Source organism: Staurois parvus, unplaced genomic scaffold (genome assembly GCF_062004578.1).
Source record: "Staurois parvus isolate SC_StPar_1 unplaced genomic scaffold, SC_StPar_1.0 ptg000684l, whole genome shotgun sequence".
In the NCBI taxonomy this organism is placed as follows: Eukaryota; Metazoa; Chordata; class Amphibia; order Anura; family Ranidae; genus Staurois; species Staurois parvus.
The window spans coordinates 2,503,680-2,575,768 of record NW_028318480.1 but is presented as its reverse complement, the minus strand read 5'-3'; the positions used below and the strand labels follow the sequence as shown (position 1 = coordinate 2,575,768).

The 72,089-nt window shown below is 41.8% G+C and overlaps 1 protein-coding gene across 1 annotated transcript; it reads right to left on the bottom strand.

The window, feature by feature from the left end:
* Positions 1–26,933: 26,933 nt before the first annotated feature.
* Positions 26,934–66,810, bottom strand: LOC149447500 (uncharacterized). The gene is made up of 5 exons (XM_089652522.1): positions 64,221–66,810; positions 47,245–47,604; positions 36,516–36,623; positions 31,558–31,580; positions 26,934–30,375 (listed from the first exon to the last, which is right to left on the bottom strand). The coding sequence occupies exons 1-5, from the start codon at positions 64,276–64,278 to the stop codon at positions 30,241–30,243; spliced, it is 684 nt and encodes a 227-aa protein (XP_089508648.1). The 5' UTR covers positions 64,279–66,810; the 3' UTR covers positions 26,934–30,240.
* Positions 66,811–72,089: the final 5,279 nt, after the last annotated feature.

Genomic DNA, 72,089 nt, shown 5'->3' with positions numbered 1-72,089 from the left:
TTTTTTTATACTTTGAAAACAGTTGTTAATCTCAAGTAATGCATCATATTATTGTCTGTAAGATGTCTATATGAAGACCAATGAGATGGCTATGTTTATGTTGGTGGAGGCAGGATATCACACTTTAGACGAGATACAAAGATGTTGGTTTTTCCATTTAAAAAAAAGCAAAATACATGCTATTGGTTTTAGTCTTGGTTTCCTCTACTGCTGTATTTATACTATTTAAAAACTAACACCTCTTTGATCAAAGTGGTCACTTATTTCAGCACAGAAACTGGTTTTCAGAGCACAAAGTATGTGCATGTTTACACCTGCTGTATATTTAGTGCTTTGGACTGCCCGTATACATAAATATATCTTTGAGCTTTTTATACTATATCTTTATGTCATTTTTCAGTAAATGGTGAATATTCTTTGTAGATCATTTCTTAACAACTCTTTGTAGGTTTCCAACACTATCCACTATATAGTGGTTCTCCTTGGTCCAAGTTTAAGGCCCCAGGTGCTCTGAATGGGTATTTTGGTTCATAAGTATACCTAGAACAAGAACCCACAGTCTTCTAGGACCAAAGCACAAGGTAGCATTATGGATTCCAGAAGTAATTTAAGTACTACATGCCTAAATACTTAGAACCACAACCAAGATACCAGACTAAATTTGACTTTTCAGGTACAGTAAACAATTTAACATTTAAATGATATTAAAATAATTGTTATAATCTAATAAAAAGTGCTATATATTCGTACATAGATGTAAACCTCTGCCATAGACCCATTACTAATTACAGTGCCTTGAAAAAGTATTCATACCCATTTTCCACATTTTGTCATGTTACAACCAAAAACCTAAATGTCTTTTATTGGAATTTTATGTGATAGACCAACACAAAGCGGAACATAATTGTGAAGTGGAAGGAAAACAATCAATGTTTTTCCCAATTTTTTTACAAATAAATATCTGAAAAGTGTGGGGTGCATTGGTATTCAGCCCCCTTTACTCTGATACCCATAACTAAAATCTAGTGGAACAAACTGCCTTCAGAAGCCACCTAATTAATAAATAGAGCCTACCTGTGTGTAATCTATTCTCAGTATAAATACAGCTGTTCAGAGGTTTGTTAGAGAACATTAGTGAACAAACAGCATCATGAAGGCCAAAGACTTGAGACTGGGGTGGAGGTTCATCTTCCAGCAGGACAACGACCTTAAACATTCAGCCAGAGCTAAAATGGAATGGTTTACATCAATGGTTAGAATGGCCCAGCCAATGTCCAGACCTAAATCCAATTGAGAATCTGTGGCACGACGTGAAAATTGCTGTTCACAGACTCTCTCCATCCAATCTGACAGAGCTTGAGCTATTTTGCAAAGAAGAATGGGCAAACATTTCACTCTCTAGATGTGCAAAGCTGGTAGAGACATCCCCAAAAAGACTTGCAGCTGTAATTGCAGCGAAAGGTGGTTCTACAAAATATTGACTCAGGGGGGCTGAATACAAATGCATGCCACACTTCAATTATTTATTTTTAAAAAATGTTGAAAACCATTTATCATTTTCCTTCCACTTCACAATTATGTGCCACTTTGTGTTGGTCTGTCACATCAAATCCCAAAAAAATACATTTACGTGTTTGGTTGTAACATGACAAAATGTGGAAAATTTCAAGGGGTATGAATACTTTTTTTTTACAAGGCACTCCAGAGAGAGATATATCATATTACCCCTGTACAAATCATTAGTAAGACCTAATTTGGAATATGCAGTTCAGTTTTGGGCACCAATTCACAAAAAGAACATTGGGGAACTGGAGAAAGTACAGAGAAGGGCAACTAAACTGATACGAGGCATGGAGGAGCTCAACTATGAGGAAAGATTAAAGGAACCAAATTTATTCTCTCTTGAGAAGAGGAGATTAAGGGGGGATATGATCAACATGTATAAATACATCAGTGGTTCATATAGTGAACTCGGTGTAGAGTTATTCACCCTGAGGTCATCACAGAGGACAAGGGGGCACTCTTTACGTCTGGAGGAAAAGAAATGTAATCTTCAAACACGGCAAAGGTTTCTTCACAGTCAGAGCTGTGAAAATGTGGAATAGATTCCCTCAAGAGTTGGTTCTGGCAAGCTCCGTGGATTGCTTCAAAAAAGGCCTGGATTCTTTCTTAGATACACAGAATATAACTGGATACTAACATTTATAGGTAAAGTTGATCCAGGGAATATCCGCTTGCCTCTCAGGGGATCAGGAAGGATTTTTTTTCCCAGCAGGTGCAAATTGGATCATGCTTTGATGGGTTTTTTTTTGCCTTCCTCTGGATCAACTGTGGGTATAGGATTACAACTTTTTTTTTTTTTTTCTATGGTTGAACTGGATGGACTTTTGTCTTTTTTCAGCCAGACTAACTATGTAACTGTATGTCATGCTCTCATACATAGTCAGAAAATACTGTAAAGTCTTCAGTCAGATTGTAGAGCTGTAATGGGCATGAAGCACCTTGATGCATTTCGTGGACAAAGTGTCCACTTGTTCAGAAGAATGTATGGCAGATAAATCTATAAATAGTATTATGTATGAATCAAAATAATAGCAACAAAATAGTTTAAATAAATACCGACTGTGTGCATTACCTGTCTTTATTGCTGGAAAGGGGAGGATTAGAGAAAGCCTAAAAGAGTTCTTCAGGTAAATCTGAAATTGCTTGCAGTTTACATCTGCTGGTCCCCCTTGAAGCTGCCATTACCAAAATGCCCCCTGGACCCCTCCCCACCTAAATATTTATTTTTATAAATCCCAAGTCCCAATGGCCTCTGCTTATCTTGATGTTCTTTCTCATAGTCTCAGTAGAGGCAGTCAATTTAGGCAGAGACAGCCAAGTCTTTATGCCACTCAATCAGACGGAGTAGTGAAACAGTGAACACGGGAACTGTTAATAAAAAGCGCCTTTCTAGTTCAGAATGCACACATTGGAGATTTTGTAAACATGGCGAAAACTGAAATATGGCTTGCTTAGGTGGCTGGCCTATTGATGTTACCAGTTGCTTTTCTTATTACAACACTGGGACTGATCCGGTAGCTATAGCATGAAAACCCTCTTATTCAAGGAGCACTGTTGCAGTGAGAAGTACGCAAATTTACAGATGAGTCTTTTTTGCAATTTTTTTTACCCATTATGCTAATTTTTCATAATTCTGTTTTCTAGTGGATCTGGAGTAATAGGAAAAAACAAGAATAAGCTATTACTGTATTGAGCAAGGTAGGACCCTTTGTTAATCTCCGAAGTTTTTTTTTGTAATTGTCTTTTTCAATAAAATACAACTTTACAGAACATTCCACAGGCTTTGGTGGATGAAAAACGTTTATTAATATTCAAATATCTGTAAAACAAGATAGCAATGTACAATAATACAGAGATTACAAATACTCCACTTATATTTTTAGAATTAGTTATTTGGTTAAGGGTTTACTTTTTTGCAAGGGCCCCATTGCAGTTGCCATACCTGTTCTACATTTGCCTTCTTACATAAAGAGTCAAGAAAAATAAAAAAGAGGTCCCTGTAGCTAAAATGGTTGCATGTTAGTCATTTGCATATGGCATAGATATAAGCAGACATGGGATTGACATTGTTAGTTTGTTACACTTGCTTTGCATAAAATCCAGATTACAGAATATAGAAATAAAAAAGAGAGAACCTGTTGTCAAGCTAAAAACCTTTCTGATGAAGGTTTTCATGGTCTGGCTTACAATCTGCATGTTAATTCCAAAGCAGAGGAATGCCTGTTCAGCATCATTGTGAAGTACCAGCCTTGGAACCATAATAGGAACCAGTGTGACAGCCTTGGGACCAGTGTGCAACTATAAAGAGGGTAGGTCAGGAGACCATTTATTTCAACAACAATCTTCTAAGATTAAATGGGCATTAAATATATTTTATGTGTTTAACTGTAAAGCTATCCTTGTGTAGAGATTTAGTTAAAGGTGTGAACAGAGCAACATGATTTTAAGTAGACTTTTAAGCACTGTGTGTTAATGCAGGTTACTGTAACAGCTGCTACATTAGGTTTTTGAGATGTTCACTTTAAAAGGACCTAAAAGACTTTGCAAAAAGTATGATTTTCATTTGCAAAATTGTGGGTTTGGACATCATCAAATCACAGAGCTGTTTTGCTAAGGTGGCAATTCCACAGTAATGTATTGAATGGATCAGAACAGAGAGCACCTCATCAAGACTTCCCCTACATGGAAGGTGGGTTTGGGTGAGTAACTGTATGAGAGGTTGGCTATCATGGCACACAATGGCTCACAATCTTGATTCTATGGTGTATAAAAGCAAATGATGATGCAGAGTACTGCTACATTCAGGGTAAAATGACAGGTTCCTTTAAAAAAAATAAACCCTCCACCCACTGATACTTACCTTTCACTCTTTACATGACAATATCTAGGTCTGGTCAGTGACCAGGACTAAGCCACAGCAACCCAGAGGGAGGTCTTATGCTACTCCATACCCTAAAGGATTAAGAGATATATTTATAAAAACATTGCTGGATAACTGTCACAAACATTTCCCAAATGAAGAAAATATAGATGCCGTGCTCTATCAAGACCTATTATCTCTATATAGTATAAAAACTGTATTTGCATTAAATCTCAAATAGCTGCATGATCTTTTATGTGTAACCATACATGATTGTAATACCAATAAATACCCAAACATGTGTTGATAATAATGAATAAATAAATTAAACGGCTATTATACAAAGTGCAGATTGTTTTTAATCAATGTGAGTGCATATTGAGCGCATATTAAAGTGTTTATTTTTATCATCGATAAAGCCTTATGCACTTTTCTCTATTTACATGATCCGTATGAGGAATGCTTTAAAGGCTGGATCAAGGAAAGATCTGAGGAGGGAGAGATCCATATGACCATTCAGGCTTACATAATAGCCCTCCATCTGCAACCTTCACATGCATCACCTCAGGCTGATTGGAAGGAGAGCACACATTTCATCCCTGCTGAACTCTGCACCAAGTTTGCTTTGCGTTTTTGCACAAAATTCATTGAATTTTTACCTTTTATTTATTTTCCATATTTTTCAATTTTTATTTTTGATATTTATTTCTTAATTGAATATTTATTTAATCATCAAAGGACACAAATTTGAATAATTTTGCACAGACGTTTATTTATTTATTTATTTTTTTATCACCAATTTTAATATATATTTTTCTAATTAATTTATTCATTATTATCAACACGTTTGGCTATTTATTGGTATTACAATCATGTATGGTTACACATAAAAGATCATGCAGCTATTAGAGATTTAATGCAAATACAGTTTTTATACTATATACAGGTAATAGGTCTTGATAGAGCGTGGCATCTATATTTTCTTCATTTGTATGCACTGATAACTCACATTTATGAGGGTGAGCAAGATAGCCTGCGATCTTATTGATAGAAGCTGTTTATTATACACCTTATTGGCTCACAAGTAAATTTTTAATATTCAAACATTTCCCAAGGCATAACAATTTGCCTAATATGATTATTTCCCATGGTTGTTAGCTTGGTCTAGTGGCTATTATGTGTTTTTCCTGAAATACCTCAATCAGGAAAATACTGCATGGCTATTAGATGGGGCTGGCGATCATAGAAATAATCATATAAGATAAAATATAGGGAGAATTTGTTATGCCTGGGTGAATGCCTGTGACATTCCTCAAGTGAATGTTTTTATAAATTGCCCCTTAAGTACTTACTAATGGCTCAAATGGAGCTACATATTGCTAGAGGAGAGAGCTGACTTTGAAAATTAGCAGGTGGGCTTTGCTTACAAGGCAACCTGTCATTTTCCCTCAAATATAACTGAGTTTTCCAGTACAGTCCACATTAGTGTTGTCCCTTACCCTCTGAAGTACAGATGCTCTGTGCCAGATCTAAAATGCAAAACAACTGAGGCTCTGTTTGGGGTCTGACATATTCCTGTGCTGCGAAGGATGCGGGCCATTGTTATACTGTCTGACCGAGGTAAAAATACACACCTGCTAGAGGGTCTAACCCTTTCCCATCCGAAAACCAGGAAACAAGTTGGCTGCGGCTGGGCCTTAAAGTGTGTGTTCATTCTAGTACAGTGGTATTGTAACGTTAACACTCTAAAACCCAGCTACAGCCGACATGTTTTTTAGATTTGAACAGAGTGGGGAATGGGTTAGCACCTCTACTGGGTGTTTACTATTGTCTATCTCCCAGATGGGGAGATTTCCCACCACTTCCTGTTTAGTAGTTGGGTGCCAACCATAACAGGAAGTGAGCAGACATCCCCCAATGGGGACACTGCATCCAAAACACCTCAGACTGTCCCACAGTATGCAAAGGTAAAAAAAGTTTTGGTTGCAGATGAGCCAAGGCTGGATGAAGGTGTTGTGAAAGAAGCGCTTAAGACAATTTCTTGATGATAATGGTCAGCAGAATGATCATGAAGGTGAGGAGGATAAGGCGAAGACTCTCCATCAATAGCCACAGATACCCAGCACAGCCACCAATACCTGGTGAATAAAGTAGAGATAAATTACCAAGCATTGGTATGGAGGCACATGGAGAAACAGTCACATTTTAATGTCTTTACCATGTCTCTGGCTATGACAGAGGTCATGTCTAATATGAGCTGTATTCGATCATATTTATCAAACACGATATATTAAGGTACTATCAAAATATTGAGCATGCAATAGAAGTCTGGAATTAAAGAAGAGCTACAAAAAAAGTAGCACTTATCGCATCATCTTCCTCCTGGACTAAAAGTCCGCTCCTCAAGTAGATGACACTTCTTTTCCAGGTTGAGTGATGGCCAGCTACCTGTGAGCTCAGGTTTTCATGAACACAGAGTTATTCCACTAGCCTGAGCTCACAATAAGAATGTACAGGACATACAGGATATTACTGATCTCTATGTGATCAACGTGCTGTGCTGCAGTAAGGACTTCCTGTAGATCAGAAGGTAAAAGGGCCCAAGATATCAATGGACTGTCCAGAAGACAACTGGAAATGAAGTTAAACTCCAGGATTTACAAAAAGTCGACCTTTGCAGTGCCCCCCCACACTGCAGAGGTTAAATGGTTGTTAATCTAGGGGTGCAACGATAAGATGTAATACTTATTATATTCCTGGCTCTGTAGGAGCTGGATCCTTTCTAAGATGTTTCGTCCCTGCTAGCAAATTCACCCTGCATCCAATGCAAGGTTAATAGCCTTGTGATGTGCACAGTCTGTGTCTTTAGGCAGAAGAGAACATAGCTGGAGAGAGGGATAAGGTAAACAATTCTACCCTGCACCCCTAAATTAAATATTTAAGGCCCCTTTCACACGGGGCAGATTCGTCAGAATATCCGCTTGCTCAGCAGGGGATTTGCCTGCCGATCCCCGCTGAGCAAATGGATGACAGGTCCGTGTCCGTTCTCCTTATGCAGAGCAGACACAGACACAGTCCGGTGTCCTCTATGGGCAGTTGGATGGAAATGGACCACAATCCGATCCGACAGATGGAAGTGGAATGGATCCCCATCTGTGTCTTTTTGGCGGATCAGATTGGATGCCAGTGGGTGTAAACAGGCATATGTTCATTTATACCTGCTTCTCCATGGAGAATAGGTTCCGATTGCGTACGTCTGAAAAATGGGCAAGGGGACCCAATCGAAACATCTGTGTGAAAGGGGCCTTATTCTTGCTTTGGGGGGAGGGACCACAAGGGTAGAGTGGGTAGCTTATGGTTTTGTTACTACATGGTGTTGTTACTACAAGAAATTACTAAATTAAATTCGAAAAGTGATGCTTATTGTGTTGCCTGACAAAGGGTTTGTAATACTAAAAAAAGTGTGTGCTACATTTAGTGGCATCCAAAAAGGACACAGCTGCATCTAGAGCTGTATCTGCAGATTTTATGTGTGTGCAGGTGTAAACACTGCACACATATACACGTGGGGGTTATTTTCTTAAACTGGAGAGTGCAAAATCTGATGCAGCTCTGCATAGAAATCGATCAGCTTCCAGGTTTAAAAGAATTGGAGTCATTGGAAGAATTGTACGTATCTAAATGGTGTAGGTGTCTAAGCGTACCTAATCCTGCATGAGCAAAGCACAGGTTTGTTGTAAGAAAAAATGCTTTAAATCAAACAATTGTTTGCTGTTTCTACTGCACAGTAAGAAGCTAACATAGTTAAAAGCTTGTCTTACTGCCAAAAGATTGGTAAATACTGGAAATTCCCAGTATTACTGGTAGTTGCACACTGACTGGCATGCGTGAAACCCACATATGACAATGCTTGTGGATTGTCATATGTCATAAGTAATCCAAAAGGGCTGCATCTTGAAAGTGGTCCTATGAAAATAGTTGCAGCACTCTATACAATATGCCGAGCAGGTGTAACCCCTCCATTTAGACTGTATCATTATAATTAACAGGTTATAGATGGACTAAGTGTGTAAGATGTGCGGTACCTGTATGTCTGTCATTACACCATACTTGTAACTATTTATACAGTATTTATGGGATCAATTGTAATTAAAAGTAGGCTACAACAGCAATTATAATCTCTTAATTCCCTGAAATCCAACACATAAAACTGTGTACAGTTTTCAAAGAAGTATCACCAATTAGCAATCCAGTGATTGCTGTTGAAACTTAAGCAGTGACTGGTTGTTGTATTAAAGAGAACCTTCCTGAAAATATTCCTTTAAAAAACAGAATGTTCCAAGCAGGGGCGGACTGACTATTTGGAAACTCGGGCACTGCCCAAGGGCCTGGGGTCAGTAAGGGGCCCCATGAGATGCCCCTGGTACCTTTTTTATAGGCTTTTTTGAGTTTGGGCAAGGACACAGGGGCCCCATGATCCCCTATTGCCAGGGGGCCCCATGAGTTGTCAGTCCACCCCTGGTTTCAAGACAAAGATATGGTATCTGGGATTGCCTACTTGGGGAAGGTGGGGGGGGAATAGTAGAAACAGGAGAAATCGCCATGCAGTGTGTCAGAAATGGACTCAGCACTGGTGGTGGGACTCACCTGCCATGTGGGCTGCAGTACCAGGGCTGGCCAGCGGGTGCTCTCAGCTATCAGAAGCTCACTCCTGCAGGCAGCCATCACCTAAGGCTGATTTGCAGGAGGTGTATTTAAGGAATGGCCAGACCTGCAGTCAGTGCCTTGGTGTTGTTTCCCATGAGCCCCTGTACCTTGTATCCTGTGTTCCTGTTCCTCTGCCTATCTGATTTGTTGCTGACTCTGCATTGTTCCTGACCCTGCTGACCGTCTCCTGTTTAACCCCTGGCTTGCCTGACCATCCTTCTGCCTGATCCTCTGTACCGTGCTGCCCGTGAGTTACTGAACCCGGCTTGTGACCCTGACCATTCTTTGCCTGATCCACTGTATCACGCTGCCCGTGAGTTACTGAACCCAGCTTGTGACGCTGACTATTCTCTGCCTGCTCCTCCGGTACCTCACTGCCCGCACGTTGCTGACCTGGCCTGCCTGACGCTACCCAGATGATCCATCCCGCACGGATCCAGTCACTACTGTCCAAACCTGCCAGCCCCTTCACATTAGGCTTTCCCCCAGTACATACCCTCGGCGGACCCCTTTACCACAGTTGGGTGCACTCAGGGGCCGTAACCTGGTCTCAGTCCTGCGCCAAGTCCATCCCCACCATCAGAGGCTCTGGAGAAAAGGCAGACTGGGGCTTAGACTCCGCGCCCTGGGGAATCCTGTTCTGTGGGTCACTAGAGATCCCGCCGGGCGGTGCCTGACAGTACCTTATGGCCCGCCTTACCATTCCACCTCACCAGCCCTGACTGGGTTCCTGAAGCCTGCTACTTCCCTGTGTCAGTCCACACATCTCTGGTCATACCTGGGTCCCTGACACAGTGTAGTAATTTATGTCTCTGTGCAGACCTTTTGTCATTAAGATGTGTGGTCTTGGTGGTTGTAGGAATTTCGATTGTGGAAAAAATCCCATGGACTCTTGGAGTGTTGTTCTAGCCAAGACGCACCTATTAGTATTTCCTGAATATATATATATATATATATATATATATATATATATATTTTCTATGATTTGCAGCTTTTCTAGTCAAGTGACTTCACCATGTTTTGTAGCTGCTCATTCTGCTTCACCAGACATAGTGTATGCAAACGCATCCTGGTCTTCTATGCAGAGACGTGTCTACCATGAGGCAAACAAGGTTTTTACCGTGGACAGCATTTTTCAGGGGGGCGACGCCGCCCCCAGGCAGAAGGGCAGAGACAGCTCTTTATTTGTACTATAGTATCTAATTAAAGTGCTGCCTCTGCTCCTAAACAGTCAAGGTCTGAGGGCAGGGTGAGGAGAAGCAGCAGGCGGGAGACCCCTATGGGAGAAGTCACACACACACCGGGCAGGGTAATGGAGGAGGCGGCTCCACTGACCCCATGCTCTGCGCTACTGACCCCTGTCCTATACTTTGCTGACCCATCCTCTACCCCGCTGACCCCATTCTATGACCCATTGACCACATACGTGACAGTTGGACGAATCATGTCTCAGGGTGTGATGAGGAAGCCGCAGCTGTTCACTGTGAATGGCTGCAGCTTCATCATCAGACCCTGAGACAAGAATGGTATACCATGGCTGGGATAAGACAAATTTAGATGGGGGGATTTAGTCTTGCCTAGCACAGCACAAAACCAAAATATACCGCTAGTTCTATGAGCTCATCTGAGAAGATTATTTTCCCGGACAAGTTCAAAATGGACCGGGAGACGTTCTGAGCCGTTACTAAATGCTTTCAGCCTGGGTTCACACATATGCGGTGTGGTACATTGCATGTTATTCGCACAGGAACCGCACCGCATTCCTGTGCAAATCACATGCGATTTGTATGCGGTGCGATTGGAGTCATACATTTTGCATGGCTCTAATTGCGCCACACACGTACCGAAAAGGTGCAGGACACTTTTTTGGGTCTGCACAAGAATCAGATCGCATTGGGTATTCACACCTATGCGATCCGATTCTGCACATCGCACCACGTTTTTCAGAACGCTTTCAGGGTGTTGTTAACATACACACCCGCAGCGATTCGCATGAACAGGGTGTGATTCTGTTGCGGTGCGGAATTTGCACAGAAAATGCTGCAAATTCTGCACGGCATCAGCGTGAACCAGGGCTTAAGGTGTTTTACAGAATACAGTCATTGTGTCATTTTTTCCACAATCCAAGCTTTTTTTATTGTACTGGCTCCATGGTTGTCTTTCTTATCCTTTATTTAATAGTAAGCAAAGTAGTGACCTGAATCAAGTAGCAATTATTGATATTGATTTGTATACTTTTCTTGGATCTAAGATTTCCCAAATAGTGGAACAAGGCTTACAACCTCAAAAGTTGCACCAATAAACACGGTCACAATAGATTTATTTAAATTTGGTTTACATAAAGCTTTTTTCCCCATCAATACCTGGTCCAGTTGGGTATTCCATGTCTGGCACGACTTGCAAGAGGGTCCCATTTCCATTTCCCTCCTCGCCATGGGCAGTCTGAACTTGGCAGCAATACTTCTGTGTGTCCCATTCACTCACATTAATGATGGTGATCTCTTTATAAGAAGGACCTAAGACTACTCTGTCTTTGTAAACCAAGTGTTTGTCAAGAGGTGTACTGTCACCACAACACAAAGTCCATTTCAGCGTGAATGAGGGAGACTCAGTCACAAAGGAGCAGTTGAAGGTTGCAGGCTTCCCAGTAGTGACTTTGATAAATGATGGTTGTTCCACTGTTATGATTTTTGTTTGACCACCTATGAAAGAAGGAACCATCAAGAATAATGACCCAGAAGATACACTGTAAATTCTTTTGCGGTTTATGTTTCAATGTGCAGCAATGTATGTAAATGCATTTAAGATGCATTTTTGTTTTTTCCAAATATACCTCAGTTCAAACATTCACCACATTTACAATTTTCATAGCTACCTAAAAGCATGGGATAGTAGACATTTTCTACTTCTTTACTGGAATCCCTAGTGAATGGGAAATTAATGTGTTTTTTAAGGGTGCAAGCTGTTCTAAGGGCTTAAAGCTTATTTCTTCTTTCTTGTGCAAGAAGTTTCTTTTAACTGTCCTGGAATTGTTCCTGTGCCAATAGTCGAAGCTTCATTGACCTCATTGTTTTTACATTTTTTTCCCACAGAAACATACAAACAAAAAAAAAAACAGTGAAAAAAATATAAGATAAAAAAAGCAAAATGACAGCAAATACAGCTATAAGAAAAAGAAACAAAAATACAAGAACACTAAGTGCCAGTTCACACTAGAATTGCACAGGAACAAGAGAATGATGTGATCTTCAGCCCAGAAATCGCACTGGATGGCACCAAAAGTAGTGCATGCATTAGCAATCTGCATTTGGGGTGTCAATAGAATCACACCGACACCTACAGCAGGTCACACACACAGTGCATTTTGAATACGGTGCAGGAAATGCACAAGGAATGCAGGTTTCCCAAATTGCATTTTTGTGTGAACGAGCCCTAAATGAAAAACCTAACTAACCTAGATACCCCCCCCCCAAAAAAAATACATCCTGCAGATAAAGAAAAAATAGTTTTTTCATGCACGTCACCTGAACAGCTAAATGAACACATTTTTATGTTTCTGTTTTTAGGTAAACTTTGCCAAAAGTGTAATCTTGTGGAAAAATCAATATAGTCAAAATCATTCTGCTCATTCATAGAGATAACGTATGTAGACAGATAGCATTATTGAAATACAGTATATATTATTATTAAGGGTTAATGTATACAATTATTATTATTGAACATTTCAGTGCACAATCATCATTCATGTATTTAATGTATTTAAGAGTATGTGAACTAAAATGAAACTAATTTCTAAAATTCTGTGGTTAAGTTTTTAAAATTGTGAAACTGACATTTACTATGTATTTTTTTATTTAAAAAAATATTATTAATATTTTACTGAATACATAAATTACTATTAATATTATCTACCTTCTTATATTTATGTATTTAATATTTAAAATTGTATTGTATTTTGTTTTTATCAATTAATTTCTTTTTATCAGTGATAACATTTTCAAAAGTTGAGCAATGCACCTCAAGATTTTTCTATACCATGTACTACTAAATAGAATGTAGTAACTTAAGTGAATTCACACAAGTTTCCTAGATTGTTTTGGTGGAAAACCACCCCAATTTTTTTTACTTTAGAAACCTTTATGTATATGTTCATCCTTTTTATTTTATATATATATATATATATATATATATATATATATATATATATATATATATGTATCGCAATATTTATTATATCCATTGAGTTTGTGTATTCATAGTCATTATTTCTGCAAAACAGAAATGAAAGCAAGCAAATTCTCCTTTAAACGTACAACATGCACATTTGTCAGAGCTGTTATTTTAGCACAATTTAATTTAGTTAAAAATATCAGCTTCAAATGTTTCTGAATCTTTATATAAGTAGTTATTGACATAAAACTTATTCTATAATTTTCATATTTACTCAAAAATAAAAGAAAATGTTAAAATGGTATTCAAAACACAAATCATAGCATCTCCTTTAAACATACAACATGCACATTTGTCAGAGCTGTTATTTTAACACCATTTAATTTAGTTGAAAATATTAGCTTTGAATGTTTCTGAATCTATATAACAGTCATCATAAAAAAAATAGTATTTTTAGGGACAAGTTTGAAAGTTGAAATAGACAAATGTTGCAAATTTATGATACATATTAGACTAATTTTGACACATGATGAGGCAGATCTTTTCATTTTAGAGTTCACAGTAATTGAGGTTAAGTTAAAAAGCGTGCATTGTTACTGTTGCTGTTTATATGTATAATATAATGTTCATTTAAAAGTTTACATTAATGTTTATGTATGCAATTTATATTTTTTCACTGTCTTCTTAAGTGGGACTGTTTTTGGTCCTAATATATTAAATATTAATATACATTTGTGAAACAAAGCTCTTATCTACAAGGATATTCTATAGTGGGAAAAGATAATGTTTTACCCATATACATTTTTTAGGGCATTACACCATATAAGTGGGTCAACTTCGACAGCTAATTCTAGGATATGCAGTTCCTCGAACATTTAGTGGTCTTAGGATGTCTGTACTCTCCTTATGATCACATAGATGACTGTTTGTTTTTACTTACCTGCACTCCAGTTGAAGGTCAGGTCTTGGATAAAAATGATCTTCAGTAGCAGGGAGGTCTTCATTTTGTGATGCAGAAGATACATTATGTGGGTAGAGTATAGTCATTTATACCTATAGCAGTGTACTTTGTACAGTTGCCCATGATGTCATGGAAACTGTGGTCAGTTAACTACACCACATACTGTCTTTGAAATTGCACATTACTATTTAATTTTTTTATTTATTTCAGGTACTTATATTGTGCCATCAATTTATGCAGCGCTTTACATATATATTGTACATTCACATCAGTCCCTAACCCTCAAGGGGTGTACAATCTAAGGTCCCTAACTTATTTCATAAATACACATACTAGGTCCAATTTAGACAGGATCCAGTTAACCTATCAGTATATCTTTTGGAGTGTGGGAGGAAACCGGAGTACCTGAAGGAAACTCACACAGGCACAAGGAGAACATGCAAACTCCAGGCAGGTGGTGCCATGGCCGGGATTCGAACCAACAACCCTAGTACTGCCAGGCGGAAGCGCTAACTACTGAGCCACTGTGCTGCCCGAGTTTATAAACACATACATTCATATGTCAACATTGGTTAAAGCAGCACTAAGGTAACAGTCATTACAGTAAAGTGGTTCTAAAGGCAAAGGCTTTTTTGCCTTAATGCATTTTCTACATGAAGGTAAAAAAACCCTTTCAATAGTAGCCCTCCCCAGTTCCCACTTAAACTCTTACCTCCATTCTTGATTCAGCGCCATGCCTGTCTGCTGCAGCTCTTCTTTCTCATTGGAGGCTCTTACTGCAGCCACTGGCACCTGCTGTTGTCAGTCAAAATCAGTGAGGAGAGAGTAGGGGGCCAAGCCATACTCTGTGTGTCTATGGATGCACATAGCCTGGCTCAGGAGTTGTGCTTGAATGAGTGCCTCAATAGCAAGCAGCTTGCTATGGGGCACTTGGAGAAGAGAAGGAGCCAAGATCGCCTGTGGGGGACCCTAGAATAGGCAGTTTAGGATCTCAGTGTGCAATACCATTACACAGAGCAGATAAGTATAGACCTGTTTTTTATTTTTGGGAAAAAATTGTGTTTACAACCACTTTAGGTGTTCATAAAGGGCACAAATAACTGTCTCAAAACACCATATTAGTATTGTTAAAATGTTTTTATCATACCTGTGTGAAAATGTGTGCATATCCTCAGTCCATGTCCATAGCTGCAACTGCTGTTTTTAAATATTTCTAGCGTTTCATAGCAGCCAGCAGGAATGATGATACATCAGCTTCTTGCTGATTACAAAACTCCATATCCCATAATTCTTTACAGTGCCCCCAGTCACTGTACTGCTGTTCCATCTAAGCTAGAGCGAAAGAATGATTCCCCAGGCACCCTTTATCCAGTATGTGCATGTTCCAGAGGAGAAGCTGGCCATTGGAGGGTGTAGAGTTTACCTATGCAGTCTGCCCATCAGCCTGATTACATTCTATAGATCTGTTTCTGGAACAGCAAACCAGCAACTGTTCAGTACATCACAACAAAAGTCTCCATCACCCAGTGATCAACAGGAAAGAACAAGGTTGTCTAAAGGGATGCTGTGGATGTGTTCTTTCACTTGGGCTCATCACTTTTCATTACTTACAGTTGTAATCTCCGCATTCAGGATGAAAAAAATAGGGTGAAACAATTAATATTTGAAATTTTTTGAATATTTTTTTTTTTAACTTTAGTTACACTTGTACATTGTACTTGATTTGTGTGGACTTTTCTTCAGAATTATACTTCTGTTTATTTTGTAAATAAAACAGTATTCTATCTAATATACAATCCAGAACAAAACGTTATCTTGCAAATAAATATATACCTCTCCTGCTGTCTGTACCATCAAACCCTGATCTAATGCAGAGAAGCCAACATTTTTGGGACTGTCAATCACTTGGCCCCAGCTGCACTCAGTGTTTTGTTCCCCAGTAGAGGACAGAGTGGGAGGAACCCCTGAGTGTAGCAGGGCACCAGAAGTTTGACAGTCTGGAAAGTGTCAATTTCTAAAAAGACTACAGGTTGCAATGTAGCTGTATTAGATTAGGATTTGGCAGTGCAGACAGCAAGAAACGTATTTACTATCTTTGTCGGGACAGCTTTTATGCAGGATTTTATTACAGACGTAGGGTCAATTTTATTACAAAAGCAGCAGATGTATAAGACTACATTAAAAAAAAAACCCTAATAGTAGATTACATAGTTGCATAGTTAGTCGGGTTCTAGTCTAGTTCAACCAATAGAAACAAAATAGAATAAATAGATAGAAAACCTCCATATAAAGAATCATATACCAACAGTTGATCCAGAGGACGGCAAAAAACCTTTTAAAATATGGTCCAATTTGTAGGGAGAAAAATTCCTTCCTGATCCCACTAAAGACAATTGAATATTCCCTGGTGCAACAATCTCTGGGGTTATTACCTAAAGGGCTTTGTGTTTGCCTCTAGAAATAGCTCAGTGTTATAGTAGCTATGTGTCCTACATGTGCACATTGGGACGTTTAGAGACATATTTAAGTTCAGTGTTTAGAGGAAGAAAAAAACTCTTCTGTTTTGTGTTTTTGAGAGGAGTGCTCCAGCAGAAAGAAAATGCTAAACATTCCTAAAAGCCTGTAAAAAACACTCTATATGAGCATTGTTTTTAAGCCCATTATTCATGGACCTTGAATGTTAAAATCCAGTTATACCTAGGACATTAAGGGGGCACTCTTTAAATCTGGAGGAAAAGAGATTCCACCTCCACAGACAGTAAGGCTTCTTCACAGTAAGAGTTGTGACAATGTGTTGGCCGGCTCAGTTATGTCCCAAGAGGCAGAAACTGAACCAGTTTGGTCTGTAAACAAGCTTACTCTGGACAATGGGGCTTCTGTTATCCACACACCTGAATCCTGTGAGGAAATCTTATTGCCCTGAAAGTGATATCTGTTTGATAAGCCTTGGACCTAGCAAACACAGGCTAACATCCTATGGGGAGATATGCAGATCATCTCTCTTTCTATTGTACAAACTAGCAGGAGAAATTAACCTTACGTACACAGCTGGCTATTGCTTCTAAAGCTGAAAGGTTTCTCTAGAATGGGCATCACCAAATGGCAAACCACGGGCCGCTTGCAGACCAGCTCACTGTCCTGCCCCGACCGCAGCGGTCCCGCCATTTAGAAGCCTGTTGTGCCTTGCAGCTGTCTCCGCTGTCATCCTAGTAGTCCACAGTGGGCAGCAGGATGGTTTGGGATGGAGGGTTTGCTTCTTGAGTTATCAGTCAGCTGATTGGTTGCTGGGGGCAAGGACTGTAATGTGAGGGGGGGTTGAGGATATTAATGGGGGGGCAAGAACAGTAATAGGAAACTGAGGACATTAATGGGGGGCTGAGGACAATAATGGGGGGCGAGGACTGTAATGTGAGGGGGGCTGTGGAAAGTAATGGGGGCTGAGGACAGTAATGTGAGGGGAGGCTGAGGACATTAATAGGAGGCTGAGGACTGTAAGGTGAGAGTGGCCGAGGACAGTAATGTAAAGGGGGGCTGAGGACATTAATGTGAGGAGGGCTGAGGACAGTAATCGGGGCTGAGGACAGTAATGTGAGGGGAGGCTGAGGACATTAATAGGAGGCTGAGGACTGTAAGGTGAGAGTGGCCGAGGACAGTAATGTAAAGGGGGGCTGCGGACATTAATGTGAGGAGGGCTGAGGACAGTAATCGGGGCTCAGGACAGTAATGTGAGGGGGACTGAGGACAGTAATGGGGGGGCTGAGGACAGTAATGGGGAACTGAGGACAGTAATGTGAGGGAGGCTGAGGACAGTAATGTAGGGTTGAGGACAGTAATATGAGGGGGCTGAGGACAGTAATGGGGGGCCAAGGACTGCAGTCTGAGGGGGGCTGAGGACATGAAGAGGGGTTGAGGACATTAATGAGGAGCGAGGACAGTAATGGGGGGCTGAGGACATTAATGGGGGGCCAAGGACTGTAATGTGAGGGGGGCTGATCACACTAATGTGAAGTGGGGTTGAGGACACTAATGGAGGGGTGAGGACAGTAATGGGGGGCTGAGGACAGTAATGTGAAGGGGGCTGAGGACATTAATGGGGGTCTGAGGACTGTAATGTGAGGGGGAGCTGAGAAGAGTAATGGGTGCTGAGGAAAGTAATGTGAGGGGAGGCTGAGGACACTAATGGGCTGTGGGCAGTAATGTGAAGGGGGGCTGAGGACAGTAATGGGGGGCTGAGGACAGTAATGTGAGGGGGGCTGAGGACAGTAATGGGGGCTTGAAGAGGTGATTTTGATGAGAAGGGGAGGGAATTGTGATGTAAAGAGAGGGACTGTGATATGGGCTCAGTTCAGATCTGTGTGTAAACATTTGCATGCAAACGTCACAGGTTGGGCAGCTCATTCATTTTAATGGGCTGTCCTACCCAAAATAAAGGCAGGGAAGAAGTCCCTGACCTTTTTCCTTTTAAGATTGAGCTACATCAAGCCGACTGGTGCATGTGAAAATGTGCCATACGTGGCTCTGCGGGTTGGGAACAAGTTCAATTTTGTGCGTGTTCTCCAGCCAGATGTGAACCAAAGATAAGCTTCGGGTTGTGATGTGAAGGATCTGAGTCATGGCACAAACATATGATCTGGACCTCTGCTGGAAGAATAGTTTACTGACTGGACATCCATGAATTATAATTCAGTACCCCTTCTATAGAACTTTAACCAAAAGTCAATATGAAAATTCAATACATTGAAGAGGGTAGTACAAATGTTAACTTTGGAAATATGTGGACACTTTTCAATGTATATCGAAGAGGTGATTACGACTGAGTCATGAAAATTATGTTTATATAGGATTGCTGCCTCTACAGTAAGGAAGATTTGCAGTTTATCCTCTGATAATTTGAAAATGTTGACACTGTTAAAGCTCATTTAGTTTTGGGTAGAAAGGTCCAAAAAAGAACATCACTGTTTCCATATTTATCATGATATATGAAAAGATGCGATTAGGACCCATAATGTCATATTATATAAAAGAAGGTTGGTCATAATATTATTATATTTGCAGTTTGCTTAATTGTAGTAAATATTGTTAGGAGCATACTGTATGTGTGTTATAATGTTACCATATTCAATTAGTTGTTTAAAGTGTGCAAATTGTTTTTATGTATTTTTATTACTATGTCTGAATTTACACCTCTGTGTAGAAATAAATTCCATTCAATTGCTTCTACCATAAAATAGAAAATCACCTGACTCTTCAAGGCAGTCTACATATGTTAGATAAACTGACATAATTGTAGCTGTGCAGGAAAAGATGAATGTATTATATAAGGGTTAATTACCAGAAAATTTATAAACTCAGGATAGACATTTTGGGGTTTATTTACTAAAGCTGGAGAGTCCAAAATCAGACTCCCTTCTGCATAGAAACCAATCAGCTTCCAGGTTTCATTGCCAAAGCTTCATTGAAAAAGCTGAGGTTAGAAGCTGATTGGTTTCTATGCAGAAGGGAGTCTGATTTTGGACTCTCCAACTTTAGTAAATAAACCCCTTCTTGTCCTAGAGTGCCATCCCGTGGTCAAGGGAGATAGTACTTAAGTAAACACAGGGTTGATGATTATGTTGCCCAAACAATCATAGAGATGCTAACACCTCCTGGCCAGGTTTATCAAAAGTGTATTGTCTGCCACTCAATAAGATTGCAAGTCAGGTGTGTAGCAATTGTACGTACAGATATGGACGCGGACATCCATGTTGCTAAAGATCCTCCATCTTGTGTCATTCCCACTCCAAATCATTCCCCCCCCTCCCTCCTTGTTGGATGGCAGGTGGTCTGGTGTGTGCTGAGTTCAGGAGTGCACAGGGCACAGCTGGATACCCTTCATGGTTGTAAACCCAATTAGCTGATGCCATGGTGTCTGTCTCACTCTTGCCCTGAGCTGCTCATAAAGCTATAAACCCGCCAGTCACTGGACTTGAAAGCATTCTGGAATAGCAGTAAAACATATATCTCATTTGGAAACCACTTTTTCATACACTTCCATAACTTCTCACTGGAAATACGTACCATAAAACAAAACATATATTCAGAGAGGTCATTTTAATACAAGTCACCTGATACCTTACATCCCTAGATTACATCTACCCGAGAGCAGAAAGCGATATCTCCTTAACCGTCCCAAGCAGATATGCCATATCTGGTGTCTGAACGTTCAGAATATCATTCTGCATATTATCTTACCAGTGGATAGGATGCTACATGTACCTATGGAAGGTTATTGACCCTGGTATAAACTTGTGAGGGATTTGGGTCACAGCCGGGGTCTCCGCCTAAACCCCCTCCCCACATGAGGCGATTGGCCCTTGGCTTCAGAGACACCCCCTGCTGGGACCCTACAAAAAGCTATCATGCCTGGAGAGAGCTAAGATGAGAGATTCTCCCTTTTTAACATCAGGGGAGAACGGTACCCTTTTGTTCAGGACACTTGATCTGCTTAACCAAGGACTTTGGCAAGTACTCTACCTCTCTAAATTTCTTTCTGTTATTCCCCTGTTGTGTTATTGCTCTCTGTATATATATATATATATATATATATATATATATATATTGGCTATATCTTGTTCTGTAAATATTTTTATTGCACCATTTTGACCTTTTTAGTAATAAATCCTATTTTCTGAAAAGTGTTGAACTGTTATTATTATTATTAATATACAGTATTTATAAAGCGCCAATAGTTCGCTCAGCGCTGTACATTACAAAGGAAGACAGAACATGTGACAGAACAATACCAATACAATGCAAAACATGAGGGGATCAAGGGCCCTGCTCTTTCGAGCTTACAATCTAGGAGGGAGGGGGTGGTGGCACAGGAGGAGATAGCTGTGGGGGATGGAGTGGTAGGAAGAGTGGAGGAGGTCGGCAAGTTAGCAGGGGGTGGGGTAGGCTTCCCTGAAGAGATGGGTTTTCAGGGTGCGCCTAAAGGAGAGGAGAGTAGGTGATAATCTGATGGGTTGGGGCAGGGAGTTCCAGAGGATGGGTGACCCCCTGGAGAAGTCCTGGAGGCGGGCATGGGAGGAGGAGACCAGGGAACTAGAGAGAAGGAGGTCTTGTGAGGAGCGGAGTGTGCGTGCTGGGCGGTACTTGGATATTAGGTCGGTGATGTAGTTCGGGGCAGTATGGTGGACAGCTTTGTACGTCAGCGTTAGGATTTTGAATTTGATCCGTTGCACAATCGGAAGCCAGTGGAGGGATTGGCAGAGGGGGTGGCGGAGACAGAGAGGTTGGAAAGGTGAATGAGTCTGGCAGCCGTGTTCAGGATGGACTGAAGAGGGGATAGCCAGCGGTGAGGCAGGCCAGTGAGGAGGGAGTTGCAGTAGTCGAGTCGTGATATGATGAGGGAGTGGATGAGCTGTTTAGTGGTTTCTGGGGTTAGGAACGTGCGGATTTTGGCGATGTTGCGGAGGTGGAGTCTGCACGAGTTTGTTAAAGATTGGACTTGGGGCTGGAAGGATAGGTTGGAGTCCAGAATGACACCCAGTACTCTGGCCTGCAGGGCGGGTTTGATGGTAGCGTTGTTGGATGTGACGGAGAAATCAATGGGGGGTGGTGTTCGGGCTGGGGGGAAGACAAGAAACTCGGTTTTGGAGAGGTTCAATTTAAGGAAGTGGAGCGACATCCAGTCTGATATGTCACTCAGTAGGTGTGTGATTCGGGCTGAGACCAAGGGGGTGAGGTGGGGGGTTGAGAGATAGATTTGTGTGTCGTCGGCATAGAGGTGGTAGTTGAAGCCGTGAGAGTGTATGAGTTGGCCAAGGGAGGAGGTATAGATGGAGAAGAGAAGGGGCCCGAGGACAGAGCCTTGAGGGACCCCAACAGAGAGGGGGAGTGAGGGGGAGGTGGTAGCATTATAGGTAATGCTGAAGGAGCGTTGTGACAGGTAGGATGAGAGCCAGGAGAGAGCAGAATCTCTGAGGCCGAGGGAGTGTAGTTTTTTGAGGAGGAGGGGGTGGTCGACTGTGTCAAAGGCCGCAGAGAGGTCAAGGAGTAGGAGCACTGAATAGTGGCCATTAGCTTTGGCGGTTAGCAGGTCGTTGGAGAGTTTGAGTAAGGCAGTTTCGGTGGAGTGTAGGGGACGGAAGCCGGACTGTAGGGGATCGAGTAGGTTGTTGTTGTTGAGGTGAGAGCATAGGCGGGTGTAGACAAGGCGCTCGAGGAGTTTAGATGTAAATGGGAGCAGGGAGATGGGTCTGAGGTTGTTCGGGTCATTGGGGTCCAGGGAGGGCTTTTTAAGTATGGGGGTGATGTGTGCATGTTTCAGAGGGGAGGGGAAAGTGCCTGAGGAGAGGGAGAGATTGAAGATGTGGGTGAGGGAGCGTAGGATGGAGGAGGAGGAAGGTCGTAGGAGTTGTGAGGGGATAGGGTCGAGGGGGCAGGTGGTGAGGCGGGCATCAGAGAGGATCTTGGAGACTTCCTCGATGGTAGTAAGGTCAAAGGTGTGGAGTGTTGGGGGAGCTTCAGTATGAGGAATGTAGGGTGGGGTGGAAGAGGAGGTCAGAGCAGTGGTGGGGCTGTGGGAGAGGGGTGATGAGGGGGTAGCTGAGTGAGGGTGAAGGGGGTTGGAGAGAGTTTGAGCAGCGACGAAGTCCCTGCGGGTTATGTCGAGGGGGAGGGGGGATAAGGGGGTAGCTGTGTGAAAGGGGACGGGTTGAGAGGGTGTGTGAGTTGCGGCAATGTCCTTGCGAATTGTGTCAATTTTGTTTTTGAAGTGATTGGCAATCTCAAGGGCAGTGAGTGAGGTGCTGGGTGGAGGTGGGGGTGGAGAGAGTAGAGAGTTGAAGGCAGAGAAGAGTCGGCGAGGATTGGAGGAGAGGGCCTTGATGAGGGTCAAGAAGTAGGCCTGTTTGGCAGCATGGAGGGAGGAGGTGTAGGTGTGGAAGGCAGATTTGTAGCGGATGAAGGCTTGTTGGGATTTGGTTTTGCGCCATAGTCGCTCCAGGGCACGACTTTGTCGTTTGAGGGTTTTGGTGTGATCAGTCTGCCAGGGCTGGAGCGGTCGGGGTCTGATGTTGCGTGTGGTTAAAGGCGCTAGTGAGTCGAGGGCTGTTGAGAGCGCATTGTTGTAGGCGGTCAAAGCCAAGTCGGGGCAGGACAGGGGGAGGATGCGGTCGTGGAGTTGATCAGCTGCAGAGTGGAGGGAGGCAGGGTTAAGGTTGCGGAGGTTACGGCTTGTAGTAGTGTGACACTTGGAGGGGTAGGCATTGGAGGACAAGGAGATAGAGAAGGTGATCAGGTTGTGGTCAGAGAGAGGGAAGGGGGTGTTAGTGAGGTTGTGGGGAGCGCAGCGGTTGGAGAAGACAAGGTCCAGGATATTTCCGTCGGAGTGGGTGGTGGATTGTATGCACTGTGCAAGTGCAAAGGAGGAGGTTAGGTGGAGGAGACGGGCTGTGTCCGGGTTGTCGAGGTTGACAGGGATGTTGAAATCCCCAAGAATTATGGTGGGTAGCTCAGAGGAGAGGAAGAAGGGTAGCCAGGAGGAGAAGTCATCCAGGAAGCGGGGTATGGATCCAGGAGGCCGGTATATCACAGCAATCTTCAGGGGGGTTGGGGAGAATAGTCGGAGGCAGTGGGCCTCGAAGGAGGAGAAGGATAGGGAGGGGGGGTTTGGGAGGACTTGGAAGGTGCTCTGCGGTGACAGGAGCAGACCAACCCCACCACCTTTACGACCGTTAGGCCTGGGTGAGTGGGTCCAGGTGAGACCTCTGTAGGAGAGTGCAGCAGGGGAGGTAGAATCAGTGGGCTGGATCCAGGTTTCCGTGATCGCTAGGAGGTTGAGGGAGCGGGAAACAAAGAGGTCGTGGATGGCGGTAAGCTTGTTGCACACCGAACGGGCGTTCAGGAGTGCACATGAAAACAGGGGGGAGATTTTAGGGAGCAGGGGGACAGATACTAAGTTGTGGGGGTTGCAGTAGGACGTGGAGGTGGGAGGGTGTTGAGCGGGTGAGGGAGGTGGAGGGCCAGGATTCGGGGAGATGTCCCCCGCGGCTAGGAGGAGGAGAAGGGTGAGAAAGGTGGCATGGGAGCGGGATGTGCAGGAGCGTGAGAAACTCCTAGTGGAGGTGTTGGGGTCAGTGGGAGAGCGGAGTAATAGGAGGAGGTGGTGGGTGCCATAGAGGGGTGAGGGAAGCAGCGAGGACACGATATACAAATGTTTGGGAGGGGCAGAGGGATATAGTGAATGGATTTTGGGAACGGAGGAGAGGAAAATGAGAAGGAGGAGTGGAAGAGACATTTTGGGGAGGTGAAGAGAGCAGTAGTAGGGAGATGATAGCAGTGAGGGGGAGATGTACAGGTTGTGAGGTGGAGCAGAGGGGTAAAGAAATGAGATTTGGGAACAGAGGGTAGTAATATGATAAGGAGAATGTATATTAAGGAGGTGTATTATATAAAGGTACACAGAGTGGGACTCAGGCATGTAAGAGGTTTCCCAGGGTGTTTGCTTGCAGTCTTCCAGCATGCAGTAGAGCTTCTTGCTGTTGTTGTGTCTTCCTGCTGCTTGAGTTCTTCTGCTTTAGTTCAACTGCTGCGTTTAACTGCTTCTTCTATGCACTCGTTCAAAGCCGCACTCAATCTGAAGCAGCACCCCATCAGAGACTGTGCCCCCCATCAGAGATCTCCCCCATGAGCTGATCTAAATTTATAGGGAGATGCTCAAATGAGCATTCAACTCCATCCCAATTAGAAGCTGATAAAGATCACATGAGGAGTGGGGGATGATTCTCTCAGGAAACAGACACCAATCGTAAAACGGGTGCAGCTGAAGGTGAGAGCTGGTCAACATATACAAAAATATAAATACACCAATTGTTCTGAATATAGCAGGAGTCAATGCGTTTTGGAGTTAAGAGTGGAGGTAGGAGAAAGGTGCATTTACCCAGGAGGAAGGCAGCAGGAGTCAATGCGTTTTGGAGTTAAGAGTGGAGGTAGGAGAAAGGTGCATTTACCCAGGAGGAAGGCAGCAGGAGTCAATGCGTTTTGGAGTTAAGAGTGGAGTTGGAGTTAAGAGTTTATAAAGCTCTTTAATGCAAGCTAAGAATCCCTGTCTCTGAAGAGCGCTAATGTGTGTTTTAAACTTTTGCATACATCTGCCTGCGGTGACAGTGTGTATACAGACGCTTATTCAAACATCATAGTGTTACTGCTAAGATTGGCGAGTTTCCACCTACTCTGCACAAAAAGGTGGTGGTAGCAGTGTGAACGGTTAATTGCGTAATTAACCTGACCCAGTAATAATCGCTCTCAGGCTGCGGCACATAGATTGTGGTCCAGTGAGCTGGAAAATCTTTGTGCAGGGTGCAGCTGAGCGTGGCATTGTTACAGTGCGGTTTTTGATTGGCTAGTCCTTCGGTCACAAGTTGGTGAGAAAGGCTGAGGGTCTGACGCCGCGCCCATCACAAGATGGACAAGATGCACATATGCTATCATCCAGGAGTTATTTCATCTGAAGGATACTCATCGTCACACATTATCAAACTTCACCTTCAAGATTAGACTGCCTCATCTAGATCACAAACCTCACTGAAGCCAGGGCACACAGCTTCAACCAAGCTAGATGCCATCTTGGGAAGACAAACTCCGCCCATTAGTCGGCAGCCATGTTAGGAGAGTCTGGTCAATAGCCATTTTAAATGCACATTAATTATTTGCCAAGTTTTATCCAATCGGTTAGGATATCTACAGAAGGGGAAATTCGTTCTTGTATGTTTTCTCAGAGCTATATATTTTATGGTAACAAATCATTTTCAGCTTCATTGAAAAATATAGGGTCTGTGTCAACCTATTAATCAAACTATTAGTGTTTGTAAGGGACTTATTGTAAATAAAAGTGTGCAGCCTATACTTACTCCGATCTTGTTGGGTTATTCAAAGATTTCTGCATGGCAAAATAACTTGGAATAATTAATTGAGTCAGTTATATTATTTTTATATTTATGTATTGGAGGCACTGTGATTGATCAATTTATTTAGCTGACTAAATTATTCATTCAGGCATTTCCTGACAGAAGATTGGTTTAACAAGTGCTGGATACATTTCTAAGAGCCCTTTCACACTGTTCTGGTGCAGTCAAACCACACCATGGAATCATTGCAACTTATCTGCTGGTTTTGGTGTGGCTTATCTGTGCTCTCCCACAAAGTTGCATTATGTCCCACTGTTTTGGTGCACTTTCTGAAATTGCACAAAGATGTAGCATGCAGGAATTTTATTGCGCTTGCAGAGAGTGCACCAAAACCACAGGACATAATAGAATAATATGAGAAAGAACAGCTAACCAGCACCAAACCCACGGGTACGCTGTGCTCCTCCTGCACTGCTGTCAAACCCCACCAGTACAGTGTGAAAGGGCTCTTAGAAAATGCATCTAGCTCTTGTTAAACCAATCTACTGAGCTGGCGGGAAACTGTATGTGATTTGGACAGGAATCACACCGCATTCCTGTTCAAATAACATGCTGTTCTTTGTAGTGTGATGTAGCGGCCATTCATTTTCTATGGATGCAAGTCACACCGCAAAGTATCGGTTTTGGGTATTGGAAAATAGAAAAAAAAGTGTATTTGCTTAGTGAATAAGGTAAATCTTTACTTTTTCTTCTTTAAAGTAATTTGAATGAATTCTAAGAATTTATCAGACTGTTTATTTAGCTATTATATGACAAACACAATAAGCATTGAGCAAAAACAATTTTAAGCATTCAATAAAATCTAAAATACAACATATTCAGTAAGCATTTAACAGAATCTAAACTTGTTGTTTTACCTATAGAATAGGTAAAGGATAGAATCCATGTAAAGTTTGTTCTCGGCTTCCTCCGTTAAGATTTCGCCTTACTGTCTGTCAATTTGATGGATGTCAGACATAATTGGAGGGAATAAGAAATTCCCTCAATAAGAAGAAATATCAACACATTTGTTAGATTTTATTGCTATCTGTGTCCCCATGATGGATATTTTTCTCCCTTCCTGCCAAGACAAATCCCTTCTATGGGAACACAGATACCCTTTAAAAGCTGGTGGTTTTAACTCTTCTATACAAGATTAAAAAAAAAGTTTTGACTTAGGGTTCTATGAATTCAGGAATAGCAATAATGGCTGCTTTTGTCAACCTAATTTTTTTTAAAGGTGTCAACTTAATTTTACTTGAATTGAGTCAAAATATGAAAAATTAAAAATACATCATGCATAAATAAAGAAAATATATGAGAAAATAAATTACACATTTCATTTATTATAAAAGGTAGTTATATTTTATATTATTTTGATCAAAATTTTACTTTAGTTATATGTTATGGTAACTACAGTGTTTCCCCGAAAATAAGACACTGTCATATTTTTTTGGGCTCAAAAAAACACACTAGGTCTTATTTTCGGGGTAGGTCTTATTGTTTAAATGTCCAGGTGTGGACAGGGGGTGCAGAGGTGAGCTGCAAGCAGTTGTGAATGAGGGTTACTATGGAGAGGGCCAGTTGATGACAGTTGTGAGCTGCAGTCGGGTGTTGCAGGGGTGATTTGACAGGTGAGTTTCAGACAGGGTGCAGATATGAGCCACAGACAGGGTGAAGGGGTGAGTTGCAGACAGGGAATGCAGAGGTGAGCTGTGGCCAGGGGGTGCAGAGCTGAGGTGTGGCCAGAGGGTGCAGAGCTGAGCTGTGGCTGGGGGGTGCAAAGGTGGGTTGCAACTCAACTCACCTCTGCACCCCCCCAGCCGCAGCTCACCTATGCTCCCTGTCTGCAACTCACCTGACTCAATTTACCTCTGCAACAGCTGACTGCAGCTCACCTTTGCACATCCCCCTTCCCCCTCTACTGCCCTCATATGGTTAGCTAGCTTTGCAAAACACAGTTGTCAGCAGCCCGGCCCCTCCCTATAGTAAGTGTATAATCCAAACGCACACGTTCCTGTGTTAAAAATGGCTGTGTGTAAAATGTCACCAGCACAACAAAATCAGCAAGGAAAAAATGTCACCAGCACTGCAAAATCAGCAAGGAAAAAATGTCACCATGTGCTGGTGACATTTTTTCCTTCCTCCCTATAGTAACTCCCATTTCGGGTCCTATCTTCCCACACAGTGCACCAAACGCACTTACTCGCCGCTCCACCTCTTCCCCACTGGCCGGTGATCACCCCTGGGGCATCGGCTTCCATGCTTTAGGCTGCAGGAGGAGATGCCCCACCCCTAAACACACTGCATACTGCACCCGCAGATATCTGTTACTTCCCTGTCCCACAGTGAGTACAGAGGTAGGGAGGTTCTGTGGGAGCAGATGGTGCTGTCACTTCAGCCATGCTTCTGTGTTTATAAGAGAGAGTAGATATGGGTGTGCGCAGGGCCAGTGCTGGAGGCGGCAGAATGGCGTTCCGCCATGTTCCAGCTGAAAAAAAGCCCTAATCACAACTAGGTCTTATTTTCGGGGTAGGTCTTATACTTTAGCAATTCCCAAAAATAGCACTAGGTCTTATTTTCGGGGTAGGTCTTATTTTAGGGGAAACAGGGTAGGCATCATTTCTCAAAATGTCTTGAAAAGAAAGCTATTTGCAACATCTTTTAGCATCTCAATAAATTCAAACTTCCACTGAAAATGACAGAGGGACAATGGAAATTTAAATTCGATTGGGTTCTTTGAGAGTTCCTTTTTTTGATAGTCGCAGTTTTGTGCATTATTTCTGTACTTTAAAGTCTAAGTTTAGTTAAAATCAAAAACATATAAATAAATCAGCAAAAGGGACATAACTTACAGTAAGTATGAACTGTCCTTTGTGCTGATTCTTCTTCTTTTAGGAGAAAATATTCTCTGTACTAAACCCCCACCCCTGACTGCCATAATCTTCTGGTGTGGACAGGGTTAGTGCAATTAAAGAGCTGTCAGGAACTCTCATCAAGAGAGCTTGACTATGCCCACATTTTCTTGCCAGATCCACCATTCACAGAAGCCATACTACATATGAATGAGGGGTGACGTTATCAATCAGCTGCCCATCCCTCATTTAAAGATCCTGTCTCATTCATAGAAGCTATAATAAAAGCTTCTATGAATAGTGGATCTGGCAGAGAAGGGAGTGCCATGTCGGGCTTTCATGATGAGATCTCTTAACAGCCCTTTAGTTTTATTAACCCCCACCACAGTGGAAGATTACGGTGGTGTGTGTGTGTAAGCTATGTCCCTTGTACTAATTTTTATGTTTTTCCTTATAGCTAAATGTAGGCTTAAAGCAGAAATCTGGGAATTTTTTTTTGCCTTTGCAGTGGGGCTGTGCCAGCATTGCATGAGTCAAATACTTGTTTTGTTCTAGAGGAGAGGACACTAGGACACTGAAGATATACTCACCTGACCCGCCGATCCTCTCCACACAAGACCGGTCCTTTTGGCTCCTGCATCCCCCCCCCCCGTGGTCCATTGATCTTGTAAATGGGCTGTTCCTTTTGTCAGCACACTCAATGCACGCTCTACAGACAGGAACAGTCCACTGCTGGACTATGGGGAAGTGCAGTTTTCCATAGGATCGGCAGGTCAGGTGAGTATGAGCTTAGTTTGAGCTTAGTCCTCGCCCCTAGAATAAACAAGCAGTTGATCCATGTAGTGGCGGCACAGCCCCACTGCATGGTAAAACCAAAAAAAATTCCAACTGGAGTTCTTCTTAAAAAATGAAAAAGATATCCTTAAAATGTAACTAGAGCCCTAACTTTTTTGGTTTTTAAGTTTGGATACCATGTTCAGGTTCCTACTGCTGTCTGCGTCCCAGCTGAGTAAATGCACTCTAATTATCCTGGTTGACCGGACATAAAAGTGAAGGAGGATTCAACATTTTTATTTGTCAATAACAGGAACAGAGCTGAAATGTTCCCATGGGGACACTAGTTTTGGAGCCAACTTTAGGGCACCTAATTTATTTCATAAATGTTTTTTGTCACCAAAAAGATCTTGGATTTGTTTACTGGTGCAACTTGATGGGAGCGTAGGTAACTCTCTCCTCTGAGCGTTTACCCTTCGCTGTCTTTGGTCGGTTTGACTGACAGATCTCAGCATAATGAAGTTTTGCTTCACTCTCCGGCTCCTCTTCAAAGACCTGAAATTTCAGGTAGCCACAATAAGAGATTATTAACTATCAAATCTGAGTTTTAGAAGCATAAATCTAATCTTATAAAATACATGTACTGGCTCACAATATATCCAGCTCCTTGCTGCATGGTAAAGACAGTATTTAAAAAATGGCATGCTGATCATCAGCTGATTAAAACTATTTTTTTTCTTTCAATCCAAAGAAGATTTATTAGTAAATAGGCATAAATTAACAACATCAACGCTGACAAAGACATGCACCTACAGTATGTTGTACATACTCAGTCAAAGGAATAGATAAAAGAAGGTCCCTACAAAATATCATATAGAGGTAGAATGTATTCTGTAGACAATTGGCAAGTTATCCAACTGCTGAAGACAACTGCTGAAATGACACCTAATCACAGACAAAGTATAAGTGCTAAATAATGAAGCAAAGCCCATATAAATAGGTAAAATCGTCTGCCATCTCAAATATAGGGATATATTGGATATGGGGATGGTGAGTGTTCTTGTACTATTGCACTGAATAACACTTATGTAATGATATATAGGCGCCATTCAGTGCAGTGACACTCTGAGCTCAGGCTACGTGATGATGCCACCCCAGAGGTGAGTCAATTTTAGTCTGAGCTGAGTGATGTTGGCTGTCATTCAACCCTGAAGGCTATTGACAGTGGTGGAAAGGAATGTCTGTGAGAGACAGCTCTGGATTGAAGGTGACCTAACTAGTGAGTTGCTGTTCCTTCACTATCCAACCACAGACTAAAGAGGAGTTGTCTCTCACCAAGCTGCATTGCTGTTTCTGCAGTAGAAAAGTGAGATTGAAACCTCAGGTGTTGTATCTGGTTTTGGCTGGAGCTGGGTTTAACAGATGTTTTGGCTCACCATCCTGAGTAAAACAATTCCCAATGTATCAAGATTAATATATAAAACTGAATTTGGACAATTAAATAATCCAATGTGCTTGAAGTAAATAAGTTCATTTTATTTGGTTAACTTTATCTTCATTAGCAACCAGTGCTGTATTCTACCGTTGGAGATCAACTAAATGTAAAAAAAAGAGTTCACTTGATGGTAATAATTAGATCATTATTCCTATTGGCTAGCTGTATTTTGCTCATAAACTTTACACTTTGTATGTAAATGTAATGATTATACAAAAAAAAAAAATTCAGAAGAACCCTACCTGGTTCCCAACCTGAGATGAACCTGTAAAGTAAACAAGTTAAATATAAGCTACACGTTTTCAATTCTAAAATATTACATAAACACATACTGTACATGTATTGGTCATTAGAGGGAAACTATAATGGTTTTAAGTCAAGTTTATTTTAATGGGTTTACTCTACTTTTTCCCCTGGTGAAGCCACGTGACCGGTGGTATAACGTGTTGGGGAGGGGCTTTGACATCACGATGCTCGATAGTTCCATACTGACACCAGCTGGCAATTTTAGGCTTTTTCCCATAAGAAAAGATCTGGAGGACACATTTTGTGAATAAAGCGGTTTTATATACAGAATACTGTATATGTGAGTGCATTACTTTTATTAAGAAAATGGTTTTTAAAGAATAATACACTAAGATTTGACTTATCCCTCTATATTAACCACCGTGGAAGGAAAGATTATTATTTGACTGGAGAAGGACCCCAAACAGCAAGATACCATCTCATCCATACTCTGGCCCATTTAAAGGGACACAAGTGTTATATGTCCTCACTTAACGGTTTGGTTATATACCTGAGGTGAGAGCACAACCGATGGGGGAGCACGTCCATGCAAGTTTTCCGCACAAAATATTTTATTTTAGAAGCATGGGTTACTATATTTTAAAGTGAACAATGCAAGTTCGAAGAAATTTCATATATGGACTTTTTTGATAATTATATGGACACTGTTACTGGAAATTGACACTGGTTTATTATTTTTTATTCATTTTTATTCATCTTTTCATGTTTCATATAATTGTTTTATTTATTGTGGTATGCAACACAAGTAATAGCAATTGGATGCATAATTTTAAGCAAAGCTTGGCACATTGTGTTATATATTATTTAAATAATCCCCCCACACCCATCATCATCATCACCTATGTGCACAATACTGGCAGCTGAAAGCTGTGTTGCCAATGAAAAGCCTCACAGCCACCTCTTGAAATTCTACTCAAGACTTTTGTGCAAGTGTACAAAGTCCTATTTATTCCTATAGAGAACCCATCTACTACAGTATTTAATCCAAGGATAGATGTGAATAGGAATGAAATGATAGGAATGAATAGGGTTTGGGTGTCCATGCACAGAAGACTTCAGGTCTGTACAGGAAAGTTTCCAGAGGGGACTGTGTGGCTTTTCATGGACAGTAGTGAATGGATCTGTCAGGAGCATGGGCGGATACTGTAAGTATAATACCTGGGGGGAAGGGGAGATAATTTAACGGAAGGCTCTACAAAAGTACATTTTGTTTGTTGTATGTCAAGACAAAATGTTTTTCCAAAGCTTTGGATAGAGTGGGGAAGGACACCCGTTAGGTTTTTATTGCTATCCCGGATTTAGTTAGAGAGATTTACATTCATGTTCTGACAATGTTTTCCCAGTAAGGGGAACACTTACAACAACAACAACACAGACATAAAAAAATGTTTAAGAGTAGGGAAAGGCTAGAACCCTGTCAGCTTTTATTTCTCTCTGTTTCCCTGTTGTTAATGTTCACTCACTTCCTGTCTACTAAAACTGTGATGAAAAATAACAGCCCTGGATTCCAGTATAAAACTAATCAGAGGGTCAAATCCTTCACCACTATATCCAAAACGTAAAAAAACTTTTTGTTGATATACACTTTTTCAGTAAAGACAATGTGGGCTTCAAGCATGTGGCCTCCATACACGAGCTTTGATAAAATTCAGTATTCATCTAGATTCAGTCTAGATGGAGGATGTATATAAATGCAAAGAATGTTGGGAGAGTAAAAAGGCAGTGAGTTGATATTTCTGCTTTATAAATATTCTGGCAAAAGATTGATGCTAAGGGGTTGACTTACTAATACTGGAGAGTGCAAAATCTGGTGCAGCTCTGTATGGTAGCCAATCAGCTTCTAACTTCAGCTTGTTCAATTGAGCGTTGACAAAAAACCCTGGAAGCTGATTGGTTTCTATGCAGGGCTGCACCAGATTTTGCACTCTCCAGTTTTAGTAAACCAACCCCTAAATGTCAGGCAAATGTGATCAATTGCTCTTGAAACCAACTATATACTTCATAAAAATGCATATACAATAAACATAACTATCTAAATCTGTCCTGTTAATAGCTTCACAAAATCCCCAGGGGCATTTGCCCTGCCAATGGAAGGAGTCAGGGAGTGGCACTATTAGCCCATTAGGGCTTCATTGCTTTGTACAGTACAGGGCATGCTGTTGCTCCTTCAATGTCCATTAATTGGTTGGGGGTGGGTCCTTGACCAAGCTGCATTGCTTAACTGCAGATAGTCTGCAGAATGGTCCACGATCTCTGATGACCTCCAGTTCAGCTTTAAAGGATATGTACTCAACATGCAACCAGGGGCGGACTGACAACTCATGGGACCCCCAGGCAATAGGGGATCATGGGGCTCCTGTGTCCTTGCACAAACTCAAAAAGGCCTATGAAAAAGGTACCAGGGGCATCTCATGGGGCCCCCAACTGACCCCGGGCCCTCGGGCAGTGCCCGAGTTTCCAAATGGTCAGTCCGCCCCTGCGTGCATCTACACCATATGGGGAATCGGCCTGTCACTAAGCAGTTAGACAATGATGTACAGTGGGGATCGAAAGTTTGGGCACCCCAGCTAAAAATTTGTATTAATGTGCATAAAGAAGCCAAGGAAAGATGGAAAAATCTCCAAAAAGCATCAAATTACAGATTAGACATTCTTATAATATGTAAACAAAAGTTAGATTTTATTTCAATCATTTACACTTTCAAAATAACAGAAAACAAAAAAATGGCATCTGCAAAAGTTTGGGCACCCTGCAGAATTTATAGCATGCACTGCCCCCTTTGCAAAGCTGAGACCTGCCAGTGTCATGGATTGTTCTCAATCATCGTCTGGGAAGACCAGGTGATGTCAATCTCAAAGGTTTTAAATGCCCAGACTCATCTGACCTTGCCCCAACAATCAGCACCATGGGTTCTTCTAAGCAGTTGTCTAGAAAACTGAAACTGAAAATAGTTGACGCTCACAAAGCTGGAGAAGGCTATAAGAAGATAGCAAAGCGTTTTCAGATGTCAATATCCTGTTCGGAATGTAATTAAGAAATGGCAGTCATCAGGAACAGTGGAAGTTAAAGCAAGATCTGGAAGACCAAGAAAAATATCAGACAGAACAGCTCGCAGGATTGTGAGAAAAACAATTCAAAATCCACATTTGACTGCACGATCCCTCCAGAAAGATCTGGCAGACACTGGAGTTGTGGTTCACTATTCCACTATAAAGAGATACATGTACAAATATGGTCTTCATGGAAGAGTCATCAGAAGAAAACCTCTTCTACGTCCTCACCACAAAAATCATCGTTTGAACTTTGCAAATGAACATATAGACAAGCCTGATGCATTTTGGAAACAAGTTCTGTGGACCGATGAGGTTAAAATTGAACTTTTTGGCCGGAATGAGCAAAGGTACGTTTGGAGAAGAAGGGGCACAGAATTTAATGAAAAGAACCTCTGTCCAACTGTTAAGCATGGGGTTGGATCAATCATGTTTTGGGGTTGTGTTGCAGCCAGTGGCACAGGGAACATCTCACGAGTAGAAGGAAAAATGGATTCAATAAAATTTCAGCACATTTTGGATGGTAACTTGATGCCATCTGTGAAAAAGCTGAAGTTAAAGAGAGGATGGCTTCTACAAATGGATAATGATCCTAAACACACCTCGAAATCCACGGGGGATTACATCAAGAGGCGTAAACTGAAGGTTATGCCATGGCCTTCACAATCTCCGGACCTCAACATAATTGAAAATCTATGGATAGACCTTAAAAGAGCAGTGCGTGACAGACAGCCCAGAAATCTCAAAGAACTGGAAGACTTTTGTAAGGAAGAATGGGCAAAGATACCTCAAACAAGAATTGAAAGACTCTTGGCTGGCTACAAAAAGCATTTACAAGCTGTGATACTTGCCAAAGGGGGCAGTACAAGATATTAACTATGCAGGGTGCCCAAACTTTTGCAGACGCCATTTTTTTGTTTTCTGTTATTTTGAAAGTGTAAATGATGGAAATAAAATCTAACTTTTGTTGACATATTATAAGAATGTCTAATCTGTAATTTGATGCCTTTTGGAGATTTTTCCATCTTTCCTGGGCTTCTTTATGCACATTAATACAAATTTTTAGCTGGGGTGCCCAAACTTTCGATCCCCACTGTAGGTATGATCTGACTGCCCACAGAATGATTTCTGTTCAGAATACTGCTGAACTATCTATGGATGGAGGAGGAAAGGGAATGGGCAGCATGGAGGCTGGCACTGGCTTATCAGAGGGTAAAGAATGGAGATCAAGGCGGGGTTTTTTTTTTGTTTGCCTATCCAACAAATTATCCTCATCAACAGTGACCATTCAGAAGGTTTGGGGGCCAAAGACAAGTGACTATTGTGGGAAAACAGATGATGTTCTATTCACATCTTGTGCCTATCCATTGACAAATCTTGTAGTGCTGTATTTGCAAAATAAACCATCTGGAGTCTTTTCTATAGATATGCCAATTTGAATGCAATATAGTTACTCCGTAACCCCCTCCCCACATAGGTCTACAGAAAACCCCTCACAATATCCTAAATAAAAGCAGTATATGAAGTAAATGCAACTCAATTTCTACAGTAGCCTCCAGGTCAGATTGTGAGCTCAGAAAATGTCTCTCTCTCTGTCACTCCAATACAGCACATGTTCAGTCCTGGTTCATTATTTCAATATGAGTAGTTGGCCTTAAACTATAGTTATAGCTGGAAGCTCACAGCAATATACATGGTAAACAGAGCCCTGTTATTTGAGGTCTTAGTTGGTGAATGGCCTGGAGGTAGGTGTATGTTAGTGTGTTACACTTTCCTCCTGCAGTGCATTTGGTTAACATTTTACTAAGTTTGCATATATCACAAAGAGTTACAGCATAGCATACCTTTGACACAAACTTTTACAACTACAATGAGCAGTACCAGTATAATAAAGGCTTCAGCTCCTACCACGGCATGCAGGATGTATGACTTCTCTGTAGCTTGGCCTATACCTAAGAAGGAGAAAATATTAAAAAATAACATTTGCACAAGGGTGGTAAGTAAACGCTTTGGGTTGTAATATACTGTTCTGCCCTTTCTTTTTGAAAAAACAAAAACAAAAGGAAACTGGGGGAAAGACGCTGGTTCAACATCAGTGAATAGTATAGCATCTCATTTTCAGGTACCTTAAAGAGTAATGCAAGAGTGGTAATAAGTCACTAAATAGAAGGAACAAATGGCTCCAAATTGTGTAAACCATAAAGCTAGCATGCCCCATGCCTTGAAACTGGCCACAGTGGATAATGTGACTTGGAATGCATACTGGGAAAATCATTATAGGCTACTATCACCCAAAGGACTATTGTTCCCTGGAGGGCTTAGGGCAGGGAGAAGAAAGAAACGACTTCTTCATGGGCTATTTGAATTGCATGATCTTTTGCTGAATTGACGTGGGAGTGAACACATCTTGGAAGTCATACCTGGTTGCAATGGAGCTGGGGCCACAACTGTGTCATTGTAAGATTCCAGAGAGACAGTAGGAGAGAGCATGAGACTGAGCTATCACTACCAAGAGTTCCGCACTGCTCACACATTAGGTGGTACCACCAGTAGAGCCCAGTGACCCACTAAACCAGAAAAGAGGATCCTTTTTCAAGCAGTGGGTGTTTCGGATCTGGGCTGCTAGTCTAGTGAGAGGTCCAGATCTAGTGGCCCTAGATAGAGAATGAGTCTTTGGTAACTAACTACATAGCTGTCCCATAGCTTATTACTGCCTGTAAGCATTGGTGTGACTGTTCTCATGCGCACCATTGGTATGACTGGGCCCCAACAATAGCCAGCAAAAGATTTGTGATTAAAGACAGACTATTTACAGTTGCCTCATAGAGAATGTTGCTATTTACTTAGTTCAGAGGTACTACACAAGGGTATTACTTAGGACATACCTTTGGGTGCACCCTAAACAACTGCAATATTACTATTTTCAACATAGTTAAAGTGATTGTAAAGGTTCAGAATTTTTTTTTTTAATAACAAACATATCATACTTACCTGCTCTGTGCAATGTTTTTGCACAGAGCAGCCCTGATATTCCTCTTCTCGGGTTCCTGACTGGCGCCCCTGGCCTCTCCCCCCCACTGAGTGCCCAAAAAGCAAGTTGCTTGCTCTGAGGGCACCCATGCATGCTCACTTCCAAGCCTCCTCTATGTGTCTATGAGATGGCTCAAGCCCCATCCCCTCCTCACTGGCTGTGCTTGACAACAGCAGGAACCAAAGGCTCCTGCTGCTGTCTGTCAGGGCAGGAGCTGAGGAACGGACAGGCAGGCCTAACAATGTAACGCACTGGCTGACGACAACCACCACCCACAGACCAAAGTCCCTCAGGGCGCGGAGTCTAAGTCCCAGGCTGCCCTTCACCAGGGCCCCTGATGGTGGGGATGGACTTGACGCAGCCAGGAACCAGGTCGCGGCCCCCGAGACACCTCAGCTGCGGTAATGGCCGCCGCCAATGGCGTGTAGCTGGTGGAAGAGACAAAAGAGTAGTCAGACAAGCCGGGGTCAACAACAACAGGACAGAACAGTACAGGACAGCAGACGAGAATCACAGGTCACGAGCCGGGTTCAGCAACAGAGGGTCAGATCAAAGGAGAATACAAAGAATAGTCAAGACAAGCCGAATCAGATACCAGGAGAGTCACGAGAGTCAGAACAGAGTAACAGCAACACAAAGACACAAGACACAAGTGCAAAGAGCATGTGCGGGCCACAGGCTTATATGTCATCAGCCACACCCCTCTGGAGGATGGACCACAGAAACCTGAAGGCATAAAAGGGCTCCCATCATGCACAGCAGAATCCAAGATGGACACCAGCACATGAAGCAACATAACCACAGGAAAAAGGTAGGACCTTGACAGTACCTCCCCCTCAAGGGCCCCTCCCCCTCCGCGGCTCAACAAAAGGTTTCTGAGGAAAGCGGGTATGAAAAGCGCGGAGGAGGGCAGGAGCATGGACATCCGCGGAAGGAACCCAGGAACGCTCCTCGGGACCATAACCGCGCCAATGAACCAGGAACTGTAATTGACCGCGCACCAATCGAGAGTCCAGGATCCGGCTCACCTCATACTCCTCATGACCGTCAACCCGAACAGGACGGGGCCGAGGAAGAGAGGTAGTGAAGCGATTGCAGATCAGAGGTTTCAACAGGGAAACATGAAAGATATTGGAGATCCGCATCCCAGACGGAAGGGCAAGTGCATAGGCCACCGGATTCACTTTGCGGAGAATGCGGAAAGGACCGACAAAACGGGGAGCCAGTTTGGGTGTGGGCACCCGAAGATTGAGGTTGCGAGTAGACAACCACACCCGATCGCCGACCTGGTATGAAGGAGCGGGCAACCGTCTGCGATCAGCCTGGAACTTCTGGCGCTGAGCTGAGTCCCTCAAGGCCCTCTGGATCTGCCCCCAAGAAGAACGCAGGGCAGCAAGATGGTTCTCCACAGCCGGAATGTCCTGTGGTGAGAACCTCTCAGGTAATACCGCGGGTTGAAACCCATAGTTGGCCATGAAGGGAGACATCCCGGTGGAGGAGTTGACCGCCGAGTTCCTGGCAAACTCTGCCCACGGCAGGAGATCGGCCCAATCATCCTGATGGTCTGAAATATAACACCGAAGGAATTGTTCTAAGGCCTGATTGGAACGCTCCGCAGCCCCATTGGACTGCGGGTGGTAGGCTGATGAAAAGGAGAGACTAATACCCAACTGGGAGCAGAAGGCACGCCAGAATCTGGACACGAACTGACTCCCGCGGTCTGAGACAATCACCTTAGGTAACCCATGCAGGCGAAAAATCTCCCTGGAAAAGACCGTGGCCAGTTCCTGCGCTGTGGGTAATTTCCTGAGTGGAATGCAATGGCACATCTTGGAAAACCGATCGACGATCATGAGGATGACCGTATGACCCCGAGACACCGGGAGGTCTACAATAAAGTCCATCCCTAGATGTGACCAAGGACGCTCCCCATTGGGAATGGGTTGCAGAAGACCCAAAGGGAGATGCCGTGGAGACTTATTCTGGGCACAGATCGAACATGCCGCTACATAAGAGGCAATGTCGGCACGGAGGGTTGGCCACCAGAATAAGCGAGAGACGACCCAACACAGCTGGTTCTTCCCAGGATGCCCGGCAGTTTTGGCGTTATGGTAGGTACGCAGCAGGCGGGTGCGCAATCCCTCGGGTACGAAACATCTACCCTCCGGCCTCCCGGGAGGAGCATCAGTTTGAGCCGCCAAAATCTGCTCCCCAAGGGGAGAGGTCAGACTGGTGCGAATGGCAGCCAGGATCTGATCTGGAGGTATAAGTGAGATTGGCTCAGAGTCCTCCCTGGACAACTCAGAGTATTGCCGTGATAACGCATCAGCCCTGACATTCTTGGAACCAGGCAAATATGAAACCACATAGTTGAAGCGTGACAAGAACAGAGCCCATCTGGCCTGGCGGGGTGTCAATCGCTTGGCCTCCGAAAGATAAGTCAGGTTCTTGTGATCGGTAAGAATGAGGACCGGAACCGCGGAACCCTCGAGCAGGTGCCTCCATTCCTTGAGAGCCAGAATGATGACCAACAACTCCCGATCTCCAATCTGGTAGTTGCACTCAGCCGAGGAAAGCTTCCTGGAGTAGAACCCGCAGGGAAGTAGGGGTCCATCGGGCGACCGACGCTGAGACAGGAGAGCCCCTACTCCCGTCTCGGAAGCATCAACTTCGAGGACGAAGGGCAACCCAGGATTGGGATGCGAAAGAATCGGAGCCGAAGCAAAGGCAGCTTTCAGAGCCTCGAAAGCTCTGATGGCCTCGGATGGCCACTCGTGAGGGTTACTCCCCTTCTTGGTTAGGTCAGAGAGAGGCTTTGCCAACGTGGAGAAGTTCCTGATGAACTTCCGATAGTAGTTGGCAAAACCCAGAAAGCGCTGAATGGGCCGAAGACCATTGGGACGAGGCCACTGCAGAACTGCCGCAACCTTCTGAGGGTCCATGGAAAATCCCTCCGCGGAAATTATGTAGCCCAAAAAGGCAACCTGGGATCGATGGAACTCGCACTTCTCGAGTTTACAAAAGAGTCCGTTCTCACGCAATCGTTGCAGCACCTGCTTAACATCCTGGACATGGGACTCCATGGAGGTAGAGTAAACCAAGATGTCATCCAGGTAAACCACTACGCATTGCTGCAACAAATCACGAAGGACATCGTTTATGAATTCCTGAAAGACCGCGGGCGCGTTACACAATCCGAAGGGCATCACCAGGTATTCGTAGTGCCCAGTTCTAGTGTTAAACGCGGTCTTCCACTCATCCCCCTGTCTGATCCGTACGAGGTTGTACGCCGCCGTAAGGTCGAGTTTGGTAAAGACCGTTGCTCCCTTAAGGCGGTCGAATAACTCAGAAATCAAAGGAATTGGATATGCATTCTTAATGGTAATCCGATTGAGACCCCTATAATCGATGCAGGGCCTCAATTCCCCACCTTTCTTCTTTACGAAAAAAAAACCCCGCTCCTGCTGGGGAAGTAGACTTACGAATGTGCCCCCGGGAAAGCGCATCCACCACGTACTCCTCCATGGCCTTATTCTCCGCAACCGAGAGAGGGTACACCCTGCCACGTGGAGGAGTGGCCCCGGGTTGCAGGGATATGGCGCAGTCGTAAGGACGATGCGGTGGTAAGGTACCAGCGCGTACCTTATCGAACACGTCCCGGTATTCCCCATAGTCGGTGGGCAACGCAGAGTCCGAGGAGGCACACAATACCTTAACCGGCCCCCGGATGCACCCGGCCCCACACTGTGGAGACCATGAGAGAATCTCGGCTGTTTGCCAATTGAAGGTTGGATTGTGCCTCTGGAGCCAGGGATACCCCAAAACCACCGAATAGTGTGGGGAAGAAATCACCTGAAAACAGGCCAACTCCCTGTGAACAGCCCCAATGGCTACCTCTATTGGCAGGGTCTCGTGGGTAACCTGCGGCGGCTGCAGGGGCCTGCCATCTATTGCTTCGAGAACCAATGGGGCAGCACGAGCCTGCAGGGGAATGGAGTGCTGCGCAGCAAATGAGCTGTCCAAGAACAACCCACCGGCCCCAGAGTCTACCAACGCCTGGGCCGTCACCGAGCCCCCTGTCCAAGAAAGGACCACGGTGATCAGTGGCTTATCCTTGCGGAACGCCGGGGACGAGGAAACTCCACCCAAGATCTGTCCCCGACATGATCTCAGGTGCGAGCGTTTCCCGGACGGACCGGACAAGACTGCCGAAAGTGCCCACCGAGGCCACAGTACAGGCAGCGACCCTCCCGACGCCGAGCGGCCCGCTCCCCCTCGGAAAGGCGAGCAAACCCCAGCTGCATGGGTTCCCCACCAGACAAGCTATCCCCAGGAGGCGTGGGAGGAGAGGGAGGAACGGGTGGGACAGAAAACGCAGGTGCCAGTCGATTGGAAGGCCTCCGCAGGCGTTCCTTGAGTGAAGGCCTCTCCCTGAGCCTGGTGTCAATCAGGATCAGGAAAGAGATGAGCTCCTCCAACACCACAGGCAGTTCCTTAGCTGCAATCTCGTCCTTCAATGAGTCAGAAAGACCATGGGAAAACGCAGCCACCAGAGCCTCATTGTTCCAACCGACCTCTGCCGCCAGGGTACGAAACTCTATAGCGTACTCGGCCACGGTCCTTGAACCCTGATGCATGGTCATGAGCAGCTTGGCCGCCGAGGCGGAACGAGCCGGTACGTCGAATACCCTACGGAAGGCATCGACAAAACCAGAAAAATCTTGAATCACCGGGTCGTTCCTCTCCCATAAGGGATTTGCCCAGGCCAAGGCCTTGTCTGAGAGTAGTGAGATGAGGAACCCCACCTTTGACCTCTCAGACGGAAAGGCGTGGGGTATTAATTCAAAATAAATACCCACCTGGTTGAGGAACCCACGACACTGACTCGGCTCACCCCCAAAGCGCTGTGGAAGAGGGGCTGAACCGGTCATACCTCTGGACACCGCGGGTGCCGCATCAGCCGCGGCGGTAGGCACAGCAAGCGGAACAGCAGCGGAAGCGACCACCGGAGCGACAACCGGCCTAATAACACCAGGAGTAAGGTGCGCGGTGCGTGCAAGCAGAGTTTGCAACGCCTGAGCGAACTGATCCAACAGGTGATCCTGTTGATCGAGTCTGGCAACTAGCATTGGGAGCGAAGGCGTGCCTGCACCGTCAGGGTTCATGGCACTTGTGTAATGTCAGGGCAGGAGCTGAGGAACGGACAGGCAGGCCTAACAATGTAACGCACTGGCTGACGACAACCACCACCCACAGACCAAAGTCCCTCAGGGCGCGGAGTCTAAGTCCCAGGCTGCCCTTCACCAGGGCCCCTGATGGTGGGGATGGACTTGACGCAGCCAGGAACCAGGTCGCGGCCCCCGAGACACCTCAGCTGCGGTAATGGCCGCCGCCAATGGCGTGTAGCTGGTGGAAGAGACAAAAGAGTAGTCAGACAAGCCGGGGTCAACAACAACAGGACAGAACAGTACAGGACAGCAGACGAGAATCACAGGTCACGAGCCGGGTTCAGCAACAGAGGGTCAGATCAAAGGAGAATACAAAGAATAGTCAAGACAAGCCGAATCAGATACCAGGAGAGTCACGAGAGTCAGAACAGAGTAACAGCAACACAAAGACACAAGACACAAGTGCAAAGAGCATGTGCGGGCCACAGGCTTATATGTCATCAGCCACACCCCTCTGGAGGATGGACCACAGAAACCTGAAGGCATAAAAGGGCTCCCATCATGCACAGCAGAATCCAAGATGGACACCAGCACATGAAGCAACATAACCACAGGAAAAAGGTAGGACCTTGACACTGTCTCAGCCAATGAGGAGAGAAAATTCCGGGAAAGCTGCTGCTCTCATGCACATTGCTGGATCAGGATCGGTCTCAGGTGAGTATAAGGAGGAGCTAAGGGGGGAACTACACACTGAAGGTTTTTTACCTTCATGAATAAAATGCATGAAGGTAAAAAAAAAACTTTCCACCTGTAGTGCCACTTTTCACTAGTTCAAGTGTTAACAACAGTGTAATGGTAGAGAACTCCATTCTAAGTAGTTCTGTCATAGTGACTTTATGGTGTAGCACAGTGGTTCTCAACCTTCCTAATGCTGCGACCCTTTAATACAGTTCCTCATGTTGTGGTGACCCCCAACCATAAAATTATTTACCCAGTAATTATAATTCATGAAGTGTCGTTTTACCTCCAATACTGCTGCTTTCAACACAGTAGCTGCTTTCTACACAGTAGCTGCTCATTACACATCGGAAATATGTGTTTTCCTGATGGTCTTAGGCGACCCCTGTGAAAGGGTCATTCGACCCCCAAAGGGGTCGCGACCCACAGGTTGAGAACCACTGGTGTAGCAGATTATATTTAAAACCTACATCCTGTATGTGCATTAATGCTCAGACCTCTATAATTCATTAATACATTGAGTTCCTTTACCATTAAATGGTCTTTTGTTAATTTCCCAGTATTAGCTTGTTTACCAAGCCAAAGATATCTTGTGACTCTATGTGTTTGCAGTCATTTCCATTTACCTAGGTGTGTCAGAGTGGCTGAGAGAGTTATCCAAGTCGATGAGCAGAACAGAGAACCCAGGTTACCAAGCTGCTCCTTCAGGAGCAGTGCTACATATATACATGGGGACAGCCATATTTGTTCATTACATATGCAAACTCTGCTTTGTGATTAGAAGAGTTGCACAATATTGCTTACAGGTAACACAGTATTAATAGATGTTAATAATTTTAATTTTGGTTGTAATGGAATTAATTGGATTATTGGAAAGTAACAGTGTATCACTGTATACAGTATATGTACACACACAGACACCCACACAGTACCAGCTGTGCCATTGAAACAAGTTGGGTGCTAAATACCTCTTATATTTCGAAAATTTGAGCATTTCATTGTATTAGTGGTCTAAGAAAAGGTACTCTTGTGTCGATTTGGATATGCTTTTCCCTGCCCCTTAGGCTTTTTTTTACACAGGCGTTCCGTATCTTCATCTGTCCGCTTACGGTTGAAAAAACGGACACCCACGTATTTCTATGGACTAGCGGATGTAAACGGATGATGTGTTTGCATCTGTTAATGTCCACATTCGTTGACATCCGGTTTTTGGAATGGAAAAAAACCCTATTTTTCTTCCGTAAAAAAAAGAAGAAGAACAAGAAAACGTTTGTAAACAGACCAAAAATGGATGTAAACAGATGAAAATGGATGTATACAGATGAAAATGGATGTAAATAGATGTAAATGGACATATGGTCCATTTTTGCATTGGTAAAGGATGTAAAAAAAAACATGTAAACAGATGAAAAAAGAGTGTAAACTGATGAAAAGGATGTAAACTGATGTAAATTGATGAAAAACTGATGTGAACTGATCCATTTTTTCTTGGAAAAAACATGGCTGAACTGATGAAAAAAACAGAACGCCCGTGTGAAAGGACCCTTATGGTGTGAAATGCATGTAATATCTCAATAACGCAAATGATGTAAACAAGTTTGAACATTTTCACACATACTGTATGCATAAATATGGTACATTAATATGTTGCATCTGTATCTGATTCTGAAGAAGCTAATTGTGAAATGCGTAAAAAGAGAATATTAATGTATCTATATGGGGAAAATGATTTAGGGTTTACACCCTGATAGCAATTACTGTAAGTAAATATGTGAGATATTAAATGTGTGGCAGGACAAGGAAAGCATTTTTCCCCCTAACTCATAAATCATTAGCACTCGGTAAATCCCTTCCACCAGAATATATAAGATGTAGTTAGTCCTCATTGACTGAGAACAAGTATATGCAGGGATGGACTGACCATTCGGAAACTCGGGCACTGCCCGAGGGCCCGGGGTCAGTAAGGGGGCCCCATAAGATGTCCCTGGTACCTTTCATAGGCTTTTTTGGGTGTGGTTTGAGTGTGGGTGAGGACAGAGGGGCCCCATGATCCCCTATTGCCCGGGGGCCCTATGAGTTGTCAGTCTGCCCCTGAGTATATGAATGAAAAAAGGTTTGGATTTGGTACAGTGACACTGAGGAATTGCTCACATAGTTCACGTGTCAGACACATACAGTGCAGTACAGGCAGAAAGCCAGAGGGTGACTCAAAGTGTATGTCTATGGATGTGTGCATGAATCAGGGAGATGACAGCATTGGCTTCTCCTCCTCCACCACATCCTCATTCTCAGGACACAGCTCTGACAATCTCCTCCATTATTGCCCTATGCCTGATCATTGTTGTCTGTGCAGAGACAGTCCATTTACCATGTCCAAGCCATTGCCTGATCCAGTGAAGCCTCTCAAGAGAAAGTGAGAAGGCTTTCATCATATTCCCCCCCCCCCCGCCCACCTCCACCCTTTGGAATGGAAGTTCTGACGATGCGGCCCACTGCTATAATGTCATCACCGCAAGGCTGCTGCTTAAACACTGGCTGCACCAGGAGAAGCCCTCTGATGACTTTATGCCCACAGCAACTGCCCCTGTGGCCTTTCCCACGCTTTGCCACTTGAGGCACCATTTTTGTGGAAATCCTTCTTATTCCTCCATTTTAATCTGCTGCACTGTTTCCCTGTTCATGTTCAATCCTTCTGCCATCATTCGCACTCTCAATCATTGGTCTGAACATTTTTGACTGTCCATTGTGGACATTTTCCTGGCCCTCCTTAAACCACCAATACCATTTAAAAACACCTAATTTCTTCATGGAATATTCATCATAAGCCTGATGTAACAGAGATAAAATTTCACTCGTACTTTTGACAATCTTCACACAAAATTTGATGTTAATCCGCTGCTCCAGATTCCTGTCACTCATTTGCCACCAACAGCACAACGGACACACGTGTTATTTTTACTCCTACTCCGTAAAGACTGAGTCAACTGGTCTCTGACAGAGGCAAGTACAAGTTAGAACATGTCAGAACATGCTCAAGTGTGAATGGCTGTGTGGCTCCACCATAGTGCTACTCCATGGCCATTCCAGGAATTAAATTGTCACACCTCCAATATTATATGGGAAAATATGTCATTAATTCTTGGCACCAGAAAAGTCCCAATGAAATAAATATTATATATCTTTGGTGTCATGAAACATCTACAATACTCCTGGTGGTCAAGAGACCATGTGATTTATGTGCGTAGGTCACACAGATAGAGAGCTTGTAGTCTGTCAGGATAAGAAGACTATGAACTCTCAATAGTAATAAGAGGAGATTGCGGTGGACAGGCGCAGAAGAAGGAAGACCCAATAGTGAAAAATTTGAAGAAGAAGATGGGCAGCACAAAGCACACAGAACAAAATCTTGGTGGAATGAGAACATGTAACTATAAAACTTGGAGGGGGTTGTGGATGGGCCTAAAAGCCAAATTAGTATAGCCACACTGTCAGGACTGACTCAAGGTGAGTGAATTGCAGGAAACATAAAGGTGGCTAAAATTGCAGGTAACATTAATGGTTTGGTACACAAGAAGGACATGAAAGTTTTCATAGTAAAAGGATAGGAACACAGCTATGTTACTAGACACAAAATACCTGCTATGTTTGTTCTTGGTGTGACCTTCAACATGGTTCCAGGTCCTTTTCCCTCTTGCCCACGAACAGTCTGTATATAACAGCAGTAGGTTCCTGAGTCATTCTCTGTCACATTGACAATGGTCAGTGTGGGACATCTCTTATAGTGCGAGTTATTTGTTTTACAGGTATCAGAGGTAATAATTCTATCATTGTAACATGTTTGATCAGTAAGAAACACGCTGTGATTGCAGCCTCGAGTCCATTTTGCAGTAAAAGAGGGTGAATCATAGAAAAAGGTGCAAGTGATGTTCACTGACTGTCCAGCTTCAGCTGTAATGAGCTCCTGTTGTGTGACGTTGATAATTGTCTTGCTATCTACTGAAAGGAAAAGTGAAAAATAAATGATGGGTTAATGCAGTTCATACAAATTCATTGCACATTCTACTACCAAATTGAACTAAGCTGTCTTTGTCCTAAACATGCATCTAACAATCGCAATCTTTTACCTCTGAAACTGGACACTCAGCATAATACAAATACTGTATATGTGATCTTAGTATGCCAAAAAAAGAATATTGTATTATTCATCATATGTGATTCTTTTACAGGATGTTTTTATATGATGTGTTAAATCTGGAAAGATTTTTTTATATTCACTTGTTGACTTTGTTATTTTGGCTGCCAGAAAGTCCCTAGTTCTTTTTCTGTTGTAATTATTTATAAAGCAGTTATTCTGACAGTCTCGGGACACTCACTGCAGTTACTTCTACCTGGTGCATGTGCTTTAAATGACAATAATTCATTCACGCCCAGTGAATGCTTCTCGAAAGGCACATTGAAGTGTTACTATAACCCATGATCCTGCATTCACTATATCTCCCACAGTACACAGAACATGGAAGTGCAATTATTTTAGTAAACATAAACTGCTAAATACCTTTTCTCATCAGCAGTCTATAGCATTCTTGTGACTTTTATCAGTGTCCAGCAGAGCACTGGCTACAGCATGTAGGAGGAGTTTTCATTCTCCCCTGATTGTCCTATGAGGCTGCAGGACCCTTGACCACCTGTCTGGGCAGTACTGATTGGCCCTGTGCTGATCACATGCACTATCCCAAGAAAAAAAAAACTCTCTACCAATACAAACCAAACTGAGCATGTGCAGCTTGCGCCCAAGGTTCTGTGCTATCAGCAGATGGATTGGGGACATTAGAAGAAGGGGAGGATCAGAGAAGACAGGATCACACATTCTTTAACACCTTAGGTTCCACAGTGAGTAAGTAACAAGCATGCTTTACTGCAAATACAGACTGATTTTACTGCGGTGGTTTTAGTAGCACTTTAACATCTCTATAAATAGGGCCCATGTGTCTTTTAAGACTTTTTTTTTTTCTCAATTTGCACACTCCAGTCAAAAATAAAAATGAAGCCTTAAGCTACAGTACAGAGTGTAAATGTATCCTTCCTGCTCATTATTTCATTCTATTTTCCTTCAGACATTGCTGTGGTGTTCCAGGACACCCTACAGCTTTTTATATTCTAGTAATCACTTGACCTTGGAAAGTGGCAGCTCGTGATACTAGAAAGCTGGTAAGCTGCAATATAATATATGTTTGCTTTTGGGTTTAATACTGCTTTAAAGCCCAGACCACCAGGAATTCTTTAAATGAAAGCTGTATTGCAGGCAAACTGCTTAGTACATATATGAAATACATACTGTATGTGCTGTCTATTTTACCTGCCAAATGATTTGTATTTCTTTTAATCTATTTCTATAATTCATACAGCCCTGTCACAAAGCAAGGGCAGAAGACCTGGTGAAGTTAAGTAATATTAACTGGTCTTGTCCCTCCCCCAGACTGTGATTGGACAGTGACTGATGACCTCATCTCTCTCTATCACTCTGCTCCCTCCTATTAGTATGTTCTTGTTAGCATATGACCTCTGTAGCACAACTGACTGGCACTTTGTTCTGCTCCTCCCTCTCCCAGTCTCAGATCTGCCATGCAGGGAATTGCAAGGGGAGGATACCAAGTCAAATTCAGATACACTGTTTACATAAAAAGAAAATACATTTATTGATGTAATAATAAATATAGATTTGCATTAATTTGTGACTTGTATCTCTGCCTAGAGTTCAAATTTAATTGCTAAATAGAAACAATCAAGTAAAATCAATGTAATTTCAACATCAATACAATGAAATAAGGAATAAAATGTTTGTCAACCATGCCCTAATCTGAAAAAGGCCTTGTTATATCACTTTATACTGTATTACCGCCTCAGTTTGACAGATGTTTTTAAATTCTTTATTTATAATCACACAAGAGCATGTACATACAAGTGGAGAAGACCACCTCTATAAAGATAAGGCACAGTATGGGGTTTGAAGAAAAAAAAAAAGCAAGACTCAATTTCAGAAGTGATGTAAGGGTCACCACGCACTGTAGGTGAGAGGAGAAACCTCCTTATTCCTTGGTGAGATATGCAAGAGCCATAACAGATCCAAAACTTTACAAGCATTCAGTGTTTGTTTTAAATTGCGAGGAGAAGGTTACGATATTGGTAGTGGACAATAAAGGAAGGAGACAGGAAAAGGGAGGGGGGAAAAGCATAAAAAAAAAAAGAATTGGTGGGGGGAGAGGCAGGAAGTGGTACAGGAAACATCGATACCTGTTATTTGTAGAATTTATTATAATCTAAAGGCTTCAGGATACCATTCTTGCTAACATGCAGGACCAGATGTCCATCACTGGAGTCTCTAAACCAGCCTTTCTCAAAGTTTTTATCACGAGAGAACCCTTGAAATAACTTTCTGGGCTCAGGGAACCCCTGTTAACACTTACTATACAGTATCCGAAGTACATTAGTGTAATGGTTACTAGGAACAATTATCCTTACATTTGTAGTAACTGGGAACAATTTCCTCTTACAGATAGCTAAAAAGATCAGTGTTGTTAGTGGTTACTCATCTATAAGGCGCAGATGTTGCTTATTGCTCACGGAGCCCCTAGAATCTTTTGGAGGAATCCTGGTTGAGAAAGGCTGCTCTAGGCACACAATCTTGGGTGGCAAAACCAAAACCCCTATGCTAAGGTCATAGACCCAGAAAGTATGAAACCTATGAGTGACCTGTAGATCTACAGGGAAAAGCCACCCTTTTTCCTCTGGTGCCTATTGGCACAGTTCTACCTTGTCTAATGATATATTCAGCCCTGCTTAACGGTTTATAGTTCCATAGCTCAGAAGCAAAATAGGCTGCTTGATGCCCAGCTGTAATTTCCCCATAAATGTTAAAAATAAAGTCAGGTTAGATTACCTTTATTATTTGTAATGCTTCCCCATTCCTAGCACAAACTTCTATGGCAGACAGGAGTGTGCAGATAAAGACCATTGAGCTCCGTGTGAGAGCATTGATCTCTGTACAGTGGCCTGATATGGCCCCATTGCCTTGCCACCAATATAAATTTCATGCTCCCTGCTGAATGCAGTGCTATAGCTGTGACTGAGCAGAGGGTGTGCCAGACCACTATAGAGAGGCTGCTGCTCTCACCAGAGTGTGACAGTCTTTAGTTGCATACTCCTGCTGGTCATAGAAGTTTCATAAAGGGCTTGGGGCAAGCATTAAAAAAACAAACAAAAAGTTGACTTTTACCTTTACCTGTATCTAACCAGACTTAATTTATATTATTATTATACAGGATTTACAGTTGTGTTCAAAATAATAGCAGTGTGTTGAAAAAAGTGAATAAAGCTCAAAATCCTTCTAAGAGCTTTTATTTCCATACACAAAAATGCATTGGGAACACTACATATTCTATTCCAAATCAAAACATATAAAATATATCAAATTTGTGTTGTTCAAAAAAATAGCAGTGTTTGTATTCTTCTTTACAAACTCAAACATTCACTATATAAACTGAAAAATGTTTGAAGATTTTGCTTTCCTTTGAATCACTTAATTAATATTTAGTTGTATAAGCACTGTTTCTGAGAACTGCTGTACATCTGTGTTGCATGGAGTCAACCAACTTCTGGCACCTGTGAACAGGTATTCCAGCAGAGGATGATTAGACTACATTCCACAGTTCTTCTCTATTTCTTGGTTTTGCCTCAGAAACTGCATTTTTGATGTCACCCCACAAGTTTTCTATTGGATTAAGATCCGGGGATTGGGCTGGCCACTCCATAACGTCAATCTTGTTGGTCTGGAACCAAGATGTTGCACATTTACTGGTGTGTTTGGTGTCGTTGTCTTGTTGGAACACCCATTTCAAGGGTATTTCCTCTTCAACATAAGGCAGCATGACCTCTGCAAGTATTCTGATGTATTCAAACTGATCCATGATCCCTGGTATGCGCTAAATAGGCCCAACACCGTAGTATGAGAAACATCCCCATATCATGATGCTTGCGCAGCCATACTTCACTGTCTTCAAAGTGTACTGTGGCTTGAATTCAGTGTTTGGGGGTCGTCTGACAAACTGTCTCCGGCCACTAGACCCAAAAAGAACAATCTTACTTTCATAAGTCCACAAAATGTTGCGCCATTTCTCTTTAGGCCAGTCAATGTGCTCTTTGGCAAATTGTAACCTCTTCAGCACATCTTTTTTTCAACAGTGGGACTTTGCGGGGGCTTCTTGCAGATAGTTTGGCTTCACATAGGCGTCTTCTAATTGTAACAGTACTCACAGGTAACTTTAGACCTTCTTTGATCTTCCTGGAGCTGATTGTTGGCTGAGTCCTTGCCATTTTGGCTATTCTTCTATCCATTCGAATGGTAGTTTTTCGCTTTCTTCCACGTCTTTCAGGTTTTGGTTGCCATTTTAAAGCATTTGCGATCATTTTAGCTGAACAGCCTATCATTTTCTGCACTTCTTTATATGTTTTCCCCTCTCCAATCAACGTTTTAATCAAGGTACACTATTCTTCTGAACAATGTCTGGAAGGACCCATTTTCCTCAGAATTTCAGACAGAAATGCACTGTAACCAGCATGTACAACATTTTCTGCCTTCCTTCCTTAAATAAGGGCAATAATTGCCACCTGTTTTTCAAAGAATGAATGACCTCACTAATAGAACTCCACACTGCTATTATTTTGAACATGCCCCTTTCAATTAGTGACTCAATTACACAGAATCAGCAGCATGCATGTCATGACTGTTGGATTTCTATTACTCTACTACACCCGCTAGGAAATTTCTACCAAAAACAGTGATTGATCAGGTTAGTGATGTCTGACTGCTATTATTTTGAACACAACTGTATATAGCGTCAACAGTTTGCGCAGCGCTTTACAAAATGAAGGTAGACATTCCAGTTACAATACATTTTGGTACAAGAGGAAACAGAGGGCCCTGTTCATTAGAGCTTACAATCTAAGAGGAATTGTTGAGTGATACAAAAGGTAATAGCTGTGGGGGATCAGCTGATGGAGGAAATAAGAAGCAGTTTACTAGTTAGAAGCAGGATATGAGTTAAAGAGTGAAGGACAGAGCCAGAGGGTGGCCATATTTGCGAGAAAACAGGGTCCAGGGGACAGGTGGTAAGGTGGGCTTTAGAAAAAAGGTTTACTAACTTCCTTTATAGTAGCCAGATTAAACAAGGGAAGTACTGATTGCGCAGGTGCACAAGGAGTGTAGGGTGAGGGAGATCCAGTATCTGTACAGTGGAGATCTCGTCACAAATTGTATCAATCTTATTTTTTAAGTGATTAGTGATCTCCTGGGCAGTGAGTGAGTTAGTGGGTGGAGGAAATAAAGGACGAAGTAGAGAGTTAAAGGTAGAAAAGAGTTGACAGGGGGTTCAGGGGAGAGGGTGTTAATGAGAGTGATAAAATACTGTAGGTCTGTTTGGCAGTGTGGAGACAGGAATTTTATTTTTGAAGGGCAGATTTATATTGGTCGAAGTCTTGCTGGGTCTTAGTCTTACACCATAAATTCTCAAGAGCACGGCTACGTTTTTTGAGGCATATGGTATTTTCTGTTTGCTAGGGCTGTAGCGGTTGGGGCCTAATTCTGTGTTTAGTGAGGGGGGCCAATTTGTCCAGGTTGGATTACAGTGAACTGTTGTAGACAGAAGTGGCCAGGTTGGGGCAGGACAGGGCTGAGATTTTGTCAGAGACAATCTGTTTGTTAGGAATGGACTCACCGCTGGTGGTGCTGGGGCTCATCTGCCGTGTGGGCTGCAGTGCCGGTGCTTGCCAGCGGGTGCTTTCAGCAGCCAGGATCTCACTCCTGCAATCAAGCCATCACCTGAAGCTGATTGCAGGAGGTGTATTTAAGCAGGACCAGGCCTGCAATCAGCGCCTTGGTGTTGTTTCCCATAAACCCCTGTACCTGGTCCTGTCGACTGCCTGCCTGTTTCCTCTGCTTGACTCTGACACTGATCGAACTCTGTCTGCACTGACCCCGGCTATTCCTGACCTTTCTCCTGCCTGTTCCGTTTGTACCTTGACTGCCCGATTGTTCCTGACCCAGCCTGCCTGACCACTCTACCTCTCCAGCCTGACTACGCCTGTCTGTGTTCCTGAACATACTGACATTAGTTGGAGGTTTTGCTTTGTTTGTACTGTGCGTTGTATACTCGTGTAGTTCCTAATAAATTATATTCTTATTACATCACTCCTGAAACCTGCCATTCCCTGTGTCAGTCCACACACCTCTGATCATACTTGGATCCCTGACACTGTTGCAGAAAAAAGAAAAGAAGGGTTAAGATAGCGAAGGTTTCTATGGGTAACTGTTCGGTAGTTAGAAAACAAGGAGGAAGCCAAGGAGAGACTGAAGCTAATAGGGGAGTGTTTAGAGAAAGGAAAAGGAAAGTTGGTGAGGTTGTAAGGCGAGCATAGGTAGGAGAATACAAGGTCGAGGCAGTTACCATTAAAGTAAGTAGAAGCATGTGTTCATTGTTTTAGGTCAAAAGAAGTGGTTAGGCTCGGAAATTTAGAAGTAGCAGGAGTGTTAAGATTAACAGGGATGTTTAAGTCACCGAGAATAATTGTGGGAATTTCAGAAGAGAGAAAGTAAGGTAGCCAGGCAGAGAAGTCATCAAGGAAGCTTGATACCAGACCAGGAGGCCCATAGATCACAGCAATTCTTAAATGAGAAGAGGGACAGAGAGGGAAGTAAATGAAGGACCTGAAAAGTGATTTGAAGGGATAGGAGGATTCCAGCTCCTCCTTCTTTCCATCCACTAGGCCTGGGAGAGACCACCATTTATATAGTTTTATGGGGATGCTACTACTGGGCGAAAAAATAATTTCTGGCCTTTGGCTGGTCATTCTATGCAGTTCACCTTTGATGCTTCTACGCTTTAGGGAACATGAACAAGTGCACTTCTGCTCTCATGATTTATTCATGTCACATCAATGGTTTCTGAGCCGAGAACTACTCTCTCTGAGGTCTCTAAAGACCAAGCAAATAACCGCAGGTAGTGCGGTGATATTTATCACGTTCATAGATCTTGTGCTATGTGCATCTACAACTAACCAATATAGGCTGTAAGATGACCTAGATATAGCGAATACTCATTTTGTTTGTGGTGGCTTCATACTTTAGCATAAAACCTCTTTCCGATGTACAAGGCCTGGCTCTGCCCTGTCTAACAAACTGAGTAACCAAAAAAATAATAGAATTTAGACCATGTTTAGATAAAGCTAGTTTAAAGCTGAACTCCAGGTGAACAGCTATACACATTACAGCATAAGAAAGTAGTTATCTGCCAGTAAATTAGCATTTTTGTCCATCCAGTTATGAAATCTACACAACTCTGCCACACAGCACAACCCTATGTTTTCTTCTGCAGTTAGACAACACTTAAAAGGTCTGGTCTCCTACCCAGCTTATTAATGGACAGTAGAAGGTAAAGTAGCATTTAGCGCGAGTATTTAAGGTAGTTTCCCCTAGTGGCTGGGGTATGACTACGCCAACGTGTTACCGCCCCTTCTAGGGGATTGTTAAGCCAGGGCTATATTCCTTAACAGGCAGTTAAGGGAGGCCAGAAACCAAACCACTTAACACAGGGCTCACTTCTACACACCTGATAGCTCCAGGCATCTGCCTCCAGATGGATGATTAGGATTAAGCTATTTGAAAATATAGTTAGTCCTATGGTCTTCCTCAGACCTATGCATTGCAATAATGTGCACTTTATTGCAACAGTAATAATGGCAACCCAATGCACAAGTACAGTAGATGCCAATAAGTATTGTCAGCCCATTCTTCATAAAATGGCTGCCTAATGCAAGACTTGCTAACTGTAAGGACTAAGGAGGGGGCAGGCAGTATGTATTCTCCATGTGTTTTAAGAAACTTTCAGCTGCTATATTATATGCTTGAGATCTTAGCAAATGTCTTAAAGAATTCCAGAGTTCAGGCTGTACAGATCTAACCCATCCTCCCCCTGGATTCTCAGACAGTTCTGGCACCACCAGTGTTCTGCCACAATGTTTACGTGTGCTTTCTACTTTCCGATGCCTGTATGTGTATATTAGAACCAGAGATTTATATCTAGATGTCTCCTGGCCCTTAGAAGCCTATAGAGTTATCCCGCACATACATAGAAAGTGGGACCCAAGCCCAGCATTTATTGACAGTACTACTTAACTTCTCTAACTTCAAGCAGTCCCATGCCAATAATAAGCCCCTGGCACAGAAAATCTCCCATCATTAACAACTTCTTTGCTCTTAAGTAGATCATGAGACACTTTGAAACCACAAATAGGTCATTAGTGATGGGAGACATTATGTACTGGAAGCTGATTTATGATATCTGCAAAGATTGCTGCAGCTTAGAGGAAATCAGCAGCATTGTCACTAAATGCCAGGTCCACTATGGAGGCATTGTAGAGTCTTGGTAACAACCCAAAGTGGCACCAATATATGGGAGTGAAATTTTGACAGGTAGGTAATAACACCTATGGCTGGGCTATAGCGGCAACATTTGACTGTAGACCAGCACCATCCACAACAGCCAAACCAAGCAGAAAGCATATCCTGAGTGATCCCTGCAGCAGGGGATTCTGTACTGCAATGGGACATGGCCTTCAATTTCTGACCCTCCAGTTCACACCACCTCCTTATTCCTGGGCTTATGCTGTGCCTGTGCTGTGGTAATGATTGGTCTGGCAGCTAAGACTACAAAGCAGCCCCTTATTTCTGCTGCTGGCAAGAAGGATTGTATTTGGGTTAAAGCTGGCAACAGCTCATGACGGCACCACTCACCACGGCACCTGCAACCTCTCCCAAACCATTTTGCCTGCACCCCCTTCTCATCAGCATGCCTAAAACCTCCTCACCACTCCACCTTCATGAAAACTGCCCTGCAGATTCACCACTGGGAACTGATCTCCATCCTCCTTCCCCTGCTCTACGCCTGCACACTAACCCCATGCCCACAGCTTCATCTGCCCCCACCTCCCCCCATGCTCTCACTGCCATTATCTCACACATCTCCACTACACCAATGCCCGCCTCTGTGCTTTGCTGGCGCTGCACCAACACATGCCTCAAGTCTTGTTGCCACTGTTCCAATGCGCACTCCTGTGTTCTTCACCATGGCAGTATCATACCCTTCCGTAGCCCGATGAACAAATGGGCACACTTTTGCTAGTTAAATCCATTAAGGAAATTTTGGAGACAAAGTAAAATAATTACCTTAAGGAAATGTAAACTCGGAAAAATACCCTACACATTCCATTCACATTAGAGTTAGAATTGGGGTCTAAGCCCCTTAATTCAATTGTAGCATGATGGCATTGTGCAAAATGCATATATGGAAATGGTGCAGTCAGTAACTATTGAGGAAGGCCCTCCTCTCCATTCCCAATGGCATTTCTAAACATCTGCAGCAGAAGCCTCTGTAAGAGGATTGCACCAACTTGCACAGTGCAAAAGGGGTTTTTTGCATGGTATTTCTGATGCAGATCAGGATATCTGGCTTCACCTACCATTAGATATAGGACATAACACACAATTAAAAGATACCATAGTTTCACTAAAAAGCTAACCCCTCAGTGCAGTCATACCACACAATATTTCACACAATTTAGAAGTTCACAGTCTACCAACCCATATATTTTCTGGCATCTATCCTCCAAAGGAGAGCCTGAGCATCAAGCACCAAATATTATACTAAAACACTTATTTGAACACATAAAGAGGACAGTAAATTCAGGACCGAAGGCACAGCTTCTCTGCAGGGTATTTGCCAATATAGTGTCAAACATCTACATACCGTATAAAGATAGAGGAAGGGCATAAGGGCACAGCAGATGTACTCTATGGTACCCACTAAATAAGCATCCTTAACATGTCTAGTACCACACACTTCAGTTTTTCACATAATTTTATATTTTTAAGACTTTCTGAATCCCTGATCTGGAAGTGTTGACTTTATTTGCTGCATGCTTGTTCCAGGTCAGACTCAGAAACAATTGAAACCAGAGAGACTGGCAACCAGCATGTTCAAAATGAGAACAGCAGTAGCAGCCCCTTACTTCCTTGAACACTGGTTTCCTTTAAAAGGTGAAAACCAACAAACAAAAGTATAAAATATACTGGTGAATGTTAAAATCAGAAATTAGCACATTTACATAAAACTATAAAAAGAACATGGTTTTAACACACACTAATATAAAGACTGCATGAAACCCATCTCAGTTTTACACACACCCACACATTTCATATATATACAGTATATATATATATATATATATATATATATATATACACACATACATACCTTACACACACATACAGTGGGGAAAATAATTATTTGATCCCCTGCAGATTTTGTAAGTTTGCCCCCACGTACAGAAAAAATTAATGGTCTATAATTTTTATCATAGGTGTATTTTAAATGATAGAGACAGAATATCAACCACAAATCCAGAAAAAAAACACATGATACAAATGTTATAAATTGAGTTGCAGTTCAGTGAGTAAAATAAGTATTTGATCCCCTACCAACCAATAATAATTCTGGCTCCCACAGACTGGCTATGTGCTCATGTGGTACACAGATTAGTCCTGTCAATTTATGAAAGTGCTCCAAATGACAACTCATTATGTGTATAAAAGACACCTGTGCACAGAATCTCTTTATTGGGCACCACCAAGGGGCAAGATCAAAGAGCTGACATAAGGACACCAGGGACAAGATTATGGACCTGCACAAGGCTGGAATGGGCTATAAGACCATCATCAAGAAACTTGGTGAGAAGGAGACAACTGTTGGAGCGATTATTCGCAAATGGAAGAAATACAAAATAACCATCATTTGCCATTGGTCTGGAGCTCCATGCAAGATTTTGCCTCATGGGGTAAGGATGATCATGAAAAAAGCGAGGAATCAGCCCAGGACTACACGGGAGGAGCTTGTGAATGATCTCACGCAGTTGGAACCACAGTCACCAAACAAACCATTGGTAACACAATACACCGCCATGGATTGAAATCCTGCAGCCCCCTTCTCAAGAAAGCACATGTGCAGCCCTGTCTGAAGTTTGCCAATGAACATCTAAATGATTCAGAGAAGGATTGGGAGAAAGTGCTGTGATCAGAGGAGACCAAAATTGAGCTCTTTGGCAGTAACCTGACTTGCCATGTTTGGAGGAAGAAAAACGCTGACTATGACCCTAAGAACATCCCTGCAGTCAAACACGGAGGTGGAAACATTATGCTTTGGGGCTGTTTCTCTGCTAAAAGGTACAGGCCGATTCTGCGGCATTGAAGTGGCTATGTATTGTAAAATCTTGGATAAGAACCTTTTTCCCTCAGCCAGAACACTGAAGATGGGTTGTGGATGGGTCTTCTAGCATGACAATGACCTAAAACATACCACCAAGGCAACAAAGGAGTGGCTCAAGAAGAAGCACATTAAGGTCATGGAGTGGCCTAGCCAGTCTTCAGACCTTAATCCTATAGAAAGTCTATGGAGGGACTTGAAACTTCGAGTTGCCAAGCGACAGCCAAGAAACCTTAAGGATTTAGAGATCTGTAAAGAAAAGTGGACCAAACTTCCTCCTGAGATGTGTGCAAACTTGGTAACCAACTACAAAAAACATCTTACCTCTGTGCTTGCAATCAAGGGTTTCTCCACGTACTGTTTTGCTCGGGGATCAAATACTAATTTTACTCATTGAACTGCAACTCAATTTATAACCGTTGTATCGTGTTTTATTCTGGATTTTTGGTTGATGTTCTGTTTCTATCATTTCAAATACACCTATGATAAAAATTTTAGACCCTTCATGTATTTGTAAGTGGTCAAACTTACAAATCTGCCAGGGATCAAATAATAATTACACTGTTCAACAGGTAAAAAGTTTTGGGCATAAAATTAGCTAATCTTACATAATTTTGGGGTGCTGAAAACGAAAATGACCCTAAAAAATGTTGATTGGCTCTAGTTTCCATGATATATTCACCCATCTAATGACGTAAGCCATTCAAAATTATGATGCAACTTCAGCTGCATATTGCGCAATTGATACTGGTGACCAATAGAAAATTGCATGTATACTGAGATGATGCAATATTAGCCTTTAATTGCATCACTTCACTGCATAAAAGCTGCAGTATCTGTAGCTGATTGTAGTTTGACAGCGTCTTTACATTTCGTTTTATGCTTATATAGGCTACTCAGTAATGCCTCGAACTTGTGTGAATAAAGCAGATAATTTCTGCTATATCTGCGGTAAAATAACTTTTATCTCACAAAAAAGGAGGATAACAGGAATGATTAAGAAAGCCTACAACTTGTATTTTGGCTGCAAGATAGGAGACCAGGACAAGAGCTGGGCACCACATATATGCTGCAATTCTTGTGGGATGGCACTGGAGCAATGGTTGAATGGAAAAAAGGCATCTATGCCTTTCGCTGTGCCAATGATTTGGAGAGAGCCAACAGATCATGTTAGTAATTGTTACTTTTGTATGGTGCCTCCAATTGTAAAAGGGCTAAATAAGAAGAAAAAGTTATCTGTGCACTATCCAAATATTCCATCGGCAATACGTCCAGTTCCTCATGGAGAGGGGCTACCAATTCCTAAAGCACCAGAATCCTTCGTGGTTGAGTCAAGTGAGGAAGAACCTGAAGCGTGTAGTCATCAACCGTCAACCTCACATGATCCAGACTTTCTTCCATCCACACCCACTGATCCACACCTCATTACACAAGTGGAATTGAGCGATCTTATCAGAGACCTGGATCTTCCGAAGAACAAGGCAGAGCTTTTGGGGTCAAGACTACAACAGTGGAATCTCCTAGCAAGTGATGTTCGTACGCTTCCATCAAGACATTGCAGCTATGGAAAGAAGATATCAAGGTAAATGGAGCCCATCAATGCTTGCTGACTATTGCTGGACAGTTGTAAGAGATAGCCCTTTCCTCGAATACAAGAGAAAAGCCAAGAGAAGCAAAACCGACACAAACTGAAGACAAAACTAGTGAGAATCCTAAGTATTGAAATGATTCAACTTAGCTTATGGCTATAATTTTTCTTGGTAATCCTATGCAATATATTATGCCATTTAGGCTTTGTTATGTAGTCAATATCATTTGCTTTATATTTGTGGAAAGACATCTATCTATATAATTATTGTGCATTATGTAGTCATTACGCCTATAGTAGAAAACTTTCCGTTTACAGAAAAACTAGAGCCAATTGACAAATTTCATTGTTATATTTGAACTCACAATGTGAAATTCATTAAGAAATGGATCCTTTTGTTTCCAAAACTGGCAAAAAATAAAAATTTGTTGAACAATGTTATTTTCTCTACTGTATACACACATACTGTATATACTGTATATACAGACACACACTGTAGTGACAAACATATATAATTGGGGCAATAAATATTGTTACAAAATTCCGACAGCATATGTGAAATTGTAACAATACCTGGGCAACAAAGGTCAGCCTTGAAAATGCACAGGCAACAAAAGGTCAATGGTGACAATATGTGGACAGAAAATGGGCAAGTGTTACAATGAAAAGGGCAGAGACAGAGGGGTAATTTCCTTAAAGGCAAATAGGCTGTTCATTTTGCAAGGGAATTTTCCCTTATCTTAGTGAACATTGTGAAAATTCGTTTTGCAAATAAAACCAAATATTTGCAAAGAAAATCAGAAAAAAGTCATATATTTGTGTGCTCATGATTGGATGATGGAAGTCAGCAGAGCTTCATCTCATTCACTAAGAGAACAATCCCTTGCAAAGTGAACAGTCTATTTATTTATTTTTACTGAGAGGACTGCAGACAGCACAAGGGGCCACAGCTATTGGAGGAGGTAAGTATATGTGGGAGACATAGCACAGCCTAGTGTATTTAGGAAATCAGGGAGGGAGGCTGGAGCATTTTTATAGAAATCCTCCATTTGTCCTTTAAAGTCAAACTGCTGTAGGCAATATTTGTTTTCCACCTTTGACACCCATGAAGGAGTGGGGATGGGGGTGGGGGGTATCAAGCAACACCGGCTGCCTTTAAGTACACTGGTATGAGTGGGTATTAGGTTCACCATTAGCAACATGTTATACCCATAACTAGGGTGTAATATTTAACATGTTGCTTTGCCACAGCAGACAAACTTTTTTACTTTCAAAAAGATGTGCATTCATTATTTTTTTAACAAAGATATACATAGCCTTTAACTGCAGACATCTGTTTTGCAAATGATCTTTTTCCTGCCACCTTAAAATGCATACTCAAACAACATCATCAGTATGTAGATTATAGTAGATACAAGCTAAAACTTTATTATTATTTTAGTCTACGTAACATTTGAAAGATTTCTCTCAGTTTCTTGTCTCATATACTGTACATATCTGGAAGTAAAAAACATATAGTATCTTTCTAGTTTGGAAAATTCACACACAGTATTTACTAGAACAAGTGAATCCTTTGGAAGGTTTATTTGAACTCTTCCCACTCTGTCCAAAAGGAAAAAAAAGTTCTGGCTTTAAATTTTTTAGATTTTTTTTTCCCACAAGCAGGGCCCTCCTAACCATCTTGCACCATTTATTTTGTAAAACCCTGCACAAACTGTTGCTGTTAAACAAATCCTGTATAATAATAATAATCATACTAAATACACTTTAAATTCAGGTATGACAGAAAGGGATATCCCTGTACAGGTTTGTATGTCAATGTAAATGGAAACGTTTCGTGTGCAAATTTTCCTAATCTAATCTGGTCATCTTGTCATATATACAATCTCATGCATATTAATCATAGGATAATAACTGTTTTGTTTTATCTATGTCATGTAACATGCTTATATTGCATCTTTTTTTAGGTTCTGCAAAACCATGGTATATAGCAATTAAAAAATGTATTAAAATAAAACCCCATTTTTAGCCCCACAAAATATTTGTGACTATTCTTGGCAACTGGTTTGCTAGTTTTACTGTAAACAAATATAAGATATATAATAAAAGAAAATGATAAAGCACACACAGTAATGTGAGAAGAGATAGATAAAATTGAAGGGGAGGAGGGGAGTCTTTTTCTATTGTTTCCCATTACCACATTTTTCTACACATTTTTCTACACAAGTCAATATTTTATGTACTCGTATGATATCCTCCCCTGTTACATCTAATACAGTGCATGGGAGATGGGAGCAATATAGAAATAATAACAACACACAATAACACATTTTTACACACCAAACAAATCCCTAGTGTTAGGTATTTAATTGCAGTTTCTAAATGGAGATATTTTCCCTTAGCCACACAAGCAATAATTCACTATGTGTAAGTCACTCCATTGAAGAAAGCATTGTTTTTCTGAGGGCATGTGTAAGTGTATTAAAAAGATAAAATGTAAAATATTCAACAGCAGTGAAAGAAATGATAAATTAAATTTTTAAATTTTTTTATTTACACCGAACTTAACCGTTTCTGTACAAAAATAAAATATAGCAATTTGATCTGAAAGTCAGAACAGTATACAAGTACTAAAATAGGGTTAAACCAGGGTATATAGATGTTCAGTTCTCTAGTGAAAAAACATTGGGATTTTAGGCTAGTTTCCATTTGATAATTTAGTCACAGAACATTAATAGTTGTACATTTAAAAGATGTTTAGAAATCAAAATTGAGATATTCAGTACAATAAAAATATCCCTGATATTTGACAAAAAAATAGGAGAAAGGATCTAAAGAAAAAACAAGTGGTAATAGTTTGCTTGATATATTTATATTTTTACCCCCAAACTACACATTTTTAAAAAATATTAAAATAGTAAAATTCAAACACAAGCACCTATTGTATTTCTAGTTCCTAAGTGACCTCTCTAAGCCAGTAAGAATTAAAAGGTTAAAAAAAAGTTTAATAGTTATGTTAACACAACTAACACAAGGTTTGAATTTATAATTTAATACTAAAATATTAAAAAGTATATTGGTGTATGCGAATGTCAATGCCAGAATTAATCCATTAGTTGATTAACTTTAATAAATAATGTTTTTTTTAGATAATTTTATGATACAGATCTGGAACAGCACCTATCTGGAACTTTATTTTTTATAGGCTTCAAAACAAAGGGGTTGATTCATACAAGAGAATGTTCACTTAGAAAAATATTTTTACTGATTTCAGTTACACTATTTTCATTGTGAGTACCAATTATATGCAGGGGAATTTAAACAAAACAAAATCGTGTCTTTCACGATTAAACGATTGAAGTGAATAGAGATTAATTTAAATCACGAAGGTAGATGAACTTTCCCTACTTATTTAGTAAATGAGAAACATTTGTTTAGTATGAGTTTACATACTCCGTATACAATATAAAGTAATAAAATGTGTTTGTTATAAAATAAAATTAGTTTTGACTGCAAATTAAATATATTTAAAATAGCTAAATATTTAGGTAAACAAAAAGAAATAAAATCTGACATTCAGAAGAACTATGGCAATATAGCCTACAATTTTAAAGTAAAATACTTCAAAACTAATAATTCCCTAAATATTGTCCTACCAGTTTGTGGAATTGCATGAAGAAGAATTAGAAAGAAAGAGGCTTTGCAGATCATCATTGTCTTGGGCAGAGAGGCGAAGGCAAAATGATTTAATCAATGGTAAATTTCTGCCTCTTAGCTATTCATCTCAGCACCACCCATTCTACCTTAGTCCATTGATCTTGAAAAACATCATGGAAAATGTGGTTAAAGTGAACCATCAAGCATTGCCACTAGGGTCACCGCTATATCTGTTACTCTAAAATATACAGCACACTCCTTTGCAGCAAAGATGAATAAAAACTACCAACAATACACGCAAAATTATTATTTTTTCAGCTTTTTAAACAAAGACAAGTGGCAAAAGATGGTACATATATAGGAAAATGGCAAAGAAGATGCACATAACAGTGCTAAAACCACAAGTCAGTATAAGAACAGACAAAATTGCTTTAATTTTCTAAAGAATATTTTAATATAGGCCACAAACTCTTTTTCCCACAACTTGTTCTGAATTTCACAACAATTTAGCTCTAGCTTTAGACAAAAGAACATTTTTTAGTTTTCTGTACAATTACAAGGCCACTTTGGTGATTTTTACGAAAGAAGACAAAAATAGGTTGATTTACTGAAGAATTAGTTAATCTTTAAGGAAAAAAAAATGTGTGAATATTCCTTATAATCTCCTTAGAACATGAAAGGATAATTGAAGTGAATATTCACACATTTTTTTGAGTGAAGGTTCTCAACTTCTTTAAGCATATCAACCTCATGGTATTCACATTTCTATGCTTACTATTAAAAAATGAAACTCAGAGCAAACAGCTAAATATGCTGAAATACATATAGACCTGTAGATAGGTCTTGTTTTTCTGCTTCTAACCATTTTGCTGCCATTTATGTAAGGCATAAGTCAGAACAGTGGGGAGTTTACAAACACTTCCTGCTGCTACAGAGCCTGCAGTGTGTGTAAATCTGACAAGTCAACTGACAGTTGTCAGGTGACAACAATTGCATGGCTGTACAATGACCCAATCGCTTCCATAGGTGGTTGCATGTGCATGACCCCCCCTCCCTGCCATGTTTCCTGGCTCCACTGTCCCACTTGTGAGCCCTGGACAACCATGGTAGGTGCCCCGAGTAGAGGGGAGGAAAACCAGCAAATATCTGTTTGCCGATTCCCTCCATAGCTAGAATGAGCACAGAAGAGACATACATTACATCACTGCCAGGTTCAGTTGTCACTTTCCCTGACTACTGTGGTTAGGAAGGAAGCTAATGGAGCACAATTTGCACGCCATTAGCTTCTGTAGAAGGCAAGTGAGATATCAGGGGTCAGATAGACCCCTGATGGTTAATTTCAGTGAACCTAACATAGCAAAATGCTATAACATAGGGGCCTTATTGTGATAGAAATAAAGTTAAAGAGTCATTAAACCCACATCATAAAAAACTATCAGTAAATGCTGTAATACGTGTTGTTCATCCTCGCGCATTCACTATGGGCTTTGTTTTCTGGATTCTGCAAAACAAAAAGGTTGATCCTGCTGTTTTCTATATCCCCCTTCTGTCTATATCCCCAATGCAGTTGGGGATTTTGCAAAGTAGTGTTGGCAGCTACTGCAGGTGCTCAGTTTTCATTGAGTTTCTACGCTGAGAATGTCCTCCCTATCACGTCTGATGAGCCCATATGACGAAAGAGTCACATGTGGGCGTATGCATAGTGGCAAATTACAGTCAATTCCCTTCTCCTCCATTGCAGCGCACAATTTATATTTTAGGTTCCCTCCTCCTCCTCCATGTTTGCTAAGTAGCTAAACACAATGTGAGTGGGATACATCTTGATTGATGGAGGCTTCACCTCCCTGTTATTCTTGGACACAGGCCGGAGGGGCTTGACACAGTCTGCGACTGGTAGAAATCTGTCCAAGCCACGTTATTGACAAATATATATTGGTATGACAATTTAAGTATATAAAAGTGTTGACGTCACTCCGCACGGCCCATGTGGACAGCCGGCGGCCATCTTGGTTTTCCTGATGTGAGTTGAAATACCTCGTTATGCTTATCTGAATTGCTAATAAAGTACTACACGATTGGAGACTCTTCTCTCTGGCTTGTTTGCTATGAGTCCCCCCCCCCCTTTAAGGTGAATCCCTGTGACCCGGCCTATACCTATGTGAATGGTTCCCCCTGCTGGCTGATGATTGCATCTCTGGAGCCTGGATATCCTCCTATGGTGTGTTACTTGCCTTGTTGTTGCTGGGCAGATGACCCCCTGTGCGACATGTTTCCAGATCCAGATGACCAGGAGTTGGTCCTAATTTACTCCAATACGCAACAGATTGCGCTTTCTGGTTAGTGCAAGCTACATCTATTCTCACAGCCATCACGGATTTTCACCCTTATATTGTCGACTTTAGAAAATATTGACTTTTATTATTTATGTCACTATATGCACTTTAAACGTCAAGCTGTGACGTTGTTCCACATCACTGTCCTTAGCGCCCTGGAGCGCAGTTCATACTTGTTATATTTCATGATATACGTATATGATATTACTTGTCAGTACTTGTCACCGAACCAGAAATAGTTGTGGCTCATTGCAAAGTTGAGCAATTCTAGTATAAAATGTTTCTGCGGTATGGGTATGTCCTCTGCTGTGTCGAGGTAAAATTCAGCGGCTGATAACCCGTCAGCATGTTTGATATTGTTGTAAAGAGCAGCCAACACAGCAGAGGACATACCCATACCGCAGAAACATTTTATACTAGAATTGCTCAACTTTGCAATGAGCCACAACTATTTCTGGTTCGGTGACAAGTACTACTTGTAGCCATGGGTGCAAAATTTGCGCCGTTTAGCTAACCTCTTTATGGCAAGATGGGAAGAAGACCTCATATACTCTAGGGAATGGCCGGATTTACTGTTTTATCGTTGTTACATAGACAACATTTTGTTACTCTGGGAAGGTGATGAATTTACACTAAAAAGATTTTTCCACTACCTTGAATTACAACAATTTGAACATCAAACTCACCTTTCAATATGATTATAATGAGATACATTTTTTAGATTTAACACTTTTTAATGATAGTACAGGAATTTTCACCAAAAGTTTATTTTAAAACAACGGATAGAAACAGTTTTATACCCAAGGACAGTTGCCATCATCCCAGGTGGCTGGATAATATTCCGAGGGGGCAATATCTACGTCTACGTAGAAATTGCGATAAGATGGATGATTATATTTCCCAATCCAATATTCCTTAAAAGAGGTTTACAGAAAAAGGCTACAATGCAACTACCTTGGAAAACGAAATTAGAGAAGTGGGCAGTCTAAATAGAGCAGATCTCCTTGCTCCTAACAATAGAGCTAAGGCTGACAGATTCTGCCCATTTATAACCAATTTCTCAATTCAATATAAAGAAGTAGCAAGAATTATCAGAAAAAATTGGATTATTTTGAAAAATGACCCTTTTTTGGGAGGTGCTTTACCGGAATTTCCGGAAATTACTTACCGTAAAGCACCCTCACTGAGAAGCTCGCTAGCCCCTAATATAGTAAACCCCCCGAAACAACTATCCTTCTTCAGCCACAAAGGGTTTTATCCATGCAATAGATGCATGATATGTGTGAGCAATGGCATAAGAAACCCGTAAAAACTTTTCACTATAATTCCACAGGGAAATCTTATGATATACAATCGATTATTACATGCAACAGTACGCAATGTCGTCTATCTTCTAGAATGCTCTTGTGGCAAACAATATATAGGAAGGACCACAAGAAGACTTAGGGATAGGCTGCGAGAACATCCGTGGAATATCAAGAAAGGCTTTAAAGAGCGTTCTTTGTCTATGCACTTCCACGAATCATAGAACAGAAACCTTTATCACTGAAAATTCGCGGGTATAGATATAGTAAAGAAACATTGGAGAGGAACTTTCAAATGGGGAGCAGTGTCCATGCTAGAGACTAAGTGGATTTTTTTTACTACAAACACTCCACATGGCTTAAACATTGATCTCGACATCAATTGCTTTATCGATACTAGTTAATCCCTCCTCATGTGAATATCTATGGGGATAGAAAATCATGTTGATCTATTTAGTAATACTTTTAGCATGTTATACATTTTTTTCATCTTGATACCATCACTAATATATATATTTTATGAATATTTTTTATTATTATTTTATACTCGCTGTATATTGGTGGGAAAAAAAAATGTTATTCATCTTTCCCTCGATTCCTTTTCAATGTGAGATCATTTATTTCATTGGTGGCATTGCTTTTCCCATAATGCAATTTCTAGATCCCATTGCAGATTATATGTAATATAATGAGAATTTAGGTACATACCTTTTTGTTACCGTTTTTATATCTTATCTCCATGTATACCTTATCAGTTCAGTGGTTTATTCATAATATATTATTGTATTTGGAAGTTTACACCTCCTTTTTATTCAATTTATATATTTTATATATCCATATCAAGTATTATAATCTTGTTTTCTTTCTTCACATATGGAAAGGATCTAATTTTAATCAATTACTAGGGATTCTTCCCTTTTTAACCAGGTTATGCACATTGATTATGAACGTTTATTATTTTGCATCAACCAGCATCTCAGCAGCAGAAGAGAGCCATCCAAGGCAGTGGTTCTTCTTTCACTTGTAGTTCCATGGGTAATGCAGTGGTGACGCTGTACATTTATGTCCTTGATTCTTAGGGACTACACCTTAATGGAGGTTATGTGGTCCGATTTTATTATTACTTTCTCTAGTGAAGACGTCTTGCATCTATCAAAATACACTTTATTTTAGTGTCCCATATAAAGATTTACTTTTGGGCTAATCATTTATTACTTTCCATGGATCCCCCCCCTTGGATGTCTTCCTCTCCCTTTGCTGCCAAATGATCTTCAGTAAAATGGCTGCCGTCCGCATGCATCGCGCATGCGTGAACGGACTGTAATGACGCAGCCACACGAAACTGTACACACGCACGGTACGAGATAAAAAGGATCATGATTTGACAGGCACGCTCCCTTTGACAACGTGTATGGACATGAAACGCGTTAGAAAGGTGCCCTATTTTGGTGATGTCATTCCGCACGGCCCATGTGGACGGCCGGCGGCCATCTTGGTTTTCCTGATGTGAGTTGAAATACCTCCTGTTATGCTTATCTGAATTACTAATAAAGTACTACACTATTGGAGACTCTTCTCTCTGGCTTGTTTGCTATGAGCCCCCCTTTAAGGTGAATCCGTGTGACCGGGCGTATACCTATGTGAATGGTTCCCCCTGCTGGCTGATGATTGCATCTCTGGAGCCTGGATCTCCTCCTATGGTGTGTTACTTGCCTTGTTGTTGCTGGCCAGATGAGCCCCTGTGCAACATGTTTACAGACCCAGATGACCAGGAGTTGGTCCTAATTTACTCCAATGCACAATAGATTGCGCTTTCTGGTTAGTGCAATCTACATCTATTCTCATAGCCACAGCAGTCACGGATTTTCACCCTTATATTGTCGACTTTTGAAAATATTGGACTTTTATTATTTATGTCACTATATGCACTTTAAATGTCAAGTTGTGACGTTGTTCCACATAACTGTCCTTAGCGCCCTGGAGCGCAGTTCATACTTGTTATATTTCATTATATACGTATATGATATTACTTATCAGTTTTTTATTAACATTTATGGATCCATATTGCTTTTATATTATCTATTAGTTTATTTATTGATATTTATCAATTCTTATTAGTTTTAGCGCTGCATATATGCATGCAAAAATGTTGATTGCAGTACACATATTACATATAGCTGTGTGAGAGTAGTAATTATAGGGCCATTATTCATGGTGAACTCTAAACTGATGACCTGTTAAGTCTCTTAAAACATATGGAAAATTCTGGGTACCGAAATTTGTCGTAGTTTCAGAGATGTGTGCAATTTTAAGGCATTGGGTATTAACACGATGCAACCTCATCTTTTATAGTTTACCAAAAAATTGGACAATATATTGTGCTTGGATGCCCTAAAATAAACTTTAGTGTATTTTTTTTTACAGAAAATTTGCACTAATATTTTGTGCAATTAAAATTTGGAACATGACTATTTTATTCTAAAAAAATCCAGTTCTCCGGAAAATATATATTGTTTGGGGGTTTTACCTAATCTACAGGCCTAGAATAATTTTTTTGAACCTGTGTGCAAAAGCAGCTCTGGCAGCAAAAGAGTTAAAATACAGTTCAGGAGATTCCCATTGCATCAAAGTTGTAGTGTAGAGGACAACTCAGAGGCTGCATTTACCCTGTTTTATGTTGCTTTTTTTTTTTTTGTCTGTACGAAGCACATCTTATTGAAGGGTGTTTGCATTACAGGCAAGGCAGGTCAATTGCAGCCTCTTCTTGTGAAGCAATACATTTTGCTAACATATGCATTTAAATGGAGAAGACTGCATTTGACAAGAATGGTTTTCTACATGAGGCCTACTTTGATACAACCAGTCTTGTTATTTATTATTATAATTATTCATATTTAGGTGCATTCTAGGTGACAGTGAACCAAACAAGGTGGGTGAAAGGGATCAGTATATCATAATGAACAATTACAAACTGATGGGCACTTTTATTTCTCACATAGAAGCTGCATATACAGTCAGGTCCATAAATATTGGGACATCGACACAATTCTAACATTTTTGGCTCTTTACACCACCATAATGGATTTAAAATGAAAAGAACAAGATGTGCTTTAACTGCAGACTGTCAGCTTTAATTTGAGGGTATTTACATCCAAATCAGGTGAACGGTGTAGGAATTACAACAGTTTGCATATGTGCCTCCCACTTCTTAGGGGACCAAAAGTAATGGGACAGAATAATAATCATAAATCAAACTTTCACTTTTTCATACTTGGTTGCAAATCCTTTGCAGTCAATTACAGCCTGAAGTCTGGAACACATAGACATCACCAGATGCTGGGTTTCATCCCTGGTGATGCTCTGCCAGGCCTCTACTGCAACTGTCTTCAGTTCCTGCTTGTTCTTGGGGCATTTTGCCTTCAGTTTTGTCTTCAGCAAGTGAAATGCATGCTCAATCGGATTCAGGTCAGGTGATTGACTTGGCCATTGCATAACATTCCACTTCTTTCCCTTAAAAAACTCTTTGGTTGCTTTTGCAGTATGCTTTGGGTCATTGTCCATCTGCACTGTGAAGCGGCGTCCAATGAGTTCTCAAGCATTTGGCTGAATATGAGCAGATAATATTGCCCGAAACACTTCAGAATTCATCCTGCTGCTTTTGTCAGCAGTCACATCATCAATAAATACAAGAGAAGCAGTTCCATTGGCAGCCATACATGCCCACGCCATAACACTACCACCACCATGCTTCACTGATGAGGTGGTATGCTTAGGATCATGAGCAGTTCCTTTCCTTCTCCATACTCTTCTCTTCCCATCACTCTGGTACAAGTTGATCTTGGTCTCATCTGTCCATAGGATGTTGTTCCAGAACTGTGAAGGCTTTTTTACATGTCGTTTGGCAAACTCTAATCTGGCCTTCCTGTTTTTGAGGCTCACCAATTGTTTACATCTTGTGGTGAACCCTCTGTATTCACTCTGGTGGCGTCTTCTCTTGATTGGTGACTTTGACACACATACACCTACCTCCTGGAGAGTGTTCTTGATCTGGCCAACTGTTGTGAAGGGTGTTTTCTTCACCAGGGAAAGAATACTTCAGTCATCCACCACAGTTGTTTTCCGCCGTCTTCCGGGTCTTTTGGTGTTGCTGAGCTCACCGGTGCGTTCCTTCTTTTTAAGAATGTTCCAAACAGTTGTTTTGGCCACGCCTAATGTTTTTGCTATCTCTCTG

Excerpts from the sequence above, each read along its gene's own strand:
- LOC149447500 (XM_089652522.1), bottom strand. The coding sequence starts at position 64,278 with ATGATGATCTGCAAAGCCTCTTTCTTTCTAATTCTTCTTCATGCAATT. Across the intron at positions 47,605-64,220 it reads TCATGCAATTCCACAAACTG|TAGATAGCAAGACAATTATC; the intron begins GTAGGACAATAT and ends TTTTCCTTTCAG. Across the intron at positions 31,581-36,515 it reads TGTAAAAGTTTGTGTCAAAG|GTTCATCTCAGGTTGGGAAC; the intron begins GTATGCTATGCT and ends TTTACTTTACAG.